At 38.8% G+C, this 72,089-nt stretch overlaps 2 protein-coding genes across 6 annotated transcripts in view; both read left to right on the forward strand.

Moving 5' to 3' along the window:
* Window positions 1-17,327: 17,327 nt before the first annotated feature.
* Window positions 17,328-53,783, forward strand: LOC311304620 (GDP-L-fucose synthase-like). Of its 5 annotated transcripts, XM_084431755.1 has the most exons (12): window positions 17,369-17,484; window positions 26,505-26,596; window positions 28,518-28,714; window positions 28,933-29,069; window positions 42,907-43,021; window positions 43,111-43,239; window positions 44,783-44,856; window positions 52,521-52,654; window positions 52,745-52,876; window positions 52,997-53,076; window positions 53,232-53,331; window positions 53,438-53,783. In XM_084431755.1, the coding sequence occupies exons 4-12, from the start codon at window positions 28,933-28,935 to the stop codon at window positions 53,491-53,493; spliced, it is 957 nt and encodes a 318-aa protein (XP_084287881.1). In that variant the 5' UTR covers window positions 17,369-17,484; window positions 26,505-26,596; window positions 28,518-28,714; the 3' UTR covers window positions 53,494-53,783. The 5 variants fall into 5 exon arrangements, with proteins under 5 accessions (XP_084287879.1, XP_084287881.1, XP_084287880.1 ...); XM_084431754.1 differs by lacking the exon at window positions 26,505-26,596 and having other exon boundaries at window positions 17,374-17,484; XM_084431753.1 differs by lacking the exons at window positions 26,505-26,596; window positions 28,518-28,714 and having other exon boundaries at window positions 17,328-17,484.
* A 14,233-nt stretch (window positions 53,784-68,016) lies between these two features.
* LOC311304621 (GDP-L-fucose synthase-like) overlaps window positions 68,017-72,089 on the forward strand; it is a 16,471-nt gene continuing 12,398 nt past the window's right edge. Inside the window, exon 1 of the mRNA XM_084431757.1 lies at window positions 68,017-68,126. The gene's annotated coding sequence lies outside the window, so the exon portion shown is untranslated. The remainder of the gene's footprint in view (window positions 68,127-72,089) is intronic.

Genomic DNA, 72,089 nt, shown 5'->3' on the forward strand with positions numbered 1-72,089 from the left:
CTCCACAGAACAAGAGCCTGCTAGCTTAGCTTCCAAAGAAAGACGGCTGACACTGTGTACATTCTGTGAGTGAGATCCCACCCTGTATGGGCGGGCTGAAAACATGCGGAACAACGCCATCTACTGGCTGTAGTCTTTAGCCTCTGGCCAGAAAATCCTCCGATGACGCAAAATGACGATTTTTGCGTCATCGGAGGATTTTTTCCAGACAAAAAATACATAAATCTCTTGTCTCAGGGGGATATGAGGGTGGAAAGCATGGTAATTCTAAAATACTACAGGTTTTCTACTAATACAAAGCTTAATGCTAAATCCTGAAGTAACCCTTTAATGAAATGTTAGAATGAATAAAAACATTAGTAATTAATAATACAAATATATGCATCTCAATACTCGCCATTATTTTTTTTCTCTAGCATTTGTGCTTGGTGGGTGTTAATAAGAAATTAACAAAATCATGTTTACATCTTAATGTCAAACATTAAAACAGTTTGTATGTTTTTTACTAAAAGAGCTAATTACAATGTAAAAGCAGAAGTATTTTTCCAGAGACAGAAACTTGAGGTTGTACATGAATTTAAATATTGAGGAATAATAATAGATGTGAAACGTGTGAAGAAAGTTTTTGATGAATCAGAAAAAGAAAATGAAAGTATTTCTTGCTTATGTTTTATCATTCGCTTAAGTTATATCATTTAATCAAATGTCATCATCATATTTTAAGAAATCATTATCATGTTGATGTGTTTTTCATTACTATCAATTTGATGTGTTTTCCATTATTATCATTTGAAATGCATTAATCTTTATGCCTCAAATGTAGCTTGACTTTTGTACTTGCGGTTTAAATGAGGGCACAAGTCTACATACGTTTCCGACAGACAGACCACAAATGTTTGAATGCTTCAGAATAAAGTGGTATCTTAGCTAAACATCTTGCAGTGTACAGTCTAAAACCTCAGAGTGTGAAAATATGTTTGATCAGGGTTCTCAAGTCTCACGCATTGGTCGTGCAGACACACGCAATGCAACCAGTTCACACCGTGTATTTCTCACGCTGAAAAGGCAATGCCAACCAAGTTGTCCTGCAAGCTTTATATATAAGCTTTATATATAAGTTCAGAGCCATAGAGAGAGAAGAGTTGCGACACTCGTTGAACTCACTAGCCTGTAGAGTTCCCCACACAGGTCGCGCTGTCATGTTCTTCTATGGGACTGACAGCAGCGATTGCGAAATTGAATGGTAAATATAAATGAAAACACATACACATCCTTGTTTGACTATTATTGCATATTTTTAAATGTCAGTTTTACATTTGGAGTGGTAGGGTGACAACTGAAAGCTATATAGCCTATATACAGTAAGTATTACTTAGATACGTTTTGATGGGAAAGCTTCACGTTCGTGTTAGCATGGGTAGAACAGAGAGGGATTAAGAAAGCAGAGTAGCTAGCAACAGTCCATTCAGCATTTAGTGTCCAGTCCTTTTCTTCTGATGAGGCATGAGTTGACCACAAACCAAGATAATTTTAAGACTAACCTATACACAAAGTACCAAATATATTTAAGAATAACAACTCATTACGCTTGGATGAATAAATGCAATGGTATTTTTTTTTTAATTAAAATGTATGTATTTGGCCTCTCCATTCCCGGCACACCATCCACAGCCTCCAGTCTCCTCTCATTTCAGCAGCCATCGCCAGCAGCAGAGTACAAATCAGTAGACAAGCGCTGTATTGTAGGTCACTGCGTTTCCCTACTCATAGAAGAAATTAGTCACACTGTTTAATAAACATTTTATTCAACCTTAATGATCCTATAGAAGATTTCAGGCAGTTTCTCTCTTTTTTTTTTTTTTTTTTTATAAAATATTTTACAGCCTTTTTATTTCACTTTGTGAAGTTTCTGGCTTTGTTCAGGCAAAGATGCACCTTACACTTTTCATCCTGGCCTGTAGACCCGTTCGCAATTTGGTGTTGGGGGAATTTCTCACTTGAACTGAGTTAGTCGGTGCCTAGACATGAAAAATCACAGAGGTGCTCGTCCGCCATAGTGCCACAAATTACGTAATGGTCAAATCAAATATGGCCGCCATCGGATGAAGATGAAAATCCAACTTCTTTGTTTCTGAATATACACATGTAATACCTCCATTTATACTTATTACTTATACAAGACTCACTTAAAGAGCACATATAATGTAACGTTAGGCTATGCTATGGTAAGAATCTGTTATCACATTGTTATGTTTTTTAGGCCTTTTGTTTTGTGTGCATTATGGCAGACCAGACCATAATTACTCCAGGTAAGAATTACCAAAGAATATGCTATTTCAAGTTCAATGCACCATGTTCTCCCTAGTCCTTATTTACAGATTACCTTACTAAATCTTTTGCCACAGAATGGCTCCCTGATTGTTTTAATGTACTGAACATTTCAAAAACCCATGTGTCTGGCTTCATCACCAACAAAGCTGACCTCAAAACACTGTGCTAGAATGCCACAAGAGAGAAACTCTGACGTCTTTCATTGCTTGGTAAGGATGAGAATAAGAGATGTTTTGTTTGCTTTTAACACCACTAACCACTCGGTGAGATGCACAGTTTTGAAAACGAACGTTAAGGGTTGTTTTAAGGACATGTTTGTGCATGGCCATAGACTCCCATTCTAAAGCGGTCATGGGCAATTCTAAAATAGTCAAAAAGTCGAGACAGGAACCATTGTCAAAATTTCTTTGTCCACCACTCTTGTTCATCCAAAACAAACTACAAAATAGACTCAAAGTGTTAAATACCAGAATTGTCCTTTAATGCATAGCCTATCACATGAAGGTTGAGTCTATCCAAACTTACAGTCAATATTCCATTTAAATTTACAATATAACAAAAAAAAAAATACAACTGGCCTGTTGGAGTAGCCTATGCTTTTACATTTACGTACAAAAAGGGCAGATTAGTAACCTAGTCTTATTATTTTTTATTTCATAAATTAACCAGATGATTTAGATTAATTCACAAATAACACACACGTTAATGCGGTGGACAAAAAATAAACAGGGGTGCACAGATAGTAAGCTTTCACGTTGCCTTTTTAGTCTAGTCATTTACATAATCATATAGCAGACGCTTTTGTCCAAAGCGACTTTAAAAAGTGAGGAAAACAACGAAACTGTTCATCGTAATAAAGAGAAAATAATACATAGATACAAAGTTTCAACAGTTTTTAGAAAAACACACACATAGTGTGAGCAATGTTCTTATTAAGTGTTTAAGCGTTTGTCACAGAAACGATAAATAATTAATCATAATCATGACAAATATTAGAGAAAAATACAATATTATGTATGCCAGCATCTTGCGCATCAAAACAAACTTGTCCTTCCATCACGGTTGAACTCGCACTAACATTAACAGGCTTGATAGCGCGTCATGTTCTGTCCACTAGATCCAGCGAGGGTAAGCTAGAGCTCTAGCTCCTCCCATTTGACGCTGCAGCGAAGCCCCGCCCACTAAATCTAGTGAGGTGGAGCTGGAGCTCCAGAAAAGGGGGAGCTCGAGCTCTAGCTCCTCCCATTTGGCTCTGCATCGAGCACCATCTCATAAAACTTGAGAACCCTGGTTTGGTTCTTGTGTGTCTGCTTCGATGCAATATACCTGTTTTGATGATTGGAAAGGACTGTATAATTTGACTGGTCTTTAAAAGGTTGTGACCACCAGGGAGCATCGATTAGAATGCAGACAAGATGTTCCGTTTAGGTGTTTTATTGAAATAAAGGTTTAAATGTGTGTGGTTTGGTAGTTCCACGCACACAATACTTGGAACTTGTAAATAAGTACAGCAACACTATCTTAGATTATCTATATAAATATAAACTACACAGTCTTTCAATGCCAGCACTCTCTTCCAAACGTTTCCGAAACTGAAACTTAAGCTGTCTGCTTCCGCGAGCCGCAGAGAGCAGCCAGTTTTATCTGCCTGAAAAAGGTCGTCCGTCGTCACAATACCAGTGGTTCTCAAACTGGGGTAGGCCTACACGTAGGCTACCTGAGTTTTGCCATTCATTTAATTCTACCCCATCTTAAAAATAACATTAAAACTGAGCATGTATTTCTACCAGGTAAAATGCGTTAAAAACATGACACCCGATCAAATTACCTCATCTTTTGTGGTAAAAACTGACTGCATTCACACAAGCAGCGTGCATACTGTAGGTTGCGTGCAGATTATGCTGCCTTGGCAAATCGCGCTATACTGCCATTCTCGACAATGTAGCCTATCTTTGTAAAAGTGGGGATTTAGTACTAGCACAAAGAACAAATATAGACACTATACTGTGCATTGAGATCGATTTAATATTCAAACTCTCTTCGATACAGATACATAGGCGTGAGTTCCTGTGTTTAATGTTGATCACATATTACACAAATATCCACACGACTGCAAATGTGACAGTGATTTTATACAACAGCTCAACAAACAAAAGGTATTGATATTAAGTGATGATCAAAAAACAGTATTGTCACTATTTTTTGCAACAAAATAATAGCTCAAACGAAAGCCACAGCAGTGTTTGTGAACGAATCTGCGGCTATGAATAAATCGTGAGAGTCAATGATTCATTCATAATTACAGCCACTTGCTTCGTTACTGAATGAATTAATGACTCGATGACTCACTCATAAAGACAGTCTGTGCGTCCCAATTCGCATACTATCCGTCCTAAATAGTATTCGAAAATAGTATTAGTACATCCCAAATCGTAGTATGTTGAAATGAGTGTTCTAAAGATACCCGGATGGTCTAGTATTTCCGGTCAGAATCCGAAGTGCAGATCGATGCGCACTATAACGGCTAATATTGCCCACAACCCATCGCGCGTTGGATGAGGATTCGTTTAGAACAAAAAAAAAAAAATACAGACATGGAGGTCATAGTGCTGCGAGTCCGGCAGTTATGTAGAGTGGTTTAGATAAAGGGGTTTGAGTGATTAATTATCAGTATATAACCTGACGAAAATCGATTTATTCAATGTTGTCTACATTATATTGCATCTGCAGCAGTGTGACGGCCCGAGTGGTGGCCGCACAAGAGCGGTAATGTGGATGTACTTGCATACACGCACACACATGCACACACGCCAGCATGCATACATTTACACAAAGGATATACATTTAAGAACTCTTTATTTAAACTTATTTTGTTATTCATATTCATTTGTTTCAGTATAATGATGGATCACAATAACCACACAAAACAAGCAATATTAATTATTTCTTTATTGTTAGGTTTTCATGTTTACATTTACATCACATTTTATATACATTGTTACTGATTTGAAGTGCACACAAATTAGTTACGTTGTATATGTTATTTATATTTGTTTCTATTTTGAGTTTAAGTTTACCGTGATGAACTTCAGACATGGTCCGCTGCAGCCGCATCCTGGTGTGACAAGGATTGGAGTCCGGGCAGGAACAGAGAATTTATGCATTATTGGTTCCGCCCGGACATACCATTTGCTGGAATTGCCCAGGGGAGGAAGAAACGTTAATGTTGTTGTTAATTGATTTATTTAGTTGTACATTTATGATATTTGATTACATTTAGCTTTCCTTATCTTTATTTACCATATATCTTTGTTTGATTTGATTTTGATGTACTTATGGTTATATGTTGAATGTAAAGTTGAATTGTTTCCCCTCTTAATTTGTAATGGGCCCATCCTTTCCTTTATAAGCTGTTGCTTTGTTCATTTGAGCAGGTCAGTAGTTTTAGTTTGTTTGGTTTTTGTCTAATTATCTTGATCTCATTTTCTGTTTATTTATTTTTGTTGTAAGAAATTTATGAGTTTGTAAAGTTATTATTTTTTCTTGGGTTCAAATAAAGACCCATTTGTTTTGCAAAGCTTGTGTTCCTTGTGCTTGGCTTCTTGGTCCCTCACATATGGTGGCAGCGGTGGGATAATTCAGTCAGTCAAGGACACAAAGCTGTGTTTTGTTTTTTCTGCCCCTCGAGGCTGTTTTTTTTTACCCCTGTTAATATGAGTCGTACCTTAAAGAAAGGTGGGCCTAAGGCTCCTCCCTTGCAGCAAGAAGAAAGGGGTGAGGAGGACCAGGACATGGTTGAAGGAGCTGAAGGAGGCGAGGCAATGGGAGACAGAGAAGTTTCGGTGACTGAGATGGCAAATCTGCTTCGAGCCCATATGGCCAGGACGGAACGCCGGGAGACTGTAAGACAGCAGGAGCAGGCTGATCAGGAGCGACGGTTTAAGGCTCTCCAGCACCAGTTCGGGCTTTTGCAAATAGAAGTCCAAGCACGCACCTCTCCGAATCTTCACTTATCTGATGTTGGCCAGGAGTCCCGGGAAAGGCCTAATGAGGATCCTTTAGATTCTGATGGAAACTCCGTGGCTTCAGCTCATCAGCAGAGTTTTAATCAGGTTGGGAACAATATAGGCCCACCATTATCTCAGATACCTCGATTGGAGAAGCTGAGTGACACTGATGATGTAGAACACTTCCTTGTGACTTTTGAAAGGATTGCTGTTGCTTGTAGGTGGACTAAAACTGATTGGGTTTGGCATTTAATCCCTTTGCTGACGGGTAAAGCAAGAGCAGCTTATGTCAATATGGATGTGAACGAGTCTACTGACTATGATAAAGTGAAGTGTGCTATTCTAAAGAAATATGATGTTAATGCTGAAACTTATCGACAAAAGTTCCGATCCTTGTCAGTAGATCCATCGGAAAGTCCCATAGAGCTTTATAACCGGCTCAAAGAACTCTTTGGAAAGTGGGTCCAGCCTAAGAGGAAACAGGTGGAGGAGGTGAGTGAAATCATCATTCTGGAGCAATATCTTAGAATGTTGTCCCCTGAACTCCAGGTGTGGATTCGAGAGAGAGATCCCAGAACCGCAGCAGAAGCAGCGTCTTTGGCGGATGTGTTTGTTGCAGCCAGAGGAAAGAGTAAGCCATGGGCTTGGAAACCTGTTAATGACCGCCGTTCTCTTGACATGTCTCACTTTCAGCAAAGGAAGGTGGAGGGGTCTGGTAAGCCCTACATGGGGAAACCTACTTCAGCCAAATTAAATTTTTCTCCTAAACGACCTCCCATATGTTACCTGTGTGGTCAAGAAGGGCACACTAAACCAAACTGTCCAAAGATTTCAGCTCAGCTTACACAGCTATGTTTTGTACCAAGGAGGGATGTGACCAAATCCCCAAGCTCTTTGAGAACTACAAATGTGGAGATAAATGGTGAGAAATTGACTGCTTTGATTGACACCGGCAGTGATCAGACTCTGGTAAGAAGAAAGTTCATATCACCCTCTTTGATCAGCACAGTCAACAAATTACCTATTTGCTGTGTACATGGAGATGAGAGACTGTTACCTACCGCCAATGTTTATGTCAAAATAGAAGAGCAGACTTACCTGGTGAAGGTGGGGGTTGCTGATAACTTGTCTTTTCCTGTGATTCTGGGCCGAGATATACCAGTGCTGTTGGAGTTGTTGCACCCGACTCGACAGTGTAACGTGGTGGTGACCAGAGCAAAGGCCAACCAGTCAGAGGGGATTGAGCACCAACTAAGTACTTTACCTTTCTTCAATGCAGAGATTGAGACCGGGGTGTCGAAGAGGAGAAAGACTAGAAGAGAAAAAAGACAGGAAAAGGTAAAATATGCTGCTCATACAGTGTCTGAAAATATGGCCTGTGACTTACCTGTGAACTTCCAGGTGCCCACCAACATCGTTCAGATGCAGCAGGAAGATGCTACTCTCACAGAGTGCTTTGTTAGAGCTGCCGAGGTAGGAGAGAAGCCTCTAGATGACAGTACAGCCAGATACGTGATAACGAAGGGAATACTCTATCGAGCGATCGGGGTCCAGAAACAACTTGTGGTTCCACAGTGTGTTCGAGAGATGGTGTTACATCTAAGTCACTCGATTCCTTGGGCTGGCCACCTGGGGAAAAACAAGACTACTGCAAGAATCAAAAAGTGTTTTTTCTGGCCCGGTTTGAAAGTAGATGTGGCCCAATTTTGTAAAAGCTGTCCTGTTTGTCAGAAGGTTTCCCTCAGACGTCCGTCAAGAGCACCACTACAACCACTTCCTATTATTGGTACTCCGTTTGAGAGGCTTGGAATGGATGTCGTTGGTCCAGTGGAGAGGAGTCGCTCAGGGAACCGTTTCATGCTGGTAATAACGGATTACTCCACCAGATACCCAGAGGTATTTCCGTTAAGATCTGTGAAGGCAAAACCTGTAGCTACTTCCTTGGTCCAGTTCTTTTCCAGGGTCGGATTTCCAGCAGAAATTCTAACCGACCAGGGCACTAATTTCATGTCTACCTTGTTGAAGCAGGTTTACCAGCTCCTAGGAATTAAGAGTCTGCGTACTACTCCCTATCATCCCCAAACGGATGGGTTGACTGAGCGATTTAACCAGACTTTGAAGCAGATGTTAAGGAAGTTTGTCAGTGAGACTGGTCAAGACTGGGATCAATGGTTGCCCTATCTTCTATTCGCTTATCGGGAAGTCCCTCAAGCTTCCACAGGCTTTTCTCCTTTCGAGCTGTTGTATGGCCGTGATGTCAGGGGCCCATTGGCTCTGCTCCAGGAGATGTGGGAAGGGAGTCCTGAAAAGAAAGAGCCCACCAGTGTTGTCTCCTATGTTCTGCAAATGAGGGAACGGTTGCAGAAGATGACCGTTTTGGCTCAGAATCACTTGGCAGAAGCCAGCGGAAAGCAGAAAACCTGGTATGACCCTCTGGCTCGAGAAAGAGATCTGGAGGTCGGTAAAAAGGTACTTGTCATGTTGCCTAGTCGAGAGAGTAAACTGCTAGCAAAATGGCAGGGTCCTTACGAGATCAAGAAACGCCTGGGTCCTACGACTTATGAAATCAGTATGCCGGGTCAAGATCGATCTAATCGGGTCTTGCACGTCAACCTGTTGAAAGAGTGGGTTCCTCGTCCTGAAGAGTCACAGTCACTGATGGTTCGCTGTATTGAAGAGGAAGAATCCGATGAGCAGTATCTGCCGCAGCCAGTTCCTGGGGACATCGGGTTAGATCATCTAATAGCTTCCCAGCGGTCACAGGTACAAGTTCTCTTCACTTCGAAGGTATTTTCTGAATATCCTGGGTTTACCAACTTGATTGAGCATGGTGTGGTACTGAAACCTGATGCTGTCGTGAAACGCCAGAGCTATAGGATACCTGAAAGATTCCAGGTGACCTTGCAGGAAGAGGTAGACCTTATGCTCCGCTTGGGCATTATTGAGCCTTCGAACAGTGAGTGGTGTCACCCCATAGTCCTTGTGCCAAAGAAGGACGGGAGTATAAGGTTCTGCATTGATTTTCGATATCTGAATTCAGTATCACAGTTTGATTCCTACCCTACTCCTCGCATAAGTGACCTAATTGATCGTTTGGGCCAATCCAAATATCTTACAACAATGGACCTTTGCAAAGGCTATTGGCAAATTCCACTGACTCCATCCTCGCGGCCCTTGACTGCATTTAGAACACCAAGGGGCCTTTTCCATTTTAAGGTGTTACCTTTCGGCCTTCATGGGGCCGTGGCGACGTTTCAGAGGTTAATAGATCAAGTATTACGTGGTTTACCTTTTGCTGCTGCATATCTTGACGATATTGTCATTTACAGTAACACCTGGGAGGAACATGTGCAGCATCTCAGAGAAGTCTTGCAGCGTCTTCAGAATGCCGGCCTAACTGTCAACCCCACCAAGTGTGCTATAGCTAAACAAGAGACCGAATACCTGGGCTATGTCATTGGCCAGGGTGTTGTGCGACCGCAGGTGAAGAAAGTTCAAGCCTTGGAGAAGTGTGTGGTGCCCCAGACACGTAAGGACCTGCGATCATTTCTGGGTATGGCTGGATTTTACCATCGCTTTGTCCCTAACTTTTCCAGCAGGGCTGCTCCATTAACTGACATGGTGGGGGCACGTTGCCCAAACCAATTACAGTGGACTGAGGAGAGATTGAAAGCCTTCCGGGACATCCAGGGAGCTTTGACAACAAGTGCTGTGCTACACAATCCTGATTTTAGTCGTCCTTTCATTGTACAGTCCGATGCCTCTGAGAGGGGAGTAGGAGCCGTCCTATTGCAAGGACCACCAGAGAGCCGACAGCCAGTGGCTTACATCAGTCGTAAACTGTTTCCGAGAGAAGTACGTTATTCCACGGTGGAAAAGGAGTGTTTAGCCATAAAGTGGGCGTTGGATTCCTTACGATACTATCTATTAGGCCGTGAGTTTACCTTGGAGACTGATCATAAAGCATTGCAGTGGTTGGAGAAAATGAAAGATTCTAATGGAAGGATTACAAGATGGTATCTCGCCATGCAGCCCTTCAGATTCAAGATACAACACGTTTCTGGTAAAGTCAACGCTACTGCTGACTATCTCTCCCGCTCTACTGGCGAGATTTCTGAAGGGGGGGGAAATGTGACGGCCCGAGTGGTGGCCGCACAAGAGCGGTAATGTGGATGTACTTGCATACACGCACACACATGCACACACGCCAGCATGCATACATTTACACAAAGGATATACATTTAAGAACTCTTTATTTAAACTTATTTTGTTATTCATATTCATTTGTTTCAGTATAATGATGGATCACAATAACCACACAAAACAAGCAATATTAATTATTTCTTTATTGTTAGGTTTTCATGTTTACATTTACATCACATTTTATATACATTGTTACTGATTTGAAGTGCACACAAATTAGTTACGTTGTATATGTTATTTATATTTGTTTCTATTTTGAGTTTAAGTTTACCGTGATGAACTTCAGACATGGTCCGCTGCAGCCGCATCCTGGTGTGACAAGGATTGGAGTCCGGGCAGGAACAGAGAATTTATGCATTATTGGTTCCGCCCGGACATACCATTTGCTGGAATTGCCCAGGGGAGGAAGAAACGTTAATGTTGTTGTTAATTGATTTATTTAGTTGTACATTTATGATATTTGATTACATTTAGCTTTCCTTATCTTTATTTACCATATATCTTTGTTTGATTTGATTTTGATGTACTTATGGTTATATGTTGAATGTAAAGTTGAATTGTTTCCCCTCTTAATTTGTAATGGGCCCATCCTTTCCTTTATAAGCTGTTGCTTTGTTCATTTGAGCAGGTCAGTAGTTTTAGTTTGTTTGGTTTTTGTCTAATTATCTTGATCTCATTTTCTGTTTATTTATTTTTGTTGTAAGAAATTTATGAGTTTGTAAAGTTATTATTTTTTCTTGGGTTCAAATAAAGACCCATTTGTTTTGCAAAGCTTGTGTTCCTTGTGCTTGGCTTCTTGGTCCCTCACAAGCAGCATTGTGAATTTTGTAATGATACGTTTAGCCATTAACTTTTAAATGCATCATTATATTCAAATTGCAAACACACGACTGGCAGATCAACGTGCAACAACATTTCTCTCCGAAACAGTAAGAAATTAAATTAGATTGAATGGAGGATTTTAACTGTGACAAGATGATTGACAGGACAGTTTACAGTGACAGGACGCACGCGACAGATCTGTCCGTTAAGATGACGAAGTAGTGTGTCCCAAAGCTTGCCTACTCTTTTGCTACACACTCAAAAGTATGTACTTTTTATTCACAAAAAGAGTACATACTTTTAGGGCGTAGTATAAGTAGGCGAATTGGGACGCAGCAAGTGACTTTTTTCGCCACCTACTGGCAGATGTAATTTAATATTTCAAAGGCCTACTTGTTTCTTAGATCTTAAATAGACCGATAGATAGATAGATACTTTTTTTCATCCCGAAGGAAATTTAAGGCATCCAGTAGCTTAGACAGCACATAACAGAGAATAAATTATAAGATGAAGATGTTAGATGTTATGAACAAAGTCCAGATTGTGTAGGAGGGCTAAAATAGCCTACACGACAATTGTACAACAGTCAAAGTAATAGAGAGAGACAACTGAGAGACACAGACTCTTGCTTAAGTCCATCTCTCCCCTCCCCCTTTGTGTGGTATTGAAGAGCTGGATGGCCCTGGGGACAAAGGACCTCCTCAACCTGTCTGTAGAGCATGACAGTGACAGAAGTCTGCCACTGAACATGCTCCTCTGTATAATGAACATGCTATGTAGTGGGTGGCGATCATTGTCCATGATCACCTAGCATCCTGCTCATGGTCCGTTTCTCTGCAGTAGCTGTGAGTGACTCTAGCTCAATGCCGACAACAGAGCCAGCTTTCTTTACCAGTCTGTTCAGTCGCCCAGCATCTCTCTTCTTAGTGCTGCCTCCCCAGCACACCACAGCATAAAACAGGACACTGGAAATGACTGAGTGGTAAAACATCCTGAGTAGCTTACTGCAGATAATGAATGACCGCAGCCTCCTCAGGAAATAGAGCCGACTTTGCCCTTTCCGATACAGCACATCCGAGTTGGCTGACCAGTCCAGTTTATTGTCCAAGTGTACCCCCAGGTACTTATATGTGCTGACCACCTCCACATTGACCCCCTCAATGAAGACTGGTAGCATGTGTGGCTTCGATCTCCTAAAATCCACCACCAACTCTTTGGTCTTTGTTGCATTCAGCTGCAGATGGTTGAGCCTGCACCATTCATTAACCTGCACAAAGTCATTAACCAGGTTCGGTAAAAGCACAGTCCCCTGAGGCGCTCCAGTGCTACATACCACAGTCTCTGAGAAACAGTCCTTCAGCCTTACGAGCTGTGGTCTCTCCGTCAGGTAGTCTGTTATCCAGGATATCAGGAGCATCAACCCCCATCTGCACCAGCTTATCCCTCAATCTGACAGGCTGAATGGTGTTAAAGGCGCTAGCGAAATCAAAGAACATGATTCTCACAGCACTTTTCCCCTTGTCCAGATGAGAATGCACTCTGTGCAGTATAGGTATATGATGGCATCATCCACGCCCACCTTCTCCTGGTATGCAAACTGAAGCCAGTCAAGTGAGTGGCTGACTTGGGGTCTAAGGATGTGAAGTAGCAGTCGCTCCATCGTCTTCATCATGTGTGAAGTTAGAGCGACTGGCCTAAAGTCATTTAGCTCACTGGGAAGCGGTTTCTTAGGAACTGGAATAAGACATGATGTCGGTACCTTCCCCCGACGGAGGCTCAGCTTGAAGACATGCTGTAGAGGCTCCGCCAATTCCGCCGCACATTAGAGCTGAAGATCTTTGCCCGAACCCGACGGGACCCGACGGGTTTGGTCGGGTTCGGTCTTAATTTCTATTATTTTACACGGGCTCGGGCCGGGCTCGGGCTCGCGCTTCGGGTTGCGTGGTAAATGAGCGGTCAGGTGATGTGTTTAGATTAGCGTGAAAATGGATCTTGAGGAGGTGAAATGGAGGCTGGTCTCTGGAGGACTTATTTTATTTCTTTGTTCCAACTTCCAAGTGGCCTCTAGCCTCCGTTAGTCATGAATAAATGATGTTAAAAAATTGATAAATTACTCCTTTTTTTACGAAAGACAAAGGTGCTGTGTGCGTGCGGCGCAGTCTTTTTTTTTCTTTCTTTCCCTTTTCCGCCGAGTGGTGCGTGTGCCGGCTCGCGGTGTGAAGCGCGTGTCCGGGCTATTCTCCGACACTCTTATCACTGCTGATAGACGGCCTTTTGGACAGTCGGGCTGTAAACGGGTTCGGGCTTTTAAAAAGCTTTCAATCAAAATGTACTTGTCGGGCTCGGGCCAAACTCTGTTGGGCTCGGGCCTTTTCGGGCCGAACTTTTAAGGCCCGATTACAGCTCTACCGCACAGGCTTTGAGCAGACTGGGACACACTCGGTCTGGGCCGGCTGCTTTCCCTGGGCGAAGTCGACTCAACTCTCCTCTAACCTGATACGACGTGATGATGGGAGGAAGGGGGGTCCCTTTGTTGAGTATTGGGGGGAGAGGAGCATCAGTGAATGCTGGCTGGAGGCTATTCGTTCGGGTCACATGACGTCACTGTAGCTTTGCGCCGCCATCTTTACGACCGACAGTCTCAGTAATGCCTGCAATATGTTGTGCAGTTGGCTGCAACAACAGCCGAAAGAGGAACCCCGAACTGGTATTTTAATCTTTACCAAAAGAAAAGGATAGAAGAAAGAAGTGGTTAGCTGTCATTGAAGAGATCATTGGACACCCACGTCTCACACCTTACTATGCAATGAACACTTCGTGTCAGGTAAGCCTTCGCCTCAACTTAGCTAGCTACGTAGTTAGCTAGTAGCAGCTAGGGCTAACAACAAGAGCTATAACATCACATTTGGAGAACCAAGAGAACACTTACAAAACTTGATTGACTATATCAATCAGTCAAGTTCATGACTTTCACACTTTTCAGCCCCTCTGTGATGCGTTTGTGTTGTATTATCTGCTAGCAGATGATAGCTGGTACATGGTGCCAACGGGCATTTGGAAAGGCTCAAAATAGCACCACATTTCAACGGTAGCATAATGAGGGTCCCTACATGCAAACCGAAGCATTGAGAACTTTGTAAGTGTACAGAAAGTTTATTAAAAAGATAGCTAGATTATAAAGACTGCGTCCGATTGAGTCTGCATGTAAACATGTACGCTACAGTCTTTATAATCGATCTTTTTAATAAACTGTCGGTACACTTACAAAGTTCTCAATGCTTCGGTTTGCATTTGGGGCCCTTATTATGCTACCGTTGAAGTGTTGTGCTATTTTGAGCCTTTTTAGTGGTATAAAATAGTGATTTACCAAATGCCCCGAAAGCTAGCGTTAGCAGCTAATCTCCGGTTTGCATGAAAACATGTTCCAGAGAACGGTCGACTCGGTACACATATGTCATTAACCCCTAGGTTAATTTGGCGTCAGAATTGTCCTTTAAACCTATATTTCACATAAACACAAATCCTGGAAGTAGGATGATGTCAAAGTTAATTTTTTCGGTCTACCTATGCAAGTCCCTTTGTTTAGCCCATGTAGTAAACTTCATGAAAAGATTAAAATGAACTAATTATTGGGCTAAACCCAGTAGTTTTAAACCTTCCAGTTTCCTTATCTGTCCCTTATTACAACCTACATAGGTTCTAAGAGAGAGAGACTCAGGTTGGACAATGTCTCACACATGTAATCTTTTATTTTGCTATGCTGCCCTCTGACTTTCTAGGAGCAAAACAGGACAATCCTTTGAGCCCCGATTTTGTGCCCAGTCTTTTTGCACACACCTCGGCGAGGGATAAGCAACATTATGCCTGCAAAAAGTTTCAGCAGACTCAGCTGATGAAGAGAGTAGGAAGAGGTGGTGGCATGTCCAACTGTACAGTCTTGGGCATGTGCAGTATCTGATAGAATGGCCTTCAACAACTGACAAAATTAGGGATGGCCTCCTGGTTTTCACTGTGGTGGAGCTGTTCAAAAAACAGCTTGAGCTCATCAGTGGATGCTTTCAAGTGATGGTGCATGTCTTGTTTTTTATCTTTCTCCTTATTTTGAAAGATGTTTGATAGCTCATCATATTTCACGAGTTTTTGCCTTGGCTCTTCCCATGCACATGCTTTATCTGTGCATGCCTGTCCCTCTCTGTGCTCAACAGCAGCTAGGCGTGAGAACATTAGTGCTGCGGCGTGGGAGCACACCTCTCCCAGTCCTGCCATACAAGTGCAGTGTGCCGTGACGACAGTCCCTGCCCACTGCAACCCTACCCATGGCCATGTTGGCTTAGTATTACGAGCCTGTGAATGATGGACCTGTTAAGTGAAGAACAAACTGTTAAATAATAAATATTATTATTTCATACTTCCTGTACTATCATAAAGGGACGATGTTGTATGTTTCTGAATGAATGGATGAATTGTATACTTTTTGGTATGTTCTCTCTGGAGGCTTTATACTTCTGTACGTTTATGAGCTCAAGTGTTTGATTGAGATTATCTGATGTTTGTTGTTTCAATTAATCAAAAATGGGTCAGGAAAAGTGAGGGAGATGTTAATGGGAATGGATTTCAGTGTTCATGTTTTGCCTAAATGACTGCAACCATATTACTGTTAGCATGGCCATTGACACTCCACAGAAATCCACAATATACAATGCAGCACTGCACATTGCTTCTATGTTTATTGGCATTTAAATGTCTGCTGTGACACTTTAGGACTCAAGTACAAATAAGGACATTAGAGCTTTCTGCGGTCTTTCAGATTACATTAATGGTTGCTGTGCCTAATTCTCATTTTAGTCACATATACACACTACACATCCAGTTATCTTTACAATATCTAATCATTAACTGCCATACATTTGTACAGTAAACTGATTTTGAAGTCCAATCATATTTATTCTGATAAATATCATGTTTATTAATGATATTCATGATATTCCTTCCCTTCATGTTCTTTCAATGAGTATAAAACACATCTGACATTAAAGAACATTATCCAGATTAATGACAGCTAGCCGTGAGCCGTGGCTAACAGCTGGCAAGCTACCAGCTGTTAGCCACTTAGCTAGCTAACAACTTGCTACCAAGTCAGAGCAAACTACCACCAAAATCATACATTTGAATTTTCTTTCTACATTTCCCATGATTAAATATAAATCCTTGGTGGCCAGGTGCCGCACTTTCACGTCTTTCACCCATCCAGCCACAGCATATTGATATGCATCGGTACTCTTGAAAGCCTTCAAGCGATCCCCACTGTATGGGGAGGGGTTATGCACAAGATATATATATATCATGGAAGGCCAGTTGGGGCAAGTCTGAGGCAGATAATAATGGACAAAAGAAAACTAGGGGTAACAAATAAGGATCGGAGCCTAAAATAGAAATTTTCTCCAGGTATCTCTGTCTCTCTCTCTCATTCAAATGGGCCGTTTGGGCGGCCATACCAGGCGAGATCGGTCGTAAATATGGCGGCGAACAGATTCAAGTAGGTGGGGGGTACGGTGCGGGTGTAGGGCAAGCCATAGCAGCGGGACCAGGGCAGTCAAACCTGTTGTAGAACTGGTTGACCTAGTTTGCTCTCACCACATCCCCATATGCTACTCTTCTTCTTACAGCGTAGTGGAAGGGGATGTGGTAAGAGCAAATACGCTCAACCATCCAAGTGAAAGATGGTAAATACGTCTACCAAATGAAGTGAAAGAGGCTACCAGCATTCATATTTTTAAAAGGCAGGTTAAGACATTTCTTTTTAAAGTTTATAATCAGTAGAAGAATATGGTGTGAAGTTGAAAGTCTGAAATTTCAATGGAATATGCGTCACCCAGCGGCTATTTTTGGTATTACATCTAAACAAAAATGGTCTTGCTCCTCCTAGTTTTTAAAATGAAACAAGAGAATATTTATGTAAGCTCCGCCCAATGTAAGCAAAAATATCAGACACTGAATATTTCAGAACACCGTCCTTAAGGTGTGTGTGTGTGTGTGTGTAACATAAACCAGTGAGCAGGATTTTATTTTTTTTGCATTTCCTTATAACTCACAGAGCGGCAGCCAACGAGCCAGAGAGCAGGTAACGCAATTAATCAGAAATATGAGATCAATTATTATTTTTTGCTGATGATATACAATTATTCATTTCAGTTGAGTTCAGAGACAGTGTTGAATTAGAGAGGTTGTCTGTCCAGCATTGTAAAGTAGATGAACAATTTTTTTTTTAAATGTAACAAAGACAAAACTGAAATTCTTATTGTGGGTTAGAAACATGAGCGGGAGAGGATTTGGTAGGTAGGATTGCTGGATCGGGTTCCTCAGCCCTACAGTTTAAAGGGATAGTTCACCCAAAAATGAAAATTCTGTCATCATTTACTCACCCTCAAGTTGTTTCAAACCTTTAAGAATTTCTTTTTTCTGCTGAACACAAAAGAAGATATTTTGAAAAATGTCTGTAACCAAACAGTGTAAATGATGACAGAATTTTCATTTTTGGGTGAACTATCCCTTTAAGAAAGAAGGGTGTCATTTTGGACTGACAAAAGTAACAAACACTTGCTTTTATCATCGGAGAAATACTGCCAAGATTCGTCCTTTTTAACTTTGGATGATGCTAAGAAAATCTTTCATGCTTTTACCTTCTCTCATCTTGATGCATTGTAATGCTATGTATTCTGGCTGACCTAAAGGGTTCAATAGTTAAATAGTGAATCTGCTGAATTTTTTCTTTACAGTTAATGGGTTAAGCTGCAGAAAACATCCCTTTTTTTTTTTTTTTTGAGCTCAAAAAGAGTTTATAAAATTCATTGAGTGTTAAAGTCTGTATTGTCATTTTATGCATTGACTTTCATTGATGAAAAGTATTATAAGGCATTTAAGATGTATATATTTTTGTCTGTATATACATACTGTAGAAAACCCTGCAGTTTAGATTTTTTATGCATTATTTAACGGAAAAACAATATAATACATTTGTCACAGATGGTGGTTGTCACACGACGATGAAGATATCAATGTAAATACTTTAATAGATAATCCAAAAGGCGGCCACAGAACAAGGCATAAACTGCGCAACCACACGTATGCACAGACGAGACCGAACAAAGAAACACAAACGGAACAGAACTTAGGCACACATGATAATGAGGATAGTTAGTGCACAGCTGAACATAATGAATAGGGGTGTCACGATTCTCCAAATCCTCAATCCGATAAAATGTTCGATTCTAAGGTCACGTTATGTTTTTTTAAAGCACAGGTTCATATGCCATTTTTAGATTAGATTTTTAAGCATATAGGCGTAATTTGCGGATGGGTCACCACTTTTTGCTAAGTTCGATATTAGGCTACCACTTTTGAAACATCTCGCGGCACGAATGTAGCCTACCAATACAAATAAATAAAACATCTCCTGTTAACTGGCAGAGCATTCGTTACGTTCGTTTGTTAAATAAGAGGCGATCTAGCACTGAAATGTGTTGTTTTTTTAAATCAAGTGATCAAAGTGTTCGCTGCCGCTTGCGATCAGTGGCGCGGATACAGTGTTCTCTTGTGGCTCGCGCACAGTCCTCACTCGGACGCGCGCTTCCTTCCGTTGTGGTGACCCTCTGGCCCTGTCCCATATGGCACCCTAAGCACTCGTGGTCTTCCTGCGAGTCCGCACTTTCGTGACGTAATGACTGTCGGGAAGAAGTCTGGTGCGGGATCCAGATCCGCATCAGTGCCAAGACGTTTTTTTTCTTTTCTTTTTTTTTTTTTTTAATTGCAGAACTTACACATAATTACAAGCTCAGGGAAGTGAATCAAGGTTGTATCTCTTACAATGAACAAACAATGATACGAAAAAAAATAAAAAATATCCTGGATTTGCATACAGCACATTATGTAATTATACAAACAAAAAAGAAAAGAAAAGAAAAGCATAACACCAAGGTTAAGTCATATCTTTGAATAAATCATCATAATGCATCAAAAAAATTGCACTTTTTTTTGTTATTTATAAGTCTAAGGGATGAAATAAAAGAATTAAGGTCAGTAAGAAAAAGAGGGAAGCTCAAAGGAGACTTAAAGCCATTTTTGCTCGTGGATGAAGAATTGTGCATACAAGATAAGGAAATTAACAACATGTTCAAGGGACATCAGCTTTGGGTTTTCATAATAAAAGATAACCTCTCTGAGAATGAAGGTAGGTCACATTTGTAGGGCCAAAACCAAAAGCACTCAATTCAGTCCAAAATCTATTGGTTACATTACACTCACAAAATAAATGGGTGACAGTTTCCTCAACAAAACCACAAAAAGAGCAAGTCTCATCAATATCAGAATATTTAGAGATGGATGAGTTAACAGGATATAAAGGATTTTATAATGAATTTCCTTAACTTTGTTGGATACACAAAATTTACCAGGCAAAAAGCCAGGCCTTTCTCCAAATTACGTTTGTTACAAGGGATCCCCAATAGAATTTACCCCTTGGAGTAATCTGTCTCTTCATTTGAAAAATTGAATATGTCTGTTGTTGCATTTTCGATCTAAAAAATCTATCTCGCCCAAGCGTAAAGCCGGATAAACACTATTACCTTTACTGAAGTTAAGGTGATTTTTAATTAATTGAATTAAGCCTGCTGGGATAGCTTTTATCAAGGTATTATATTCCTTTGGTGGAACTGGAAAGTTATGGAGATTCAAAAATGGCATATAAGTTAGAATATGACCAGAATCATCAAAGACAGATAGAATGCAATTCAAATTATTGTTAAACCATCTAGGAAAAAAGAGAGATTTATTTCTAACGGTTATATCCGCGTTATTCCAAAGGAGAACTTTGTGGGGGGAAAACACAATTTCCACGAGAGAAGGCATTGCTGATGAAAGTTAGATAAGGAAATGAGTAACTTGCTAGGTAAAAAGTTACACTTTAATAGGAAAGACAGGCCACCGAGTTTGTTGAAGATTATTAGGAATGAAAAACCATAACGACACTGAATTCACAAGGCATCTTTTCAGCCAGTTTACTTTAAAGGTGTTTATATAGTATCAGCAAAATCCAAAAAGTCAAGGCCACCTTCACCTCTGGAATTAGAGAGTACTTCTCTTTTCAATTTGTGAGGCCTATTTTTCCCCAAATGAAATCCCAAAATATTTAGTTAATTTCCCTTATAGCTTTATAAGCATTGATAAACAGAGAGAGAGCAGGGTATACAAAGCGAGAGAGCCCTTCCACCTTAGATAAAAGGACTGTATAATGAAAGATCTCTCTGAAGCCAGATGTTAAAGACGGTTTTAGTTTTTGTCATTTTATCAGGAACGTTTAAAAGATGTCTGGTAACTGGATTTTGTTGTGATATGGATCACTCAAAAAAAAAAAGCTGTTGAACGAACTTGATTAAATTAAGGAAACCTTTTCCACGAAAATGAATGACTTTTTTCCAACAAAATCTAATTTGTTTGAAATGATTTATTGTAATCTTGTTGTATGAACTTAAATTCATTTAGTCATTCCTGCTAGAAAAAGTTTTGTCAGGTTGACTACATTTAATTTTTGCCCTGCCTATAATCGCCAACATTATAATTTTAGCTAATATTGAATATTACTTATGCAGGTCTGCAAAAGAGGTTTAATGCATGTAGAGTATACTGAGTGCCCGGAGCCCTAAACTAAACACAGTCGCCACTCTTCTGCATAATGGTAACCACAAAATTCAAAAACATTACAGAAAGTCCTTTAAGTTTCTAACATAACTGAATATTAAACACTAACATTAACTAACAACATCTTTCCATTTACAGAAAAACACATAAAATAACACTTTAATCCCTAAATTTACCCTCCTAATACATTTGGGACTCGTTTTGCTCTTTGCACTTGGAAACAGTACCCCACATTTTCTGGCATTTTAGTCATGTGAAAAAGTTATGGTATGAAGTGTCTGGTTATTAAGGAAAATGTACTCTCTAATTTAGTTTTGCATTTTGAAAATGTAATTTTTGGATATTCAAAGTATGATAACAGTGTGATTAAGGAGGCTTTTGTAATTAATCTGTTAATTTTATTAGTCAAATTTCACATCCATAAGTGTTAGTTTTCTAACAAAAAGCCCCTTTTCTCAGGATTCCTTAAAGAATTAGAAAATCACTTTTCTACTATTCATTCTAGTACTAATGGAAAAGCTATTAAGACGGTTAATTTGTGTACTGTCTTCAAAATCTTTGATTGATACAAAGGTCTTGTATTCTTGTGATTTATTATTATTTATTTTGATTTTTTGTGTGTGTGTGTGTGTGTGTGTGTGTGTGTTTTCTTTGCTCCCCTGGCTCTAAAATTGTATGTTGTATTGTTTTGTTGTTTAAAAAAAAGAAAAAAAAAGATATTGAGCATACATGTCACTTAAGACCAGCGCATTATGACCCAGAGATCCGTCATCGTGCTACAGGCTGCAGCGAGGGGTGTCTTATCAGTGCGGGCTCGGCAAAAGTCCACATCGAGGGCGCATATCGACCACAAAGGGGGCGCTCGCGAGCACCCTTCTGAGGCCTAAAATTACAAATGGGACATTCTACGGTCTCACGGACTTAAAGCTACACTGTGTAACTTTTTAAGTTGATTCATAGCAAAAAACACTTTGTTCTATCAAAAGTATATGTGCTCATTCATGTGTAATTACTTCCACCAACTAATAAAGTATTCTCGTAAGCGTAAAATCTGCCATTTATAATACATACGAGCGAGTCGCTCGAATGGCGGCAGCCATGTTGCGCCTCCATCTTGAAAATACATTCGCCAAAGAGGGACATACATGGAAATTCAATGTAAGAGGTGAAGATCAGATGATAGTTTGGAATTTATGACATTAGGATTTGCATCAGAGAGAAAAATCACAGTATCATCAGCGTACAGTAAGCATTTTGAGTGTTTACACACTCGAGGGAAATCATTGATGTATAAAAGAAAAAGTAAGGGTCCAAGAATGCTGCCTTGTGGAACACCCATGTCACAAACTAAAGGTTGGGATATGGCATGATTAATTTTGACTGTCTGCAACCTGTTCATCAAATAAGAAGAGAGCATTTCTATCACAGATGGAGACAGTTCAAATGAGTGAAGTTTGTTTAGCAAGATCTGGGGTCTCATTTATAAAACTGTGCGTGAACCTTACTAAAAGTGTACGTGCGAAATTTGAAGACTTGACCCGCTTCTTTAACTCTCACTACTTCAGCCAGTAGAGCACTGTATAATATGATAAGCACGGCGCAGCTGGAAAACATAACTCAACTATTGTGTTGCCTCGTCGCTCTGTAGCCGCGGCTATGGGGTTTGCACACCGGACGAGAGGCGCCGCGTCGCGTCTCTAGGACAACTCGAGGTATCGCTCACCGGACGTGCAGTCTCTCAAAGGGCTCACACACCGGACGCGAAGCGCAGTGCCGCGTCTTTAAAATTCGAACACATTATTCTCTATATGAGTGTACACACACCGGCGGCGTCTGTCCGCGACACCCATAGATATATACATATATAGTGTATAACAGTTATATCTATGCGCGACACCCAGCAACGGCTCAGGACCGTGTTCAAAATGTGATAACGTTACCTCGAGTTGTCCTAGATGTTGTGATAGCCACGGCTACATGGCCAACCACAGAATTACCACGGCTAACGTTACTCTCAACGTATTTTTTTAGCAAATGGTGATAAACTAGCAACAGGGACATGGACACAGAAAAGTTTACATTACATCAACACTGAAAATACTCTCTTACCTTGAATATAGATGAAGTTGCACCGATGAAGCACAGGCCAAAACGGATCGAGCGCGAAAGCGACGGTTATTTCAAACGACTGTTGTGAGAAAATTCCAGAACGACTGCGGGCGAGAGAGAGAGAGAAAGCCAACCCTATAACCCAGAACATGGGTTACTCTTTGAAAAATAACCCAGAAACACAAACAACCCATGAATTGGGTCAAAATATTAGCCCTATAACCCAGAAAATGGTTACTCTCTGAAAAAATAACCCATAATTTTAACCCAACACAAATAACCCAGAAAATGGGTTGAAGAAATAACCCAGGAGTTTTTAGAGTGTAAGATTGTTTTAACTGCATAGATGAGCGAATGATCTGAAATAGCCACATCTATGACACCAGACATTGCATATTTTGAAGGCTGATTTGTGAGAAAAAGATCCAGATGGAGCTGCGTGTTTTGCCAATTCTTGTTGGATCCTTAATTAATTGATACAGTCCGAGTTTCATTGCAATAGCTTTTAAAGATTTTGATGAGCTATCATTCCAGTCAAGGTTGATATCGCCCAGAATTACAAGCTCCTTTGATGTAACAGATTTAATTATGTCAGAAAGCTGAGATAGATAAGAACTTTCACTGACATTAGGGGGCTTGTAAGTGACAATAATGGTAAATGCATGTTGAGGTGTAAAATGTAGGATCAGTTTTAATGTTTCAGTTTCGGTTTCAAATTTTGATATTAAGTGTGCATATTTCCGACTCACATAGAAGGCCACTCCGCCGCCGGTCTTGCTAATGCGGTCTTTACGATACAATTCATAATTTTCAATTGAAAGAAAAGAATCCAGAATATTAGGAGTTAACCATGATTCAGAGATTGCCATTACATGTGCTTTCGACTACGCAAGCCAGATTTTAAATTCGTCTAGTTTGGGAACAAGGTTTCGGGTGTTTAAATGGCAGATTTTAAAGCCTCTGGTGCTACCGAGTTGACATAAATTAGTTGGACTTTTTCTTGGATGAGGTCTTCTTCTTTGTACTTTACTGTTTTGACTAAAGGACTAGAAGAAGATACTTCAGAGGGTAAGATCAAAAAAGATGGGGGAGTGAAGATAATCGGGGTTGGATATCTAGAATGGGGAAAATATTCGCGAGTTATCGGTAAAAACATACGCTGTGGTTCGGCACAGCAGTAAGAAATCTGGTATAGTTTGCATATGCATATAGTCCCCACAAATGCAATGTGCCTAAAGTTGTCAAAAAAGTATTTGAGTCAGGCCAAGGATTTAGCTCAACATTTCCAATAAACAGGAGAATAGTTATTAAAAGTCTTGATGTAGGCCTACTTAAAACATATTTAGACTTATTTTCATTTTCATCAGAGTCATTTGCTTTAACATCAGTTACCCACCGGTGAAAAATAATAGTTTGGATGGAGAAAGACAATGGCTGATGAGAAGCTGGTTGGCCAGAGTTTTTAAACACAAACCTCTTGTCAGAGCATTGTAGGTTGTTAACCGGTGAACTAGTCCGTGGTGCAGAAAACTCCGCTGATGACTGGGTACGTGGTAGTCGGGCACAACCGCACAGAGCAGCCGCCCCGGGGGACCAACAACTGTCGGCGAGACGGGGATGGTCGCTCCCCGAGGCAGTCCCCAACACAGCACAGCTCCAGAATCGTCCGCAGCCCCTCTCCCCGACACCTCCAGGCATGGCTCCCCGGTGAGCAGCAGCCCGGCTCCCGGAGCACCCCCTCCAGCACAGCCGGTGTTGTGCCGAATTTCGACTCCCTGCCAGAATCTGACTCCCCCTCTCGTGCACGCGCAATGACGTCACTACACTAGTCGCCGAATTTCGACTCCCTGCCAGAATCTGACTCCCCCTCTCGTGCACGCGCAATGACGTCACTACACTAGTCGCCGAATTTCGACTCCCTGACAGAATCTGACTCCCCCTCGCGTGCACGCGCGCAATAACGTCGGTGCGACTGTTTTATTTTTCGTCTGTTTGTGTTACTTAAAAAAAGTTTGGTGCCTTTTTTTTTTTTTTTTTTTTTTTTTACAGGTGTTTATTATCAGTGTTTTCCAGAAAGCGTTGCGAAAACTGATCACTGGCATACAGGACATTATGTTTAAGTGCACTAAACTTACCTAAGTCAAATATGAAATGTTAATATTTAACATTTATTCCCATTGTGCACTGTTTACTACTATAGACAGTCCAAATACCATGTGCAATAAGTTCTACTTAATTCTGCACATAATATTATTCTTAGATATACTCTGCCAGTACATTTATTTAAATCAAACCCCAGGATTATTTTCCTGTCCAAAGCACAGGTGTAAGCAAATTATATAAATCATACTTCCCTCATTTTTCAGGTTTGCAAAATCAAAGACAAATGAAACTCATTCTGGTTACACCTCTTACTATGGATGCTAAAATAATTTCTCTGTTTTACACTTGATGTTGTATTGTGATGGGCACTTTCAGTTCATTCTGGCTGATATTTGCCAGTATAACTGGGTGACTATCTGAAGTGGACACAACACTTGTTATCTGTTTCAACATTTACCTACAACTTTAAATGTATTTTATGATGGTGCACACTTTCTGTTTGCAGGATGATTAACTGCATTTCGGTGATAAAAAAAAAAAACAGAAATACATGTAAAACGCCTATAACTGTGAAATCATTCAGGAATGTTTTTCTTATTATTGTTTGCTCAATGAAAATGTCATTTCATTGCATTCACCGTTGGTCCCCCTGTTATGTACATGTGTCACAGTAAAATAATAATTTTTATTGTATGTGCAAAGTTGGTGTCTTTTGAATTGTGATCTCCAATGAGCTGGTCAAAAACACATAAGTTGGAAAATAATAACTTAAATAGGATTACAAACTAAACAATAATAAAAAAAGAGAAACTACTGCTCAACACTTGAAAATAAATACATTTATTTTATACAAGCTGGACACAAGTAGTTGGTGACTTCCATCGATGTTTTTGCGCAGTCACAGTGGTACCACCGAGGGCACACATCACAGTCTTAACATAGGGACAAAGTGAATATTAGTATGCACCACAATTATCTATAATTAGAGTAATAATAGAGTGAAAGATAAAGTATACAAAAATATACAGTAAGTACAAATAATCATAAACAATTTAGAAAGAATAAAAATAGACACATTAATACATTAATTTAGGTGCAGAGGTAGTCCAGTGAAAATGCTCAGTTTCAATAAGGTGCAGTATAATTGTGTGTGTTAATGTAATACATTTGAGGGGGAGGATGGTTTTGACGGGTGCTGCTTAAATCTATACATAAAATACTTGTGCTTTTCTGCAGAGGATCCTCCATGGACAAAGGTGTCATCAGAATGAGTTTCATGTGTTTTCTCTTGCAAAGCTGACATTGGAAGGAGAGTATAAATTTGGCAGGTGCTGTGTTTAAAATTATAGTGATTTTATGTGTGTCACTGCATAAATACATATGGTTATAATTTATGCCCCCGACCCCGACCCCGACCCCAACCAAACATTTTCCTCGCAGCCATTAGATCTAATAAACAGGTTATGTTTTTAGCAGTTTCACTTCCTATTTATATTCATTTGTTATTTATTAATTTCACACACACACACACACACACACACACACACACACACACACACACACACACACACACACACACACAGTATACAAACACTAAATGCAGACAGGAATTACAGGTGTGGAAACTATAGATGAACAGTAAAGGATTTAGTTTTTTACTTTTTTTATTAAATGCCAATCAAATTACAAATAATAAACATGACAATAGTCTAAGACATATACAAATGTAGTCAACAACAAATAGTAAAAGAACATATACAGTATAAAATAATAATAGCCTACAAGTAGGCTAAAAGAAAGAGAGAAGAAAATGATATTAACAGAAAAAGGAACAGGTATGAGATCATCATATAAATAGCATAAAAGCTTCACATAGAGACCTAGTGCGTTTTGTTTTACTATTTATTGAATCCAAGTAGGCCTAACTCAATATAATTTGATGCGCGTACACGCGAGGGGAGTCGAAATTCGGCGACTAGTGTGGTGACGTCATTGCGCGTGCACGCGAGGGGAGTCAGATTCTGGCAGGGAGTCGAAATTCGGCACAACACCGGCAGCGCCGCAAACCGGAGACGACCGCAAATAGGAGCAGGGACTCCGACAGCATGCAGGCCCGCCATGAGGACAAAAATCACACCGACAAGACCGCCCGAGAAGGTGGATGAAAACCCAGACTCTGGTGGAATTTGCGTTGGTGTGCATGTAGATTTTTGGAGTCTAGGACTGGTCCTTTGTTTGTTTATTGTCCATGTAGGGCGGCTTTGGCGGGCAGCCATGTAGCACAATCGGAGCCAGTAGAATGTCAATATTGCAAAATACTTGACAAATATCATCCCTGCAGATGCCTGAATTGTTGCGTATTTGCTGTTTGTTTGCCATAGTAATTCACAGCCACCTGCGACTGCAACCGCTACTGATACTGCCGCCGCCATCAGATCCCTGACATGATTTGTCATTTGCATACGTCATGTTAATCGCAACTCCGTTCTTTTTACATGAGCTGCAACATAGGTTTAAATTTAGTGAAGGCAAGCTTCTTTGGCGATGGTGCATGCAGTGTTATATTTGACTCTGCCAATAGAGCGGAACGACCAGCAGCATCCTGACGATTAAAAGCCTTAATAATCAAACCTGATGAACCTGATTTGTTTGCCACACCTGTCCCTGCATTTTTTGCTTGGCACTTGGAGCTCTAATGCAATTAATATGCTGTATTAATCTTTGTTGATCTTAGTTAATAAAAATACAGCTGTTCATTGTTCGTTCATGTTACTTCACAGTGCATTAACTATGTTAACAAATAAAACAATTATTTCAATAATGTAGGCTATTAGTAGCCTAAATGTTGAAATTAACATTAACAATGGTTAACAAAGTGCAGTTTATTAATAGTACATGTTAACTAATAGAATTTAATAAATGGAACATTATTGTAAAGTGCTACCGATTTGTTATACACCGATTCAGACGTCTCGTGAGTTCAGTGTTGGACAGATCAGTTGTTTTAACCATTCAATAAAGTGAATCGGTTGAAATGAGTCATTAGTTCGCGAATCGGACGTATCATTACTGGACGTGTAGCCTACGGCACGCGTTGTGTGATTATCCCGGCAGTTTATTTTTTAGCACAATTCACACTCATTTTGTATTAATATGCTGAATTTTGGGGTAAATGTATTGTTATGTATTGTATTAACAACTAACTAATTAATTAAATATTTACCAAAATGGGTATCGTGTTCCCTTTAGCGTCAACAACACCAACACACAGCATCAAAGTTCCAAGGGAACATCTTGCAACCCGGTTCCCTGAGAAGGAGAACGAGATGCATTTCACTTGCCACTTGCCATGCATTTCTTGTTGACATACTTCAAGGCATGCCTGCACATCTCCTTCAGACGAAAGATTTGATTACATGTGAATTCGTGCCCTTTCATGTGCACAGGTATAATTTTAGTGTGACATCATGCCCTGCCATCTGCCAATAGATTGGCATGTTTACATGTGCTCAGACATGTTTTCTCTGCATGTAGTTCATTGTGAGCTGAAGAGGAAGAGAAAAAATATGTGATAGTACTGAGATCATATAAACCTATATCTGATGTATTTACACATTTGTTAACCCCTGAAGTGTTCATCAAACTTAATTTCTCTCTCTTTCAGATGGACGGGCCGATGCGTGTGCTGGTGACGGGTGGCAGTGGACTGGTGGGACGAGCCATAGAGCGAGTGGTGAAAGAGGGTGAAAGGAGAGAAGGAGAAGAGTGGATATTCCTCTCATCCAAAGATGCCAATCTTGTGTAAGAAAACCCTCTTCAGACATCACAACATGATGCAGTGAGATCCAGGCAGAAGAGCAATGATTATGTCACAGATCAAATTTTGAATAAGGAATAACAAATTTTATTAAATAAAATGTCAAATTATATAGACGACAAATGAATCAAGTCAATATTAAATTGTAATAGCAAAATATTAAAATAAATCCTATAGATCAATAGATTATAATAAAATTCAAAGTAGTGTATCTAACATATGAAGTTTGTGAAGATCAGAGTGTAGAGAAAGAAAGCCCCAAAAAAGTAAGATATCTGCAGGATGCAAGGACAGTAAAAAGAGAAGAAGCCTTTTTAGAGAGTCTTTTAAAACTAAACATGCTGCACATACTGTGGGGAGAACAAGTATTTGATACACTGCCGATTTTGCAGGTTTTTCCACTTACAAAGCATGTAGAAGTCTGTAATTTTTATCATAGGTACACTTCAACTGTGAGTGACGGAATCTAAAACAAAAATCCCAAAAGTCACATTGTATGATTTTTAAGTAATTAATTTGCATTTTATTGCATGACATAAGTATTTGATACATCAGAAAAGCAGAACTTAATATTTGGTATAGAAACCTTTGTTTGCAATCACAGAGATCATACGTTTCCTGTAGTTCTTGACCAGGTTTGCACACACTGCAGCAGGGATTTTGGCCCACTCCTCCATACAGACCTTCTCCAGATCCTTCAGGTTTCTGGGCTGTCGCTGGGCAATACAGACTTTCAGCTCCCTCCAAAGATTCTCTATTGGGTTCAGGTCTGGAGACTGGCTAGGCCACTCCAGGACCTTGAGATGCTTCTTACGGAGCCACTCCTTAGTTGCCCTGGCTGTGTGTTTCGGGTCGTTGTCATGCTGGAAGACCCAGCCACGACCCATCTTCAATGCTCTTACTGAGGGAAGGAGGTTGTTGGCCAAGATCTCGCGATATATGGCCCCGGTCATCCTCCCCTCTATACGGTGCAGTCATCCTGTCCCCTTTGCAGAAAAGCATCCCCAAAGAATGATGTTTCCACCTCCATGCTTCACGGTTGGGATGGTGTTCTTGGGGTTGTACTCATCCTTCTTCTTCCTCCAAACACAGCGAGTGGAGTTTAGACCAAAAAGCTCTATTTTTGTCTCATCAGACCACATGACCTTCTCCCATTCCTCCTCTGGATCATCCAGATGGTCATTGGCAAACTTCAGACGGGCCTGGACATGCGCTGGCTTGAGCAGGGGGACCTTGCGTGCGCTGCAGGATTTTAATCCATGACGGCGTAGTGTGTTACTAATGGTTTTCTTTGAGACTGTGGTCCCAGCTCTCTTCAGGTCATTGACCAGGTCCTGCCATGTAGTTCTGGGCTGATCCCTCACCTTCCTCATGATCATTGATGCCCCACGAGGTGAGATCTTGTATGGTGCCCCAGACCAAGGTACATTCTTCCATTTTCTAATAATTGCGCCAACAGTTGTTGCTTTCTCACCAAGCTGCTTGCCTATTGTCCTGTAGCCCATCCCAGCCTTGTGCAGGTCTATAATTTTATCCCTGATGTCCTTACACAGCTCTCTGGTCTTGGCCATTGTGGAGAGGTTGGAGTCTGTTTGATTGAGTGTGTGGACAGGTGTCTTTTATACAGGTAACGAGTTCAAACAGGTGCAGTTAATACAGGTAATGAGTGGAGAACAGGAGGGCTTCTTAAAGAAAAACTAACAGGTCTGTGAGAGCCGGAATTCTTACTGGTTGGTAGGTGATCAAATACTTATGTCATGCAATAAAATGCTAATTAATTATTTAAAAATCATACAATGTGATTTTCTGGATTTTTGTTTTAGATTCCGTCACTCACAGTTGAAGTGTACCTATGATAAAAATTACAGACCTCTACATGCTTTGTAAGTAGGAAAACCTGCAAAATCGGCAGTGTATCAAATACTTGTTCTCTATATGTAACAGTAAGGAACTAGGGAAAGTAAAGAAGGGAAAGTATTACAATTCTTTGTACTTGTCATGATTCCTGTCTTGTGTGTACTTTTTTGTTCTTTCCTGTTCTGTGCCAAGTTTTGTAGTCCTTTGTAGTTTTTCTTATTGATTAGTTCCTGATTGTTCCCAGGTGTGTCTTGTTTGCCAATCTCCCCTTGAGTGTATTTATACCCAAGTGTTTCTCATGTTCTTTGACCTCGCAACACGGAAGACGGATCTGAGGACACAAACTTTTGTACTGGTTGGAATTCGAAGTGTGATCTTGGTTGGTGAGTCGATTAGGGAGTGGAGTGGGATAGCATCGGCCGACGGCCTGTATAGGTGCGGTAGCGGTACTGTCTCACAGCTCCTGGTCGGTCATTAACTAATAACTTTGCTGGGATGGCAGGGAGGCAGGTGGATGGTATTGATTATAGTGAACTAGAGGAGAATGGCAGTGATGTGAGGAGGGAAAGTGATTGGGAGGAGGTAGGGAGAGTGCGCAGGGATAAGGAGGCTAGTCGTAAAATAAAGAAAAAAGGATGCGCTAGTTCAATTGGGACGCAAAGTGAAGAAAGAGAAGATGAAGGGAAGGATCCCAAAATAAGATTGTTTAACGTAGTGGTACGATTTGAAGGAGAAGTAGGAGTTAAAAGAATTGATCCACTTAAGTTAACCAAAATAATAAGAGAAAAGGTGAAAAAAAGTGAAATATGCAAGAATTTTGGGAGATGGAAATTTACTTGTAGGATGTAATAATGAAGTACAGATGGAAAAAGCAAAGAAGATGAGTTGCGTTGGAAAAATTTTAATAGTAAAAGTAGTAAGAGTGGGGGAGAAAAGAATTGGTGGAAGTAAGGGAGTGATATATGGAATTCCAGTTACTGTAAATATGAAAGAGTTGGTGGAGAACCTGAGAATGCAGAACAGATCAGTTAAAAGTGCAATAAGAATGACAAGGGGAATTGAAAAAGTAGAAACCGAATCTGTGTTGGTTGAGTTTGAAACAAAGGATGTACCAAAAGAGGTATATTATGGGTTTATGAGATACAGCATAAGAGAATACGTACCTAAACCAATGAGATGCTATAATTGCCAGGAATTTGGGCACATGGCTCATGTATGTAAAGGAAAGAGAAGGTGTGCTAGGTGTAGTGGGGATCATGAGTATGGAAAGTGTGGGGAAGTAAGGCCAAAGTGTTGTAATTGTGGAGGGAATCATAGTGTGGCATTTTGGGGATGTGAAGTGATGAAAAAAGAAGTTAAAGTACAACAGATAAAAACAAAGGAAAACATTTCTTATGTTGAGGTTGTTAAGAGAACTGAACAGGAAAAGGAGAATCAGAGCAGAGAAAATCTAAAAAGGGTGGCAAGGGAAGGTCAACAAGAAAAGAAGGAAAAATGGGAGGAAAAGAAGAAAATAGTGACATTCATAGCAGGGGTGATAAATGCTACTGCTGAAATCAGATCTTAAAGGAGAACTCCGGTCAATTTTAACATTGAGCTCATTTTTTTGTACATTTGGAGTGCTGTCAGTACAGAGAACAACGACAAAAATGATGTTTATTCAGCCAGCGCACATATCTGTATTTACATCCTGTTTTCGGTCGAAGTCCACAGTAATCGATTGTCGAGTTCACGCGCATAGGTTTAGTACCTATGATTACGCGCGTGAACTCGACAATCGATTACTGTGGACTTAGACCGAAAACAGGATGTAAATACAGGTATGTGCGCTGGCTGAATAAACATCATTTTTATTCATATCTTTCACATCTACTGCAGTCAGATTCACCCGCGTTCACTCCGAAGGAATCACTCACATGACCTGTGCACTTGTAATGACACGTCAAGGATGTTAAGAGGCTAAAAGCAGGTTTAAACATTGCCCCATTGAAGTCAACAGGGTGCAAATTTTAAAAACAGGATAACTCGGTGTAGGCAACACCGATTTTTGTCGTTGTTCTCTGTACTGATAGCACTCCAAATGTACAAAAAAATGAGCTCAATGTTAAAATTGACCGGAGTTCTCCTTTAAACTGAAAGAATTCAGATTATTGTTAAAGCAGCAATACATCATTTAGATATGACAGGTGTTACGACCCCTTGGCTCAAGGAGTAGCAACATGAATGGGGAGGCCAAACACGTAATCAAATTTGAAACAACAAGTATTTAATCAAGAAAACAGACATAACTACATCAAACAAAAAGTAAAGTATAAAGATGCAAAAAACAACAACATCAAGCCTTGGACTGGAGAGGGTGAGAAAGCCAGCATGAGAACCGCAGCGACCAAACCCCAAGCTTTTGACTCCCGAAGGTGAGAAAGCCAGCATCTTATAAGCAGCATGGTTAATCACCGTCAATTCTCCACACCTGGGTCACAGCATTTAACCTGAAGACACAAAAGTGTTACCCAGAGACACCTGCTGGACAAAATAAAGCACCACAGCCCCATGCATCGGCACACAGGATTAAAGTGGAAAGAAGTGAGGGATGAACTCAGTGTACAGTCGAGTCAAGAGACAACATGTGTGGGTTAATAATTTTAGTAATGCTAATCCTTCAATGGAATGCAAGAAGCTTGATCGCAAATGGACACGATTTTAAGCAATTTATTAAGAGTAGAAGAGAAAAGCCAGATGTTATACACTGTAAAAAATTTCTAACCCTCCCAAATCAAAAATTTCAAGTGACCGATAACATCTAAATTTTTCAATTGGCCCAAGTGAAAATCTGTACATTTAATTTGATAATTTACAGAATTTCATTTGGGCCAATTGAAAAATTTAGATGTTATCGGTCACTTGAAATTTTTGATTTGGGAGGGTTAGAAATTTTTTACAGTGTATGCATTCAGGAATCCTGGTTAAAGCCTAATTTGGACTTTATCATATATGGATATGTATCAGTTAGACAAGATAGGGAAAATCTTGGTGGAGGGTGGTGGAGGCGGATGTGTCACATTTGTAAGACAGGGGGTTCCGCACAGGGTGTTAGGTGTAGGAAATGAGCAAGAATATGTAGTAGTAGAAACATGGGGTGAAAGGAAAAAAAATTAGCTATAAATTATTACAATCCGTGTAGGAAATTAGAAATAAACAAACTTTAGGAAATAGAGGGGCAAGACAGAAATAATATTGTATGGTGTGGCGATTTCAATGCGCATAATGCATTGTGGGGTAGTGAGAAGATGGATAGTAATGGACAAGTAATAGAAGAGTTATTGGATGAGAAAAACTTCGTATGTTTAAATGATGGAAGTAAACCAAGGATAGAGGTCAGTACTGGGAAGGAATCTGCACTTGACCTCACACTGGTTTCCAGTATTGGCAGCGTTATGTAATCGGAGAGTCTATAAAGACGGAACAGTAGGAAGTGATCATTATCCAGTGTTGTGTAAAATCAATATTTCTTTACCTCAAAGTACAGAAGGAAGAGGAGGAAGGTGGATATTTGAGAAGGCTGTTTGGGAAAAATTTCAGAAAGAAAGTGATAAATGTCTGAATCAGATTGATTATAATAATGAGAGGCACTGGAAAATAAAATAAAGCAAGCTATAATAACAGCAGCAATAGAGTCCATTCCAAAAAGTGAAGGTAATGTAAAGAGGAAACCAGTACCATGGTGGGATGAAGAATGTAAAGAAGAAGTCAGAAATAGGAACAAAGCATTTAAAATGGAAAGAACTCAATTTCATACACATGATTCAATATAAGTATGCTCAGGCAGTAGTAAGGAAAACAATTAGACAGGCAAAAAGAACATATTGGAGGAATTACTGTAGCTCAATTGGGAATACAACTCAGATAGGAGTGGTGTGGACGATGATTAAAAAGATAGAGAGAATGGAGTTACCCAGATCTGAGTAGTAGAAATGAAATTGCAGTTACAAATAAAGAAAAGGCTGAAATGTTAGCAAATACATTTGTTAATGTGCACAGCTCTAATAATTTATCTGAAGAAGGGAAGAGAGGCAGAGAGAAAAGTAAATCTGAAAAATGTAGAGGCACTTACGATGATGGGAAATGTTGAGGATGAACAAAATGTACCATTTAACAAGGGAGAGTTAAATAGAGCAATGGACTGCACCAAGAAAAGATGAAATTTGTTACAGCATGTTGAAACAGTTAAGTGAGGAGGGGAAGAATAAGTTGTTGATGCTGTACAATAAAGTGTGGGAGGAAGGGAAACTACCAAAGAGCTGGAAGGAGGCAATTATTGTCCCGATAAGAAAACCTGGGAAACCAACAAGTTATAGACCTATTGCCCTGACATCTCATGTCTGTAAATTAATGGAAAGAATGATAAATGAGAGGCTAATGTATGTTATGGAAAAAAGAGGTATGGTGGTTGAATATCAAAGTGGGTTTAGAAGAGGTAGGAATACTATGGATGCAGTATTATGTTTGGAAGATACAAGTAAATAAAGAGACAGTAGTGGCAGTGTTTTTCGATGTAGAAAAAGCATATGATATGCTATGAAGAGAGGGATTAATGATTAAATTGCATAATATGGGAATTAGAGGACATTTTTTTAAATGGATAAAGGATTTCCTGGAAGGAAGAACGATTCAGGTTAAAATAGGGGCAGACCTGTCAAATAAACATGCTGTAGAGAACAGAACACCACAGGGGAGTGTCGTAAGTCCCACATTATTTTCAGTAATGATTAATGACATATATGTAAATATACCAGTAGCTATGGGAAGATCACTGTTTGCGGATGATGGGGCAATGTGGAAAAAAGGAAGAAATGTAGAACATATAGTTAAAAACGTACAAGAAGGGATACAGCAGGTTGAGAAGTGGGGAATAAAGTGGGGTGTTACATTTTCTATAGAGAAAACTAAAGTGATGTTTTTTACAGGGAAGAAAATCAAGGAAAATATTTATATAAAACTATATGGAAGTAATTTAGAGAGAGTTAAAACATTCCGCTTTTTAGGAGTACACTTTGACACAAAGTTAACATGGGTAGAGCATGTTAGGAATGTGGAAGATAAGTGTAAAAAAGTAATAATTATAATGAGATGTTTGAAAGGACTAGAATGGGGAGCAGATTATAAATCACTGAAGTATATATAAGTTTAATAAGATCAAGGATGGATTATGGAAGTGTGGCATATGGATCAGCAACCAAATCTGTACTTGTGAGGCTTGATGTAATGCAGGCTAAAGCACGGAGATTATGTTTAGGAGCAGTAAAAACATCGCCAGTGTGTGCTCTCCAAGTTGAAGCGGGAGAAATGCCACTGAACATCAGACGTAAACAATTGCTTGTAAATTATTGGGTAAATCTAATAGGACATGGAGACAGTCATCCAACCAAAAGAATACTGCAAGCTAACTGGGAAAGGGAAAGAGCACAAAAGTTCAGTTTTGGGTGGATAGGAGATGAGGCAGCGAGAGAACTGGGAGTATATGAAAAGGAGCTCTGCCCAACTGTAATATGGCCTGATACCCTGGTATGGAAGCTAGAAACCATGGAAGTTGATTTTAAGTTACTTCGAGTCAAAGAAGTAAGCAATGGTACTGATCTGGTAGCTGAATTTTATAGATATATAGACTTTAAATATAAAGAATATGTTCAGATTTATACAGATGGATAAAAGGATCCAGAAACAGGAAAGAGTGGATCTGCAATTTACATTTTTAATCAAAGAGGTGATGTAAGCAGACGAACCACAAATGATCTGAGTGTGTATGCAGTTGAATTATACGCTATTATGATGGCACTAGAATGGATTGAGGAAAAACAAAATAAATAAAGCTTTAATTGGAAGTGATTCAGTGTCAGCTTTATACAGTCTCAGAACAGGTATGTCTAATAGTCACCAGGGCCCGGTTTTTCAAAAGTAATCCACTAGGATTTTGGATAACGGATTGGATCAAATCTTGAAAATGGGTTTTTCAAAAGAAAAAACGGATTACATAATCGGATTAGATCACGTAATCCAATCTTGGTTTTGATCCGGATCAAACCTTTAGTTTGGGTTTTTCAGAACTTTTTTGTAGGATTTGGATCACTTTGATCCAAAAAATCTGGATTAAACTGATCCCATCAGAAGGGTGGATTCAGCGTGGATTTCATGCCCAAAATGTAATGAAAACTTTAAAAATGTATCAAATAATACTATATTTGGATCATGCAGTATTTTACAAGATATCATATTTATTCATAAGGTTTTATTTGTGTTTATAAATATTTTTTTTTAAAACATTTTATTTGTTCATCCGTCAGGCTACAGTCATTAGGTAGGCTTTAACGTATTCAGCCTTTCAGTATAGGCCTACAGCAAAGTAGAAAGAGTTTGGCCTCATAAAATAATCCCCCAAACAGCTGTCAAAATTGACCAAAACCAATAAATTTTATTCTGTCACAAATTGATATATTAGTCATTCATCACAATTGAAAATATTTTTGTTTTTAGAATATTTATTAGTGATGCATGCAATGATTACAGAATAACCAAAAAAAATGCAAAGAATGGAATGAGCGGACTGCTGGAAGAGGATGGGGTGGGGTTTTTCTTGTTTTTAGTTTTTTTTTAAATATGTGTGTTTTCATTTCAAATAAAAATAAACTTATATTGACCCCACACTGGCTATTCTACTTGTTGCTCTTTACATATCTATAGTTCTACATTGTGATTTCCTATCCTGTTTGAGAACTGGTTATCCAGATTTGGTGATCCTGAAAAGTTCCTATCCGGATCAGATTGATCCAATCCGATGTTACTTTGAAAAACTGGCTCAAAAGTAAGCTGGATTACGTGATCACGGATCGCAAAAAAAAGGATTACTAAATCCGGATCAATTTTATCCGGATTAAACCTTTTGAAAAACCGGGCCCAGGGCCCAGTTTTTCAAAAGTAATCCAGTGGGATTTTGGATCACGGATTGGATCAAATCTTGGAAATGGGTTTTTCAAAAGCAAAAGAGGGATTCTGAACTAAGATCAGATCATGTAATCCGATCTTAAATTTGATCTGGATCAAACCTGCCCTTTGGGTTTTTCAGAACTTTGAACTCGGATTAGGATCTATTTGATCCAAAAAAACAGGATTATCCTGATCCCATCAGAAGGGTGGATTCAGTTGTGATTTTTCGAACCAAATAAAACCAGAGAGGTTTTTTTTTTTAAGTGAATGATCACAAAATCAATGTTTACTGATGATATATACATTTCTTCATATTTGAAGCATATATGAAGCATGTCACATCTAATGAGATATGGTAAAACAACAAAATCTACAATTTAACATTATAACAAAATAAGGAAAGTAAAAGTTTCTGTTTATTACAGTGTTTCTGTTTCTTAAAATTAAAATAAACAACGGTTATTTGTGGCCACCGGTATTTTGCCAACTGCTGTTCTTTGCTAAGCCAGTAGGCTACACTGTTGGTTCCATTTAAGGCTCTAGTAAACAGGATTTGGTGATCCTGAAAAGTTCCTATCCGGATCAGATTGATCCAATCCGATGTTGCTTTGAAAAACTGGCTCAAAAGTAAGCTGGATTACGTGATCACGGATCGCAAAAAAAAGGATTACTAAATCCGGATCAATTTTATCCGGATTAAACCTTTTGAAAAACCGGGCCCAGGATTTACTGTATACAATATTGACTATATACACACGAATAAGGGAAAAATTGTTATGAGATTCAATTGATTTGGGTTCCTGCTCATATTGGCATTGTGGGTAATGAGAGAGTAGACAAATTATCTGAAGGAAAGAGTATAATATGGAAAGAAGCCATAAGAGAATGGCATCATCAGCGGGACAGGGAAACTAAAGGGAGACATTTGTATGCTATTCAAAATAGTTATGAGCAGATTAAGGGTAGGTCACAGTAATTTGAATGGCACACACACTACACATTATAAGGAAGCATCCAACTGGTTTTTGTAGCTATTGTCAGGTTGCAGAAACTATAGAGCATGTGTTGTTGAGTTGTAGACAATATGAAGAACAGAGGAAAAAGATGATGGAAGAATTAGGAAAAGTTGGAATAACAGGGACAGGAATGAAGGAAATACTGGAAAGTGGGGAGAATGAACAAAGCAGAGAAAGTTTTTTAATTTGTTTAATAAGAACAGGTCTGATGAGAAGGATATGATGTAAATGGACACGACAGGAAAATAAATCCGGAAGCTGGCAGTAGTGCAACGCTAATGGATGCAAGCTGCAGCAAGAAGAAGAAGAAGAAGAAGAAGAAGAAGAAGAAGAAGAAGAAGAAGAATGTTCTTTGTCTGGTGTTGTCCTTTGTTGGATGTATGTTAGGTGATGCTCATTCTGTTATCGGTTCCCTGGTTCTCTGGTCACAGTGGTTTTGTTATGTTTATTTTGTTATTTAACTATTTCTGCATTTGGATCCAACTCTTTTTTTTTAACATTACAGTACTTCTTGTGCAACTTCTTGGTCATTTTTATTGTAATGTTATGTGCTTTGAGACATGAGGTAGTTTAACGCTGTCTCTTGTGATGCTTTGAAGAATCTACTCTGGCTGTATGTGTTCCTGAGTTTTGAAGGAGGCGTGGCTTTAGAGGCACTCTGAAGGGAGGGTGGTATCTAATGCTTTCAAAGCTAGCTTGCTATATATTGCTAGCCTCTTCGAAATTGCCTACCCTACTATTAAGGATGTACTCAAGACAAAATGTACCCTAGCAGGTCTTATTAGGTCACCATGTTCATGTAAGGCACGAATGAGAAGGGTCTGGCTGCAGACTTGCACTTGTATTTTGCAATTACCATTCTCTGCTGCCTGCGACGTCACTTGCACTCGACACAATATAAATCGAATAAGTACTTCCAACGGGGCCAAGAAGATGGAATGGTTTAATTATTAAATGTACTTTAGTATTGCAAATATTTTTGTTGCTACTTGTGTCTTTATCGCGGGAATATAATAAATGCAACATTCATAACAGCTAGAGAATGAGAGATAAAGGCTGTAATACTAATGTTGTCCACCAGAGGAAGCCACAGGGTAACAAATCCTTTTAGTTTTCAAAGTTTAAAATTTGTGTAAAATGTTTCTATTATGGAAGCCTGTTTCTGACACAGTTGAGTAAAAAATTGAATTCTTTAAGTCATAATAAGGATAAACATTCTCAATTATGACTTTCTATCTCATTATATTGAGAAAGTTTCTTTCTCATAATAATGACTTAATATGTTATTCTTAGTATTCTTTCGTTATAATGAGAAACTTTCTTGAAAAAGGAGTTGCTTTTTCGTAATAATGAAAAACTTTCATACAACCTTTGCAAGTATGCGTTTTCCCCAGTGAGCCTGCTCGCATAGACACTGTGCAAAGTCAGGGAGGATGAGGAGCAGGGGCCTCATTTATAAAACTTTGCGTAGGATTTGCGTCAGAAGTGGCGTACGGATGAAACATAGGACGTGCGTACGCACAAAAATATTCTGATTTATAAAACCATGCGCACGCACATCCTACGCAGGTTTCCCTTAATAAATCACAATCAATTCTAAATGTAGCGCAGCTTTTGTGGCTTCATGTCACGCCCATAGTTGCCCATAAATAGTCAGTGAAACGCCCACAAGTTAATATTCATCGATTGCGAAATCATGGCAAACACAGAGAGGAAAACCAAGAAACGTAACTTCACTCACGCGAAAGCGTGAAGCGCAAGATCAGCCATTGTGCGTCATTACGCATTGTGATGGCATCATGGCATTTTATTACCATCCATTTGATTGCATCTGACAAGCTACAGATGTGTTATGAGGATGAATTGCATAACATGCCAATATTATTGCAGAACATATTTCACTTTTCTTTTTGCAAATATGTTAATTTGCATTTCTGCTGTAATCTTCGTTTGATTTTGTTTGTTTTACACTGCAGATCGATCAAATGGGTGTTCGTGTAGGCTGTTAATTGTAAGACTTGCTTTGTGAAGTCTTCATGTTATTTATGAGAGGCAGTATTGCCATTTCTTTTACACAACGGTCTACAGTTCCACACACTTTCACACACTTTCACGTGCTTCTTCCATCTGCCGACGGTGTCGCCATTTCTCATTTCACCCGTTTTTGTGCGTACGCCTGGGTCAGATTTTGCGTGAAGGACCGCACATTTTCCCGTCAAGTTTGCTTTTTATAAATACCAATTATTGCGTAGAGAGCGGCGTACGCCTTCTTTTGTGCGTACGCAACGTTTATAAATGAGGCCCCAGGTCTTGATGGTTGCGCCTTACTGGCCCACCCGGATCTGGTTCCCAGAACTCATGCTCCTCATGACAGACCTTCCCTGGTGGATTCCTGAAAAATTCCTATAATTCTCAGACCCAGAGCCTGAAAATGGACTGAGCGCTTCCCCAGACACCAAGCAGGGCAGACTTGAAAGTCCCTGGGCCCTACCATACACCCGGCGCAGTACAGCGCCAATCGCAACACAAGTGTTTTTTGCTAGTTTCAGCCCGACGCAGTTTTCATTTTCACGTCCTGCACCACGTTGTTTAAATAGCAAATGCATTTGCGCCTATTTATGCGCCCATTATGCGTTCAGGCGCATTGTTGGCGCGTTGCTATTTTGAGGCAACTGAAATAGACTGAGCCATTGACCAACAAAAACCTGGTCTAAAGTCAATGGAGTAATATGCGCCTATAGGTGGGTCCACAACGACCGTACACTTATTACACATACTCTGCTTATTACACACACACTCTGCTTATTACACACACAGGGACGCGCAGCAGCACACAAACTAGCCAATTATTACAAATAAAAGGATTACAATGTAAAAGATTAATATTGTGTACATAAAGATATGGTGGAATCCGGCTTGTCCTGTAGATGGTCTTTAAACTCTCACATGAGCAGATCCGTTTCCTCACTAGAGAAGCGTTCAGTCTTTCCACTTGCAAATTCCTCCATGTAAATAGCGAATCCGTCATGGCGCAAGCACAACTAAACTAAACTAGCAAAAGTGGATTTGGACACGCCTTAAGTGCAATTGTGCCGTGCACTTTAGACCATGCGCTTAGATAGTTAAAATAGGGCCCCCTAATTTACAATACATTCTCATTGGTTCTGTTCAGTTTACCCTAAGGGGGTTTATTGATGCTAGACTGCATGGATGCGCAGGGAGTTCTTGCCCAGAACAGAACCATACCACCAATCCAAACTGTATGCTAATTGTCAATTGTATTTGATGATTGTGGTCCTGACAGAAATTGCATATCAGCGATTTAAAGTTTAAACATAGCGTATAATTATATATTGACAAAAATGATATGTATACATATGGCAATGATTGCTGAATTCGGTTGGAAGTAATTCTGAATTGGTCAGTGGAGACTGCAGGTGGCGATTGCTAGTGACGTGACGAGTGAAAGTGCAAGTGCAAGTCTGCCGCTAGACCCTATTGGAGAATTTATGGTTTTAACACTTTTAAGAGAATATAGCAGATCTTGCATTATGTCATGTCTGTAGATATGAAAACAGATGCACTTTGATACCAAGGAAAAATCATGTAAGAGAATTGTAAGAAAAAAAAATGAATATAAGACATCAATAAAAATAATAAAATTGAATAGATTCAAATAAGAAAGATTTTGCATATACACCAATAATCAATACAATATCAAATCATCACATATAACATGTACTTTATATTCTAAGCTCAAGTTATAGAAAACTGTGCAATGTTCCCTAATCACTTAACCGAATTAGCTTCTATTTAATTGTTCCAAAAAAAACAATTATTTAGTTCTTTCTTAGTGTTTACAAGCGTCATATTAGTTGATGAATGGAATCTATACAAAGAATGAGCTCAAATATAAGAGTTTTCATTTGTGTCAATTGCATGATAACTGTATTTACATGTGCTGTTTCAGGAGCGCTGAAGAGACGAGATCGGTTTTCCAGAAACATCGTCCGACACACGTCATTCATTTGGCCGCCATGGTGGGCGGGCTTTACAGAAACATGAGACAGAACCTGGACTTCTGGGTAATTATAACATTAAGTAGTATAAGGTTGGAAATATCACTGTTGTATAATTGAACTGTACATTGACTGTATTGTTTTGTTGTTTTCAGAGAGATAATGTGCACATCAATGACAATGTGCTGTACATGTCTCAGGAGTTCGGGGTGGTGAAGGTCGTTTCTTGTCTGTCTACGTGTGTTTTTCCAGATAAAACCACCTACCCGATAGATGAGACCATGGTAAATTCACACACACACACACACACACACACACACACACACACACACACACACACACACACACACACACACACACACACACACACACACACACACACACACACACACTTTAACTCACTTGTAACTAGGGGTTGAACCAGTGTGTTGTTCCTTCCACATTCCGCACAAACACTTTATATGCGCCGATATAAAATCACACATCTATCTAGGTTAACGTCAAAGCTAGCAAGACATGTAAAGTGCCAACTATTTAAAGCGCTGTTTACATGTTACACCTGCGCTTTACTAGAATCACCCTCTGTGATTTGATTCTGGAACCAGGCCTGGTCTTATAGTGTTGATATTTAAAGATGATGGACAGGTTGTCAGTGCCATTTACGTAGATTAATAAATGCTGTAGAAGTATTGTTTATTGTTAGGTCTGTTAATTTCAGTAATTTACTACAAATACATTTACAAAACTTATGTTTGATTAATGCTCTAAAGTAACTAACGTCAATTAATATATTTTTTTTACAAATACCAATAAACGCTGTAAAAATATTTCATATTGTTAGTTCATGAAAGTTAGTTTAAATGGTAGCTTATTGTGAAGTGTTACTTATTAAATTTACATGACATGTTTCTAGGGTATATTAATAAACACACACACACACACACATTTGTCCTGTAATGTTTTAATTAATATATATATATATTTATACATTTCATTTAAAAGTTCAATACATTTTCATGCATCAGTCTATACTGTTTATTTAAAATACTATACTGCCCAGAAAACACAGTGTATTGCAGCCGTGAAAGCCAGCAAATGAACTGGGTCAGAGATTGCAGATTCTACCCAACCTAAAAAGCCTTGGCATCCACCTAAAATGGGAGCATATTAAAACATGAATAAATCAACTATGTAAGTCTCCCCGCCTTCCTTTGTGGATTGCGCATGCTCCTGTTGCATGTCCTCGAGTGAGTCGACTCTGAGGAGGACGGGGCGGGAAACATCTCTCCAATATTTTATATGTGGCCTGCAGTATCCAGTTCAACCACTAGCTGTTAATATTACATACTGCACCTTTAAAAACTGCTTTTGTCGTTTACTCCTTCCTCCTGCGTTTTCATTACAGTCACCCAACCATGATAACACTTTAATAAGCAGATGTTGGGTGTGTTCTCCTTTGAAAAAACATCACAAGATGTGTTTCTTGATATTGTAATATTCGTTAATTCAACTCAAATTTCCTCCACAGTAAATAAAGACTAAACTGTAAAAACGACCTTTGGGTTTTTGATGTCAGAAACTCGAAAGCATTAATTTAATTTATTTATATAATTTCTATAATCATTTATATCATATTTGCACCAAAATTTATATGTCAAAAATACCAGTTGGGTGTTTGTCCCGTCCCATCATGGTGAGAAATACTGATTAAAAAAGCATGAATGTGAGTGATTTAAGCCAGTGTCTGATTGGTTTCATGAGTCTGTTTGCATTAATTGTGTTTCTGTAACTTCTACAGACGTATTTCTCTCTTTCTGTCTCTGTCAGATGCACAACGGTGCCCCACATGAGTCTAATTACGGTTATGCCTACGCCAAACGCATGATTGATGTCCACAACAGGTGAGATTTGATCTCTTAGTGTCAAAGTTAATTTGTTCTTGAATGGGTGTATCTCAGATCACATGTCTATTATGAAATTTTGATTTATAAAAAAAAAAAAAAAAAAAAAGAAGCCTACTTTTAAAAACCCATCAGGCTGTTTGTTTACAGTGGGAGTGGCTGATGAGGTCATGATGAAGTCACATCATGACCACAAAAGTTTCCCCTGGAGGTTTTTTTTTTTGTGTGTGTGTAAAAAATGTTACTGCTATTTACTTATGGTAACAATATTACACATAATATTTTTGAGTAGTTAAAGCTTGATTTCATTCATGGAATCTACCTGAATAAATCATGTAAAATGCCCTAATTTATTTAGTCTATGACATAATGAATTACAATTTTTTTAGTGAAATGTGCTTTTTTATTTGAAGTATTTTTTATTCTCATAATTGTGTGAAGTCAAGTGAATGGATATGACCTGTTTATATTTAAATTTGAGATATATTGTTTTATAAAAAGACTGTATGCTGCTAGGACAGCACAGAATCAAACTTGTTACTGCACTATCATTAGCAGAGTTATTGCTACATGTATGTAACAATATGCTTCAGAATATTTAAAAAATGCAGTTATTCACAACCTTACCATAAGCCCTACTCTTCTGCACAATGGTAACGATCAAAACTTTAACATAATAGAAACTCTTTCTAATGTCAAACATACCTGAACATTAAACATTAACAGATGTTTCCCTTTACTCAAAAACACATGAAATAACACTTAATTTCAAGATTTACTCTCCATTTCCAGCCATGTGCAAAGCATGCTGGGAACAAACAATGGTGTCTCTAAATAAAACCGCATGATTTGAGCCCACAATAAATGAGCTAATTCTCTTAAAATAAATAGGTAGCCCCTTTTCCTTAATTTTATGAGGTTTATCAGTTCCTCAATTCAAGCCTTAAAATTGTGTTTGTTTCCTTAAAAAAAATAGGAAAATGCATCTCTTGTGTTATTAGTAGGGCTGTCAAACGATTAATCGCGATTAATCGCATCCAAAATAAAAGTTTGTGTTTACATAATTTATGTCCGTGTACGGAGTATAATTATTTTCTATATATAAATACACACACATGCATATATATATTTAAGAAAATGTGTTATTTATATATAAAATATTTATATATAATATAAATTATATATAACATAAATATATATACACAGTATATACATGCAAATATTTCTTAAATATATACATGCATGTGTATTTATATATAGAAAATAATTATACACCGTACACACACATGTATTATGTAAAAACAAACTTTTATTTTGGATGCGATTAATCGCGATTAATCGTTTGACAGCCCTAGCTATTCGTGAAATGTTCTCAATATTTTCAATAAAACACAGAACCACAATTTTCTTAATAAAATATACACAATATTTTTAATGATCACCTCAATTTTTTTAATGAAAATTACAAGACTCATGATTCATTTTTTAATGTGTGTGGGCTGTGGGGGGGATCATTGACTTTGATTTCAGTAAAAGCAAGACCCCGCTGTTGCAGTCATCTCATGTCCATGTCTCATTCTTCACCAATAAACAGGGTTTGAAATGAACTTTTTCACTCACTGGCCAATTTGGCTTCTACATTTTTAAGTTACCGGTCATTCAGAATTTCGACTAGCCAAAAAAAAAAAAGACCGGCGTTAGCGCCAGAGGAAGAGGAGGATGACAAGAGACTGCCCCCTCCACAATGGCCTTCATCTGACTACACTTTAATGTCTGCGACTGCCGAAGAGCAGGGAGTGGTCATCGTCATAGTCAAGTCAAGTCACATTTATTTTTATAACGCTTTTTACAATACAGATTGTTTCAAAGCAGCTTTACAGAGATAAGGAAATAGCGTCACAGTCCAGCTTAAGTAAGTTCTGTGAAACTTCATTTTTGTTGTAAAAAAGTTATTAAGTTCATTTATATTATACATAGCCACTCTGGAGAAAACCGTGATGTCATCGTCCAGCTCAGTTCAGTTCTCATACAATGAACATGAAATGAACATGGTTAAGATTCAGGCAGCATTACAGGTCAGAATTCAGATTGTGGATCAGGAGCATTCAAAATATTTATCCAGTTCTATCTGGTTGAAGATCGGATTCATCACGCCGGTATGGAGACGGGTTTATTGAAGATCAGTGCCACTGGCTGTTGTGTTGATGAGGTCTTCACATGGGAGAGTCTAGTTGACACAATCTCAGCTGACATTCAGGCCTGAGTTGTGGTTGTGTCGTTGTGTGTCTAGGCACAGGTCCTAAGACTAATATTAGCGTAAATGCCATTCTTATTCTGATGTAACGAGTACATCAGGTGTTATAGGAAGTGTTCTGGTTCCGGCTGACCTAATTTATGCAGCCTACAATCATTTAACTGATTTGAGTAATAGAAATTGATAATGTGTTATGTGTAAGCCAGGTTAAAGAGATGTGTTTAGTCTAGATTCAAATTGACAAAATTGAAATTAAATTAAATTGAGTGTGTCTGCTTCCCGAACAATGCTAGGAAGACTGTTCCAGAGTTTTGGTGCTAAATAGGAAAAGGATCTACCGCACGCAGTTGATTTTGATATTCTAGGTATTATTATCAACTGGCCAGAATTTTGAGATCACAAAAAACGTGAAGGACTATAATGCGTTAAGAGCTTGCTCAAGTACTAGGGAGATAAACCGTTTAGTGATTTGTAAATAATTAGCAAGATTTTAAAATGTATACAATGCTCAATAGGGAGCCAATGCAGTGTTGACAGAACTGGGCTATTATGGTCATGCTTCCTGGTTCTAGTAAGAACTCGAGCTGCTGCGTTTTGGACCAGCTGGAGTTTGTTTATTAAGCGTGCAGGGCAACCACCCAGCAGAGCATTACAATAATCTAGCCTTGAGGTCATGAACGCATGAACTAACTGTTCCGCATTTGGCATTGAGAGCAAAGCTCTTTTTATATCATCTACGTTTTCCGTTAATTTTGTGAATTGGTAAGTTTCGTCAGGACACGAAGAAATATAGATCTGAGTATCATCAGCATAGGCGTAATTCTATGGGGGGACAGGGGGACGTGTCCCCCCCAATATTCAAAGAAGGACAATTTGTCCCCCCCAATATTTGATCATACTGTATGATTATGCGGGCAATATCGATGTGATTGCAAATACGTCTTTCTTTCCAGCTCCGAAAATATAAAATCCCGGCCGGTCCATTTCCCAAATCCATTCGACTGGCCTTACACTATACATTAACAAAACCTATTTCTCCTGAAATCCATGTCATGTTTTCCCTATACCTTTAGTAGCTCGTGCACCGTCAGTGAGTTAGGAAACACCAAACAGAAGAAGAGTTAGGAGCGCGAAATCTGACAGAGCAGGTGACGGCGGTATCGTCGTCTCACATGGTGAAATCTCATATGGCAGGTGACGGCGGTGTCCTCGCAGAGAAACCGAAGTACAGTTGTAAATTTATGTTTCCATTTATGGGTATTGCCAGAGTTTTTCCTGCATAGAGAATTATGAGGCGGCTGCCTCCGTCAAATTTCGTGCCGCCTCCGGCTCTCGACAAAACTCGGACAGACAGTCACATGGTCAGATACACTTTCCCCACCGTGATGGTTCTGTTGCGGTTATAAAAATATTTTAAATAATCTAATTTAATACAGTTATAATTTTTCAATGTAAATTATTTAATTTGATTGGTAACAGCCTAGTGTCTTATTATTTTAATTGGATATATTTATCAAATTTAAGAATTTGAAATGAAAGATGGAGCATACAGTTAATAAAATTAGGGGGGAAAATGCCCTTTATAAAGGTACAAAAAACTATTCTGAGTGTTTTCAAACAGTGATGTAATGAAAAATGGACAATTTTAAGTTTGAAGGGAGTAAAGCCTCTGTTTAGGCTATTAAGGAAATATAATTTTGCCAAAAGAAGAACTTTTATTTTAAATAAATGTTCATTTTAAATCAGCATGTCAGTGTGATATGTTACCATATTATCATGCTTAACACTAAGAATTTGAATAATTGTAATGTGATGATCAGATGCAGATATCTAAATCAGAGAATATCATAGGTTCGGGCGGTTTGCGGGTGGATAATTTATTTTTAACAGTGGATTCGGGTGACTCAAAGTGCACCAGATTAATGAATTTACCTTTAAAATGTACAAAATTTTCTTCCGGGGGAGAATGCCCCCGGACCCCCCTAGAGGTACCAAGTACACAGCTGTCCCCTCCAATGTGTGATTGACAATTTCGCCCTTGATCATCAGCATAACAGTGAAAACTCACACCATGCATCCTAAATGATATCTCCCAAGGGTAGCATGTACAGGGTGAAAATAAAAGGTCCTAGTACTGAGTCTTGTGGTACTCCATACTGAACTAGTGATCAGTATGACATCTCTTCATTTACTGCTACAAACTGATAACGGTCAGATAAGTCTGACTTAAATCATGCCAATGCAATTCCACTAATGGCAACATAATTTTCGAATTTCGAACATGTCTATTCAAAAGAATTTTGTGGTCGATAGTATCAAATGCAGCACTAAGATCCAGTAACAAGTATGCTATGTTATAATTAAGTCAATTAGTAAGTCCTATAATTACCAAAAAGTACCAATAAATGCACCTCTTGATATCAATAACATCACAACACTTATTTCCATCAAGAGGTGCATCAATTTTTGATCAAGAGCTTGTATTGACAATGCAAGAGTCCAGCACTCTGTAAAGTCTCCTCCAGCACATCCCAAAGACTTTCAATGACTTTAAAGGGCACCTATTATGACTCTTTTCACAAGATGTAAAATAAGTCTCTGATGTCCCCAGAGTATGTATGTTAAGTTTTAGCTCAAAATACCCAACAGATAATTTTTTACAGCATGTTTAAATTGTAATTTTTTGGAGCTCATAAAAACGCGCTGTTTTAGTGTGTGCCCTTTAAATGCAAATTAACTGCTGCTGCACGGCACAGGGGGCGGAGCCCCACGAGCTCGCGCTCAGAGTCAGGACAATCTCATCTGATAATATCAGAACAGAAACTCTGAGTTGCGGTGTTCATTTCGACTCGGAGTCGGACAATAATGCCCACAGAGCCAGAGAATATATGCTGTATGGACATAGAACAGTTTAATTATGGTTATAACTTATTTGTCATCTGCTTTTATCCACTAATACAAGCCTGCTGTAGCAAAACCCATCCGAATGATGACCAAAATATACTGACGAGTTCAGTGAAGTTTATTGTACATCACACAAAAGATGAAGCCTTAGTTTTACTCCAGAGAATCTCTGTAAGACCTGAATAAACAAAGTATATGCGCAGTATAGTACGCATTAAAGTCTTATCCATAAACTCTCTCTCTCTCTCTCTCTCTCTCTCCCTTTCATTATCAACAACATAGCCTACACAGCGAAGTACACAAAAACACTCGTTACAACTAACAGTAAACAAATATACACACCTTTTCAGTGGGTGCTAAATAAACTGGTAAACCTTATATCCGTAAAATGACTCGAAGAGCTGTCATAAAGAGCGCGCTCGCACTTTCATTTCTTCCGTGTCCAGTCACGTTAGGCCTGTTGCTCCGGAGAGTGTAAGCTTGATCACAAACAGTAGAGATCCATCCTTGAGTAACAACAGTAGTAAATGAAGACTGCTATGTTCATTCTTACATCCATCAACAACACACCTCAATCGCTTAGGAGACATTCTTGTCTACAGCTGCTCAAGCGTCGAACAATGGCGGACTCTGTGTCCAGCTCACTCAGGGCGGGTCTAGGCTCAAACTGAAGTGTCACTCAACAGTCGTGGGAGGGGCCTGCTCAATTCTACGTCACATAGCGCCGAATCTGAGAACAGCTCGTTCTGAGACAGTGCTTATGATTTATTGAGATTGTAAAAAAACCACTGGGTGGATTTTTATCATTCTAGGGTGGTTTTGCTCACACACTGTCAACACACATTTATGTTCAAACACCATGTAAAAGTGAATTTTGCATAATAGGTGCCCTTTAAGGTCTGGACTCGATTGATTGATTGATTGAATTGAATTGATTCGATTAAAAATGATTCTTTAATTATGCTCCTCCCAACCATTCTTTCACAATTTGAGCCTGATCAATCTTGACATTGTCATCCTGATATGGCCATGATGTGTCTTCCTACATGTATTGTTTAAGGAATGAAAAGCTATACACTCCATCAATTAGGCTTAGAAAAACTGTTGCCAAACATATATCATGCTAAAAACATAATAATCACAGCAATAATGATCCAATCATAGACTCTTAAGAATTTGCCTTTTTAAATCCAAACAGCAACTTTTTTGTTGGCCGGGCAGTGTATATACACTGACTGAATAATGCATACTTTTGAGACCGCAGAAGTCATTACAAGTTGCATTTTCAGTTGAATTTGGGGAAACCACTTGAAACATTTGTGGTGTTGTTGAGCTATTTCAAATACTTTTGTTTGATTTGTTCATTGCAAACAGCTGAAAGTCTGTAAATCTTGCCAATAAACCTGATTTGCAATAGGGGTTGGACAATCAATGTATATCATTAGAAGGTTTATATAAAAAAATATTGCTTATGCGCAATTTAAACGATTGTATACAACAAAGTTGTTATTTGAGTGTGGGTTATTATATCTGAAAATACACAGCAGTTGGTTTTTATAGTTTTGGCTCTATTGTTAATTTTAACATTATATAATGTACAGTAGGCCTACCCAGAGAGAGGGTTTCCTGTATAGTTTACTAAGTTTCTGGAAGGCCACACAGCCCTGCAGAGTTTAGCTTCAACCGTAATTAAACACGGCTGATCCAGCTATTCAAGTTCTTCAGGATTACTAGAAACTTCCAGGCAGGTGTTTGGTGCTGGTGTTTTAAAGCAGAACTCGGCAACTCTAGCGAACTCTAGTCACTTCTTCGCTGATTTTCCCTTTTGTTGTCGCATGTTTTCCCCTACAGCTGTGGGGGGGCGTATATTTCACAACACGGTCGTAAAAAACTCACTTGCGGCGGCCTCCTCCCCCTCTCTACCGCTGCTCATGTGCGTTTGTTTTGATCGGAGCAAGCCAACTGTATCGTGTGGAGCTATGTCTACCGAGGTGGGTAATCTGTAATACCTTCTTATACTGTCTATGGGTAATACATCATACATGCGTGTGTGTTTATGTCGAATTGCCGTAAAGCAATTCGTGTTTCGTGCTCGTTCTCGTTCTCGCTTCTCGCAAGACTTCCAATTTCTATTTTGCCGGGACGGTAGTCCCCAAGTTGCAAGGTTGGTTTTCCGCCTGGGAACGCTGGGGGGAGCGGGGAAAGTCACCAATATCACCAGAACAGGTTGTTTAACCATCCAAATGATTTCTAGACAGTTTTATTAAGTTAAAAAAGTTACCAAGTTCTGCTTTAAACTCTGCAGGACAGTGGCCCTCCAGGACTGGAGTCTGACATGTGCTAATGATAATTAATTAATATTATTTATTAAAAAAAAGAAAAAGAAAAACTGATATGTACCTGAAATGTTTCCAAATACAGTATTTTAAGTGTGTGTGTGTGTTTGTGTTTGTGTGTGTGTGTGTGTGTGTGTGTGTGTGTGTGTGTGTGTGTGTGTGTCCATTAGGGCGTGTTTTCAGCAGTACGGTCTGCGTTACACAGCTGTCATCCCTACCAACATATTTGGACCACATGACAACTTCAACATTGAGGACTGCCACGTGATGCCGGGGTTGGTACACAAGACGTACCTGGCAAAGAGTGAGACATGTTTAACTTTCTGGAACAATCTGAAGCCACAGTCACATTCAGAGCGTCCCACATGTTGGTAAATTTGTGTGTGTTTTGTAGAGGAAGGTAAACCTCTGCAGGTCTGGGGTTCAGGTTGCGCCCTTCGTCAGTTCATCTATTCTGTGGATCTGGCTCGTCTGTTTGTGTGGGTTTTGAGGGAGTATGACGAGGTGGAGCCCATCATTGCGTCAGGTACTCGACGAGTGTTTGACATCACACATATTGGATCTGTTTCATCAGAGCTCAATGGCTGATCAAATATCAAGATCATGTCTCTCTTGATTTTCTTTGCGTTTGTGTCTTTCTCTCTAGTCGGAGAGGAGGATGAGTTGACCATAAAGGACGCTGTGGACGCTGTGGTTGAAGGGTTTGGGTTTAAAGGTGAAGTGATTGTATCCTTTCACATATAAACATTGTCTGCAGTTATTTTTTACAGCTGACAGATCTGCTATCTTTGTTCTGTGGAACTCAAAATAAGACATTTTGTCCAGATTGTTCTTGAGCTGTTGAGCTTTAAACCCTTTAACCCTTAACTAACCGCTCTCAGTATGACACTAGTAAATCAGACGGCCAGATCAAGAAAACCGCCAGTAACGCCAAACTACGCAAATACCTGCCAGACTTCAAGTTCACACCGTTCAAAGCAGGTGATCAATCTTCACTTCTCGATTCAGCATTTACTAAATGTTTTTTCAATAGTAGTAAAAAGCAGAAACCAAAACAAGAACCTTTATAAGTGCTTTCCTTTTACAGCCGTCAAGGAGACGTGCGATTGGTTAGCGGCCAATTATGACATCATCCGTAAATGAAGAACTTCACATCTCATTTGCGGTGGGGGAGCATCTTAATGCTGGAAACCAATGATTTATCAAACACCTTTCAAACAACCATTCATTTTTACAAAAATGAAATCAGTAAACACTTCCAGTGCTCTTTTCATATTTATTTAAAGTGTTTTGTTTGGATTTTTATTTGTGGGCTCCGCTGTGTTTGCTGCTCTACATTTTCTTTTACTAATCTGTCAATCAGGGTATGTTCTGGGTTTACTGTCTAATGATCTGTACTGTGAATTGCTATAATACATTCAAATTCTAAATTATGTTGTTTAATGTCTTTTTTATATACAGAGTTTTTTTTATATTTTAAGGTTCCCAAATTCATACATGTCTAGAAAATCAGCAGTTTTCATTTCAAGATACTTTCATCCAAATCCAAGCCATGAAGAGAAGTTAGATTTACAAATATAAATGAAGAAAAAACAGGACACACTAAAATACATTTAAAAAATAATTTTAAATTTTAGCGACCACACTTTTGTGTCATTTCATTTTCTTTGTTTTTGTTATTAATTTATTGTCATTTAGCTAATAGGGTTGGTCTCATTCGAATTTTAGCAATCCTAATTCTTACCGATTCCCAGTTTCCATTAAGGTATTCCAATATGGTAAAGTGAGTAATTTTCCTTTTCTTTTGTTCTTTGGTTAACATTAATGACACAGATTGCAGCAGGATTATTAGGCTGCTGTCACTTTAAGACTATACAATATGAGGTAAATCCAGCCCATATACTGTAACGCATGCATTGTCTTTCTCATCTGTTTACATTGACTTAAAAACCAAACCTATACTGTGTTTACGAGGATATCTTGACGTAATTTTGTGTATATTTGTCCTTTCAAACACAAAACAACGCGAAAGAGAACTAAATTCATTAGTTGTCCATTATCTGAGAGGCGGCATCCGAATTCAATTCTCTTTCGCGTCTTCTTGCGCTTGAATGATCACATTAAACTCCTTCCTCTTTCTGCCTCCTGGCTGATATAAGACCGGTCATGACAGTTTGCAATGACAAAATAAGGTTATGTAGCCTGGATGGCAGCCGAACTTAGCCCCGCCCACAACATTTTTAGGTCGGGAAGTTTGGTCTGGACTTGACAAGGGGGTAATCTTTCAGCCAAAACTGAAGCTTCCCCGGGGGCCGCCATTGATTAGCAGACCATCACCTGCTGTTAGCAATCCATTGACTCCCATTCATTTTGGCGTCACTTTGACAGCGAATAACTTTACATCTGAGGCGTTTAAAGACTCCATTTGTCCATTATTTATTTCTAAAGAAACACGACAATGTATAAAAGGCTCCATTACCTTGTATCTTACGTTATGGCCCCGTAGAAGCAGTTTTTGTAAAAATAGGCTAACGATTGTCACAGTAGAGAGATTACCGTATGGACAGGAGGAGAAGCTCGCGGGCAATCGGGGGGACGTGGAGGCAAAATGACAAAATAATGAATCAGAATACTTAGCAAAAGTTTCTCCTGCTCCTAGCTCATGGACACCTCCTCCTCACACTCTCCTTCTCTGCAAGTTTCGGAAGGGAATGATTCAGATTTCTCTTGGCACAGCTACTAGAAGACAGACGGGTTGCTCACGTCACATCTACGTCGTCAAGCTCAGTTTGAGTCTGCGCAGTACGCTCCGCCATCAGGAAGTGAGAGCTTCTAATTTACTTCACTTTCGAATCCAGTGGGGTCGCTGTGTCCATTTCTTTTACTGTCTATGGGACTTGATCCATTGTGGAGCTATTATGCCCGAACCAAAGCTGTTCGGACCAATCAAATTGTCAGGGCGGGCTTTATACGATGATGGACAGATGATCAACAGTAACGTAATCATCCACGTCACCAAAGAGCGCTTGGGTTGAATTCGTTTACAACAAAGATGGCTGCTGCTGGAGAATTGAGATTTCACACTTTCAAATAAGTCAGATAGAATAAATGCATTTTTGGCGTGCTGTCCAAGGAGAGGCTCCGGGATCGGTATTCGACCCGAACCCAAAGTACTCCCCCCGGTATTCCAGGCTGTGGAAGAACAAGCCAAGAGTGAGTGGAGCGATGCTGAAAACTCAAGGAATGTTAGGTGAGTTGACAGAGTGAATATATATATATATATGCTTCCTCTCATGCTGATAGGGTAGACATGGTAATTGTTTGATGACAAGTTGATTGGATTGATTATTTGAACGTGCTCCTCCAGAACTTGGTTTATGAAACATCATGTGTAGATTCCGCCATCGAGTCTGTTATAGCAGATATCGACAGCAAGGCAAGGCAAGGCAAGGCAAGGCAAGGCAAGGCAAGGCAAGTTTATTTATATAGCACATTTCATACACAATGGCAATTCAAAGTGCTTTACATAGAAGAAATTAAAATAATAAAAAGAAATAAGAATAATTAAAACAGTTTAGAAAAATAAAAAATAAAATACAGTACAAACAGTCGGACGAGCATTGGCACAGTGCTCATTCAGTAAATGCATAGCTAAACAGATGTGTTTTGAGTCTGGATTTGAATGTGACTACTGTAGGAGCACGTCTGATCTCCTCTGGAAGCTGGTTCCAGCTGCGGCTGGCATAATAGCTAAAAGCAGACTCACCATGCTTAGAGTGAACCCTTGGTATTTCTAGCTGATATGATCCTAGTGATCTGAGTGATCTGTTGGGTTTATATTCAGTGAGCATATCTGCTATGTATTGAGGTCCTAGGCCATTGAATGATTTATATACCAGTAATAATACTTTAAAATCAATCCTGAATGTAACTGGGAGCCAGTGTAAAGACCTGAGGACTGGTGTGATATGTTCATATTTTCTGGTTCTGCTCAGAATCCTGGCGGCAGCGTTCTGTATGAGCTGCAACTGTCTTATGGTCTTTTTGGGAAGGCCAGTGAGGAGTCCATTACAGTAATCCACCCTGCTGGTGATGAAAGCATGCACAAGTTTCTCTAAGTCTTGTCTGGAAACAAAGCATTTAATTCTTGCAATATTTTTCAGATGATAGTATGCTGATTTAGTTATTGCTTTGACATGACTACTGAAACTAAGGTCTGACTCTAGTGTCACACCAAGATTCCTGACTTGATTTTTGGTTGTTTGACCCCTAGAGTGAAGGTATGCGTTCACCTTGAGAACTTCATCTTTGTTTCCAAACGCAATGACTTCAGTTTTGTCTTTGTTTAACTGAAGAAAGTTTTGACACATCCAACTGTTGACTTCATCAATGCATTGGCACAGGGAGTCAATGGGGCTGTAATCGTTGGGCGATAGGGCTAAGTAAATCTGTGTGTCGTCTGCATAGCTGTGGTAAGAGATTTGGTTCTTTCTCATTATTTGGCTCATTGGGAGCATATACAGGTTGAACAGGAGTGGCGCAAGAATTGAGCCTTGAGGGACTCCGCATGTCATGGATGTCCACTCAGACTTATGGTCTCCTATACTCACATAATAACCTCTCCCATCTAAGTATGACCTGAACCATTTTAGGACTATCCCAGAAAGCCCCACCCAGTTTTCCAGCCTGTCCAGAAGTATGTTATGATCAACAGTGTCAAATGCAGCACTGAGGTCGAGTAGTACCAGCACTGATAATTTGCCTGAATCAGTATTTAAGCGAATATCGTTTATTATCTTTATGAGCGCTGTCTCTGTGCTGTGGTGCGGTCGGAAACCAGATTGAAAATTGTCAAAGTATCCATTCGAGCATAAGAATTTGTTCAGCTGATTGAAGACAACTTTTTCAATGATCTTACCTATGAAAGGAAGATTTGAGATCGGTCTATAGTTGCTTAATATGGTCTTATCCAGATTGCTCTTTTTCAGGAGGGGCTTGACAACTGCAGTTTTCAGGGAGTTTGGAAAACTCCCAGAGAGAAGTGAAGCATTTACCACTTCTAGAAGATCTGCTTCTAAACTGTTTAACACACTTTTGAAAAACGATGTGGGAAGTGTGTCAAGAGCACAGGTTGATGTTTTAAGGTGCTGTACGGTTTCTTCCAAAATTTTGCCATCAATTTCTTTGAAATCAGACATAGTAACTACTTTCTCAGGTGGTTTGATCTGTCTGACCCCAGCGCAAGTCAAGTCACTTGCTGTCTGAGAGCATTTCACTGGGAATCTGGCTTGGGGGGTTTGTCAGTCTCTCTACAGTAGCAAAAAGAGTGCGTGTGTTGTTTAAATTGCTGTTTATAATATTTGAGAAGAAAGTCTGTCTAGCTTTGCCCAGTTCCATATTGAAAGCATGAAGGCTGTCTTTGTAGATGTTATAATGGACTACAAGTTTTGTCTTCCGCCACATGCGCTCTGCTTTTCTGCATTGTCTTTTCATATTTTGCACTGCTGTTGAGTTTCTCCAAGGTGCCTTTTGTCTGCCACTCTTCTTCCTGACTTTCACAGGAGCAATATCATCAATTACACCTTTAACTTTTGAGTTAAAAGAATCAAGGAGAAAATCAACAGAGTCTGCAGATATGCTTGGTGTTAAAGATATAGCCTTCATAAATAGGACACTAGTGTTCTCATTTAAGCATCTCTTCTTGACAGACACAGATCTAGCTTCAGTGGCAGGAGAGATCAATATATCAAAGAAAATACAGAAATGATCAGACAGTGCTACATCCTTAATAACAATCGATGAAATGTTTAGACCCTTACTGATAAGTAAATCTAGAGTGTGTCCACGATTGTGTGTGGGTCCATGTACATGCTGAGTCAGATCAAAAGTTTTTAAAACAGTTCTGATTTCTTTTGCCATATTGTTTTCTGCATTATCTATATGGATGTTAAAATCTCCAGCAATGGCAAAACAGTCAAACTCTGAGGTAATTGTTGATAACAGTTCTGTAAAGTCCTCAGCAAAGGCTGGAGAGTATTTTGGAGGCCTGTAAATAATGAAAAGTAAGATGCGTGGAGCACCTTTTAACACAGTACCCAGATATTCGAAAGACAAGTAATTCCCAAATGATATTTGCTTACATTGATAGATATCTTTAAAAAGAGCAGCTAGACCCCCACCTCTCTTAACAGCTCTGCAGACACTCATAAAAGTAAAGTTAGGAGGGGCTGCTTCATTGAGGATTGTTGCACTGCAGCTGTCTTCTAGCCAGGTTTCATTTAGAAGCATAAAATCCAGGTTGTTTGTGGTTATTAAGTCGTTGACTAGAAGTGATTTATTTTTAAGTGAGCGAATGTTTAAAAGAGCTAACTTAACAGACTTACTTTTCCCCACAGCAATATTAGTTTGACGTGTAATAGGCACCAGATAAGTTGGGTTTGCTGTACGGCTATTGAAGGCCTTAGACTTTCTATCTTGTAATAGAACAGCAATAGAGAAAGATACAGGCACACTGGGTTCCCGCTTGTTTTGTAAACATTTGAGAAAGTTGCTGTTATCAGAGCGGGCACCCGACACATATCACTGAGAGCTGGTATCAGTTGTTTTTGGTTCACCTCGAGCAGAAGGAGGAGGGTGTGGGCCCTGGCGTTGTGGCAGAGGCCGAAGAGCTCTCACAGGAGGAGGGGGAGGGCGAGCTGGGCCCGCAGGCTTTGGTGGTAGTGGTGCCTGTCTTTTTTTAGTTGGTATCTGGGGGCTTGCAGCAAAAGAGTGGGATAGTCTGGTTCCAGCATGCACCAGTTCTTCCATTTTCTGTGAGAAGCACAGTAGTGGCGTTGCAGGGGAAAGGGAGAAAGTGTCTGGTGAAAGGGGCTGTTGCTCTGGTGTTATAGGAGGCTGTAATATGCTGTCCTGGCTTCCCTGGCTGTTTTCCAGGAAGTCGTCCTTGGGTGCTGAATCTTCAAGCAGTTCTGATATGGCTGTCTGTGGTGAGCTCTGTGTGCAGGGCTCAGCTGAGATTGTGTCCGTGAGCAGAGGTTGTTGTGGCGGAGTGGTGTTATCATGTCCATTTTGCTGCTGAAGTGAAGTCCCGTGGTCATTCATACTGTGTCCAGGTGTGTGTGTGCCGTTCAGATTGAGTGGATTGGCACAAACCGCAGAAGGATGATTTAGGGAGAAGTAGATATTGTCCTTTAACACTCTTGAACCAAGTTTGTTTGGGTGATGGCCATCCCGATGAAACAGTTGTCGTTGACTCCAGAAAAGATTGAAATTGTCAATGAAGTTTACTGCTTTTATATTGCAGGTTTTTTGCAGCCATGTATTTAGCCCAAGCAACCGTGAAAACCTGTTTGTTCCTCTTACTGGGAGAGGTCCACTGATGAATGTTTGAACTTTCAGTCTTTTAAGTGTTTCAAAAAGTTCATTGAAATCCTTCTTATGGAGTTCTGACTGCTCTTTATGAATATCATTCTTCCCCACATGTATGATGAGTCGATTAGCAGTCTTATGTTTCATCAGAATGTTCTGAAGTTCCCTGTTTATATCAGAAGTTGTTGCTTGTGGAAGGCAGCGCATTAATTTTAAGAGAGGAACAGAGAACTGTGATCAAGGCATTTGTCGATCGGAAAGATGAATGAAGAACATACGTCACTTACTCTGTTGCTCTGATTGGTTGTAGGTCTATCCAATTGAGTGCAGAGGCATTTTCCTTCCTGGTTCGGTTGAAACATGCCCCATAATCACAGCCCAATGGAGCAGATCAGACTGAGTATGACGACGTAATGTTAACTGATAGCACAACATTTACTGTGGTAAGAGACACTGAATCTGCAGCACCTTGGGTGTCCTGTACATTGACAATAACAGCTACTTTTCATCCCTTACCCCTGTCATGCAGCCACCGCTTGTGTGGGTTTTTTTTTTTTTTTTTTTTGCATATCAGAAAACTTCTTTCATTTTGCATAGACCTCGCTTGACAGCATTGAGGTTACTTGGACAGAATCCAGAGTTTAACTGTAAGATCAGGGCACAGGCAAAAACATGCTCCTCATTACCATCGTTTTATGGTTTCTATAATAACAAAAACATTAAAGTGATATTAAGAATGGACCTAAACTATGGTATTTGTAATGAAAAAACGTAAACACATGGGAAAAAAACATCTAAAAGTGACTTATATTGCCTTCATATTACCTACACTCTCAGAAAAAAAAGGTACAAAAGCTGTCACTGGGACAGTACCCTTCAAAAGGGTTCTAATATGTACCATTTAGGTACTAATATGTACACGTTTGGTACCAATATGTACCTTTGAGGGACTTATATGGGTCAATATCACTATAAAGTGCCTTTGGTGTCCTCATCAGAATCGCTCAGTCATCATGAACATAATGCAAAATAATGAAATTCTGAGGTTGTATTATAAATGGCCAAACACTTACAAGAACAATGATACGTCTCTTGAAATGTGTTTTTCTGATTTTATACCATTTTCTTTGATTGGATGTATGTGATTTTGGCATGTCCCACACGCTGCTCAGCTAACTTCAGTGAGTGTAAAAAGTGGTTAAATTACATAAAATTCAAATACTTTTTTAATGTACTTATTGTCCTAAGCAAGCTATTTAATAAAACAAGTCATTTTGATTATTTATATTTTATGTTCATAATAATATTAAGCAGTTTGCATGTGTCCCTGAAATTGCTGTCCACCCTGTCATTATGGGGTAAACGCCCCTTTAAGAAACCAACTGATGTACTCAGTGACATCCCCTCCCCCATTTGGTCTTTCTTCAGTGGATGTTAAAACATCTGCAACACACACAGAAAGTATCTACACTTATATTTCCTAATTTTCATCATATTGTGTTTGTAGTTGCGTGTTGTCAAGCTTAACATGTCCACCCTGTCATTGTGAAATATTAATTCATATAAAAACTTTTCAGAAATTCTAAATATATATTTTAAACAGGGCACAGTCAGCTTCAACAGTAAATCACTTTGCTAACTGCTGTACACTATGTGCTCATTAAATACTAACTTTAGCCCAAAAATGTCCACCCTGATGACAGGGTTGACATTTGCAACTCCTGAAAATCAGCCTGAGGCAGGCCCCTCCTTCTTCTATATTGGTTAAGGGTTTCTTGTAGTCCTGTTGTTTTTCTAATGTTCCCCGTTCTAGTTCACCCATTAAAGCATTTGTCCACCCTGTCATGCCAAGTTCCACCCTGTCACTTTGTTGTCCACCCTGTCATTTTCAACTTTTATGATGAAAATAAACTAATTATTTTAACAAGTGAACAAAACCTTGTGTGCGATTTCTTAATAAACAAATGAGGGCAGGTTAGTATTGTTTTAAAGTTTGACTAAATATCTTTGTTGTTAGATTTTATTTAGAATAGAATGTGCAACTATCGCATATTTTATTGGGCAATACATATTTAAGCAGTACTTCATTATTATCAAAATACTTTTAACATTAACTAAAATGTTTTGTTGGGAAAGGGACACATTCTCTTTCCTCAGATCTGCATTTTATAATCACTATGCAATGAAAATGTATTTATTCTACTATGAGTTTGTCCATGACAGGGTGGACATATTTTATGGTTTGCTCGTATATTGTCAGCTTGCAGTTAATTTATAAAAAGTGCTGGAGCTTGACCAATATGCATTTCTAACAGCCTAATGTCTCCTTAATACAACACATATGACGACGTTAAATGGAAAATCTCAGTTTTTTGGGGGGAAATTGTGAAGTCTCAAAGGCACTTTATGGTGATTTTGACCCATATGCACTCTTTAAGTACAAAGGCATACCTTTTGTAAAGGTACCACCACAGTGACAGCTTGTGTAATGTTTCATTTAAAGCTAATAGTAAGATAAATAAAATACCATGATGCAACATTTCTACAGTGTTAGTGCGTGTTAAATCTTTTTAGGGTGGTGCTGTGTGGATTGAAAAGCTTTTAATTACCCTTTTGTAGTCTAGCCTATAGTTTACCCAAAGACTACAGGTATATGGTCGGAACCATTCAGTCTGGTTCATTCAGTCACGCTCGGGCCTTTAAGATGTATATTTTTGTCAGTATGTTATTGTGTTTTGGGGTCATATTGATACTTCAACAGTGATGGTTTGACTCTACAGGGAGTGTCAGAGGTCAAACTTGCTTTACCTGTTTCAGGTGTCTATAGCCTACGACTAACTTAGCACTGTTAAATGTTTCTGTTAATTTACGCCCAAATTTCAACATGATTAACCTGTTATTTTTAATAACTGCGCCTTACTGTTAAATTTAGGAAATATATGTTAAATAACACCTCATTTTTGTTATTTAACACCTCATTGTTAAATAACACCTCATTTTTGTTATTTAACCGCAAAATCGAAAATTCAAGCAAAGATGTCGGATAGAGTAAGATCATGATGGTCTGGTATGTTTGGAGATACATTTTTTTAGGTTGCTAAACAACGATTACTAACAAACTAAATACTGTATGCATTTACTGAATGAAGATTAGACAAATTAAACACCTGTTTTCTCTACTGCAAATGTTATCAAGAATAATCTTGCATAGCCTATTCCATAGACAGAAATAAGAAAGTTTGCGGTGTTTTATGCAAGCAAAATCACAATAATCCGGTGAGATTAAAGCGTTTTTTGAAAGTCATGCATAGTTTGAACATTTATCAGTGATGTTGATGTATACATACTAAACGCCACGGACTTACACCACATGAAATAAAGTAACTTAGCTAGCTAGCTAGCTGCTAATGAGCCAAGGTGATTCAAGCTAGCAACATTTCGATAGTTTGTCCATTAATTTTAGAAACAATGCGCTTATTTTAATGTCCATTTATGTATACGATCTAAATCTAAACAATAGGCTAACGTTAGGCCTATAACGTTTAAGTAGCATTCCCGTGGTCAAGTTTGTGTGGCATTCTTGCCATATGCACGTCAAATCAAACGGCTTACAATCTATTTAAGTTACTGTTTATGATGCTAGATAGTTGGTCAAAGACTGTATTTGATGAATTCATGTCATCTGCTCGTCTTTGATGGATTATAGCTGTTTGGGCTACCAGACATCCCAGTTAACACAGAAGGTTCCCCTAATGTTATTTTTTGGTTATTTTTTTGGGAACCAAATACTTACGTTAGGGGAACGTTCTTTTTTGGTTTTATTTTTATTTAACAATAAAATAACGTTCCCAGAACGTTGCTGGGTGGTTACCATAAAAAATAACGTTCTGGGAACCATAAACTAACATTCTGAGAATGTTCTGGGTACCAAAAACTAACGTTATGGGAACCAAAAATTGTTAGCTGGGATGCTGGTGTGACGATTTTATGTGCAGGTTTTAGCCTATTAATGAGGTAAATCCAGCAAAAACAGCTATAGCCTAACGTTACTGATCGGGCTAGTGCAATATCTAACGTTAGCTATGTGAACTGCTAACGTTATTCTCTTTTAATTGCATTGGCATAGTGCACCCTATTTTGTGTTTTTGTGCTGTTTTGATTTATCATTGAGTTGTAGATTAATGTTTACATTTGATTTGAATGGTTTCTTACTTGCTTTAATCTTGCAATTTACTGCTAATCTATCAATAAGTCTAATTGGCTTGCATAATGTTTTCTTGCCAAACTTGTGGACAACAGATGATGTCGAGCGGTCCTATCAGGTCATCCATCTTCTTCTGTCTCACTTTTCTGAAGATGTCTCAGGACTCATTGTTCTTGCAGATGTAAGTTCCCCTACACACAAACACACACACACACACACACACACACACACACACTCCTCTCTGACCATCTATCTCTCCCTCACTTTGCCTCTATATCTATTCCTCTATCTTTACCTATCTTTCACTATCTCTCTCTTTTTCTTTACCTACCCTGTATCTATCTCTCTGTTTTATCACTCTCTCCCTATCAATCTATCCCTATATCTTCCTCTATTTCTACCTCTATCTCTCCCTCTTTCTGTCTCTCCCTCTATATCTGTATCTATCTAACTCTCTCCCTCTATCTCTTTTATCTATCTCACTTCCTATCTATTTATCCATCACTATCTCTCTCTGTATCTTTCTCTATCTCTCTATCTATATCCCCCTCTCTCTTTATCTATATTTTCCTGTCTCTCCATCTCTCATTCTATCTATATATCCATCTCACTCAGTGGTAGTCTTATGTCATTAATATTGTGTTTAATTTGTTCTATGTCCTAGGGATGGATATGCCACTGCAGCTGACCTTGAGAGTTCACTCTCTATACCTGCCACTCCTCGTCTGATACTTCTTGGTAAGTTGGTTTTAGATAGGACAGTTTGGCTTTGGTGTTGTATGTAGTGAATTCAATGGTATCAAACTAAACTGTATTCAAAATGAAAACTAAAACAAAAATTTGACAGTTTAAAACATTTCTGTTTCAGGAGAAACGGAAAGCCGCTTCCAGCCCTGGATGCTCAGCCTTGAGGGCCAAATCATTTGTGAAGGGATCCAGTCCACCTTTGTGACAGGGCTGGCATCTTTTTTTTACCGTTTTTACATCTTTAACCTACAGTACGAAGCCTATGTGTAACATTTTTTATGTGACCAGGAGTCACAGTGTATATCTTGCACCAACACAGCGCAAAGCCAAACGCAAGTGTCTTTGCTAGTTTAAGACAGACGCAGTTGTTATTTTTCGTCCAGCGACCACAGATGTCAGCAATGAACATGATATACAGTATATTTCTGTGATTGGTCTGATCCATGTCTGCCTACATGTGTAAGTATTTACCTGTCAGTGTTTGTACAATAAAAAAAAGTTAATTTCAACATGGAACTATTAGTTTTCTTTCACTTAAGTGTTATCTGATGGATTATGCCTATTCTTGTATTAACTCAAGCTAGAATATGTCTATAACAATCAGTGGTACACGTTACTATGCTAAAAATAATTAACAATATTTAATGGAAACAAAATAAATGGCGATTTAACAGGAAAATAATGGTAACCCTGCTGCCAGTAATTTCCAGTTATTTAACAGGGAAATAATTAATATACAAGCATAGCTATTATTATTAATTTATTAATGGCGCAGTTAATCGTGTTCAGTTGGTTTTATTATGCACTAATGTGTTTTCGCACACATTATTTAGTAAGATATGCGTATTTACATGAATATAATTCGTGTATACTTAGGATAATCATTAACTGACAGTTTTGAGGAGACCCGATTTCGAGGGAGGGCCCATTTGTCATGACACCGGCAGCGCTTTCTCTCTCTTTTCTCTCTGACAGCGAGGTCACACACACACAGTCTGTCCGGTTGAAGGGTTTTTGTTATGATTTATGATATAATATTGCTCAACTTTTGCACATTTATAAGCTTAAACATTCATTCAGTGTTTCCCATTAATTACCCTGTGCCGCCACTGTTTCATTATGAACCGAAAATGTAAAACTTATAGCCTATAAAGGTCTCTAATGTCAAATCAAAACCGTGATATGGCTTTGTGCCTTTTATAAAACCGCAAAAGACAGTGATTTCATTCAGTTTATAGGCAGTCTGTTTGTGCTGCGTGTTTTAAAGAGAAGAGCGCACTTTGCTCACGCAATCAGCTGGGGGGCTGGGGGAATCCGGGACCCCCCATAAGAAGTAAAAAATAGAATTAGGGGGGTCCCTCGGATATTTTTATTTTAGTAAAAATAATAATGACAAATCTGCTTAAATGCATGCAATGGATACAGTAAATTTCTTGAATTGAATTGATTATGATTTATTATCTAGCAACTACAACTGACTTCAGCCACAGTCTGTTTGTGGAGTTGTTTAATCCTCCTCTGCTGAGATCTTCATTTAATGTCTCCTTTTCGCTTCAGTTGATTTCATCTTAGACTGTGACTGAGGTCAGTTGTAGTTCTTGTGTTTCTGCTCGTCTCTTTTTCTGTCCTCTTCTTTCCTTCAGTGATTCTGCTTGTTAACAGGCATATTAAGGCCGAAATGACTCTATATTTAATATACACAGACTTTGTGGCTCAGATAAGGTCCAGTTCTGGTTTATTTCTTTGCTCTTGGCTGACATGTGGCATTGCTATGGCCTGCTTGTGGCCCAGATCTGGCAAACAGGAGTGAGCCGCCCAAGGGCCGTCATTCCACGCTGCATGTGGGCCAGATCCGCATTCCACAAGTGCCAGATGTGGGCCGGATCTGGGCCGAAACAATGTTGCAATCTGGGCAGATACGTGTTTTCTACGTTTCTATGTAACACATTATATATAGTTATGTTCAGTTCTCCTAACAGTTGTGGGAAAAGAGACTGAGTTTATATATATATATATACTAAGTATGCATTTCTGTTTGAGAGGTCATTTCTCATTTGAGATTTTCGTTATCCCTGTTTCTGAAGAAATTTGATGCTTACCAGTACTTACCTGTCCTGAGTTTTGGTTTATGTCTTCACCCACTGGTTCCTGAAATTACTTTGATGTCTGTTATGGATGAATGCTGAGTTGACTTTTGAGAATCTCCTGGACATGCCTATGTTAAACTTATAAACTATTCCAAAGACTGTATCCTGTTTGCCCAGTTGTCCTGCACTCTTTGAGTAAAGCCCCCGCACCTGGGTTCATACCTATCTACATCATTACAGCCTGATAGTATTTTTCCATTCTTTTGCTACTGTTTAAGTAATAAAAAAGTTGTGAAGATAGATATCCTTTTGAAGTTACTGACTGCTCTTTTATCACTGCTTTCGGACACATTATGAAATAATTATTCCTGTGCCACTGTTGAATCTGACAGTGATACCATCCAGTGAGTCTGGAAGCCATCTGATTATTTTCTACTGTTTTTGAGACATTTCAATGTATTTTGAAGTCACTTGCTTTTACGGGTCTTCAAGTGCCTTATATGTAGTGCCCTGGTATATTTGCCATAGTTGCCCTTAATTGGGTCTGCTGATTTGTCACCCTCTATATCCATATTACTTAAAAGATGAATTATAAATACAATTCTTTATCAAGCGTTTTTAATAAATAGTATATATATGCATATTATGATCAAATATACTGTATATTTTGTATAAAGTGTATATTGCGAGACTAACCAACCCCCCGTCCAAAAAAACTTGGGGACCCCCATAAGACTCGACTCAATTCGCGCTCTGACTGCACTTGGATCCACATCTCGGTCTGCCTTCCTTGATTCCCCTGTTTCGTTACAAGAAGAAATTAGGACAAAAGTATTGTGATTTCCATATACTGTAGTTTAAAGTAAAATATACATATGAATTATTCATTTATTTATTTTACAGTACATTTATTTTACAGTCGGCTGTCATAGGAATAATTATATAAATAATTATTATATTATCGAAATAATTGTTTGGCATCCTAAAACACCAGCGTCAACGTAAGCTAATGTAGACGGAGACTCTATATCACAACTGAAAAGATGTTTGAGCCCTCTTTAATATCCAGGTACAAGTCAATGCTTTTTCTTTGTTCAGTTTGCACACTGTACATGGGTTGAAACTCTTATTTTTGAGGCTCAAAGTGCACCAGATTGATGCATTTAACATTAAAAACGTACAACATTTTCTTACGGGTGGGGGTTCATGGACAAACTACATTTTTGGGCGAAGCCCTGAATGTTCACAATGTCTGGCTCCGCCCCTGGTAGGTGTGTGTAGGTAGGCTACATAAACTAATAAGCTAGATACGTTTTTTAGTTTTTTTTTACCATTTCTTCAGAACTCACAGAGCGACAGCCAGAGAGCAGGTAATTTATTTGTTATTAAGAGAATTAATACACAACCCATCAGGGTTTGTTCGATTAGCAGTTGTTTAAGCTGTAGAAAAATGATTTATTTTTTTGAGTTTAAAAGAAGTTTTTCACATTCATTGTATTTTTGGACTGTATATTATGTTTTTTGGTCACATTGATACCTCAGCAGTAATGGGTAAACTTTACAAGGAGTGCGTCACGTGTATGTTCAATTCACTAATTTTGAATTAGTTTTGACTGTGATCAGTTTCTGTTTGACCAGTTTCACAGTGTGTAGCGCCGGCTGCACGGGTGATTCTCCAACTAGAAGAGTTTATGTAAAATTCACTCTCTTAAAACACTCTTAAAACAATCTTCCTAGCTTCATTAATTTGTCTTCTAACACAATATAACAGTGGGCAGTTTTAGAATTCCATGGATTATTATTATTTTTAACAGTTTTTCTGAAGAGTCATGTCATTTCCACCACTTTTCAATTTATGTATTTTATTACAATATAATATTGTAAAACTGTTATATAAGATTATGTATCTGTCAACAACATCAGTGGCTACCTAATCATGTAACAAAATAAATCTTAATACTTCATGAACTTAATGCATTTTCATTTAAAATTGCTAAATGCCACGGGTTGCCACGAGTTGGGATTTTTGCCTACAGCATCTCATTTTTGCTCAGGTCTATTTTTATTATAAGTCACTCACACATATATTTTAAGTAATGAACTATTACTACTTATTTTAAAATACATTTAGATCCACATCATTGGTTATTCTTATTTTTTTTTCTTAAAAACTGTAGTGGTGGAAATGACGGTTTCTGGTGGAAAGATTGTTTCTGTTTATTTTTACTTAAATTGCCAGTCCAAAATATTTTTAACCATGTATTTTATTATTTAACATAGGCTATATGAGTTGAACAGTATACCTAATAGTTTTAAAAATAATGATTACAAATGATATGCAAATTATATAAACCTGCTCAAAACATTCATATAAATATAGATAAATAAAAATACATTTAGAGTGTACTGGAATGGTGATATATAAAGTTCTCAGTCCAAAAGCACAAATATGTCATGAGAACATGCATGGGCGTCAGTTTGGTTTGAGATGTGCTGGGGACAGAGACGCATTCGGAAGTGCATTTTCAGAAGTGCTGGGTACAATGACGCATTCATTTTTTTTCCTCTCTTTCGCGCAGGTTATGTTTTGAAAGACGATGTCCTGTAGCTCAGGCACGGTCCCACTTTTCAACAGGCCCACCCAAAACTAAAAAAAAAAAAAAAACTTTTACTATATTCTAATTTTGTCAATAATTATAAAAAAAAATCGCCAATAAGCTCATAATTTGTGCTAAAATAGTGTTTAGTTTAAAAAAAAAAACATTTTAAAAAGCTGGTTATATTTTGATGTTTCTGCGCAAGTTCAGCAGACAGTGAGGTTCGGGTTTGTTCCGATCAGAGCTCGTGAGTGGAGAGCGCATTTCTGAATATTCCGCACCGCTCGTTCATTCCGCAGGGTCGCTCGCTCAACACAGATGTCCTGTTGCCTGGTTCGAAAATATGTGGAATAAGGGCTGCTTCCGACTAAAAGTTTTTTTTCCTAGTCGACTAGTAGGCTAGTTGTTCATTTAAGTCATTCGTGGACAAATCGCCCTTTTATATTAATTTAATTACAATAGCCTGCCCTACAGGATAATGAGCTTACGTAGGCCTAATATAGCCGCACTCAAGCGCACGATCGCACGCATAAAGCTTGCCACAAAGAACAGGTAAAAGTAATGATTATGAATGCGTCTAAATGTGTCTAAATACGCTGTGAATGTGAATGTGCATTATACGCTGAGTTTCGGTTCATTTATGAGACGAACTCCAGCTTCACTCGCCGGCGCCTCCATGTCGTGATTCTACTATATTTACTTCTTATTTATTAAATCATGAAACATTGATTAAAATTAAGATATAATTAATACAAAACGAAATTCACTTTAAAGAAAGGCAGCTGTTCTGTTTGAGGTCTCTGTGAAAGTTTTAAAGCAGTCTTTTAGTGCCGCTTTCAGAGCGCTCATGTCCGTAACCGAGAACTGACACGTAGTTTTTTCCCTCATAAATGCGAACACGGAAAATATGAATATTATAATGTTTTTTTGTTGGGTCAGACAATGATTACCAAATTTCTCTCTCATATTTCTCCTCACAACCACTGAAAACGGTCAAAAAAGTCGAACCAAAAGTCAAATTAATATAGACGGAAGTTAAAAGTGGTGGGTACAAAATGACTCATGACGAAATGTGGTGGGTACGCGTGGACTTATTATGTTGTTTACTCGTAATAAACATAAATACATTATTTTCATATTTGTTGTACATAATTCAACCAAACTACAGCCAAGGTGGAAATGACGCTGAAAAAAATATTCTGTATAAAAGCTTGACTTACCTTGATTTATTTTCTTGTGCTGAAGAGCACATGTGCCTGAAGTTTCATCTAAAACTAATATGTCCTTTTCACTATTGTTTCCATGATTACCAATCAATTGAGTAAAGTAAATAAAATATTTAAGGTGGATCTATTAAAGTGGATTTTGTTGAGGGAGGTGGAAATGACGGAAAACCTGGGGACAGACGTATTTCATTCCAAAAATAGTTTAAAATTATGATATACATATGGAATTTCGATGGTATGATATTATTTTATTTGTCCTTAAGACAAACATGTTAAAAATATTTTTAAATCGATCCTTTAATATAATTTTCTAAAATTCAAAGAGGGCCAGTCTGGGTTGGGGACAAGCATAAAACTGCAAAATCTGCTAATAAACAGCCATGCAAAAGCATTTTTAAAAGAAAAAAGGGGCAAGATTTGGTGGTTACTATGATGTTGGAGTATGAACTTCATAATGACAGTTTATTTGTGCACTTGTTTGTTTGTTTGTTTATTTATTTACAAAAAAAAAAGGCCAGGGACAACAAAAGTGCCTGTAGTGCTGCTGGCGTGTCCGTTTATTTCGGCTCGCATGTTAACAGGTTAGAGCTTGCACACTGCCTGTGAGTTATGGAAAGCCTTTAGGGCCAAAAATGCGTGAATTTTAACGCGTATTTGACGCGTATTTAACGTGCATTTCACGCGTTAAATACGCGTCAAATACGTGTTGTTTACGCGTGACAAATTAGCGCGTTAATTACGCGTATTCGACGCGTATTTCACGCGTGAAATACACATAAAATATGCGTGAAATACGCGTTAAAAATCAGATTGAACGGGTCAGTATCATTGGCTGCTGAAGACTTGGGTCTAACCATTTCTGTGAGCTTAGGGGGGTGTACCGTTCATAGACTAGACTACCACCATTTAACATGCTATAGATCAGCTTATTCAGCCTATTTATTTTGTCCTTTTTTTGAATAAACTATAGAAATAATATATTTAAATTGCAGTTTTATGAAAATTTTGATAAAAATAAAATTGCCCTTATAATCGCACGTAATATTAAAATTGCTCAGCCTTCATAATTAATTAGTATTTTGACTGAAAATATTTTTATACAAAGCGGTGGGGTAAAACGCCCCCCCCCCAAGGTGGGGGTAAAATGCCCCCTTTCTTACCAACCAGTTTGCTTCATAGATCAACAGCAAAATGAACAGACTATAGTTTTTAATCTCTGAAAGTAAAAGGCAAGTAATGTATCAACATGTGTATATATATATATATTAATATTTATTTCAGGAATGTCCAAAATAGCCAAATTGAACTACCTTCCATCAGTGAGCTAACTGTGCTAGCTAGCTAATGCTCACTTGAGGTATTTTTTTCATGTTTTGTTCAAATATTTTGATTTTACCACCTAGTTATACTGCATTAAGTGTAAAACAAAGGATTTGATAGACAGAAATATGTTACTATAGTAATTATGATGGAGAGAAACTATGGCCCCTGGGGGGCATTTTACCCCACA

This window comes from Rutilus rutilus, assembly GCF_951802725.1.
Source record: "Rutilus rutilus genome assembly, chromosome: 15".
Taxonomy (NCBI): Eukaryota; Metazoa; Chordata; class Actinopteri; order Cypriniformes; family Leuciscidae; genus Rutilus; species Rutilus rutilus.

Bases quoted from the DNA above. Each gene is read 5' to 3' on its own strand.
- LOC311304620 (XM_084431752.1), top strand. From the start codon at position 27,387: ATGAGGACAAAAATCACACCGACAAGACCGCCCGAGAAG. The intron at 27,426-28,932 runs GTGGATGAAAAC...TCTCTCTTTCAG, and splicing joins CGACAAGACCGCCCGAGAAG to ATGGACGGGCCGATGCGTGT. The intron at 53,332-53,437 runs GTGATCAATCTT...TTCCTTTTACAG, and splicing joins GTTCACACCGTTCAAAGCAG to CCGTCAAGGAGACGTGCGAT.